The sequence below is a fragment of the Muntiacus reevesi genome, chromosome 11 (genome assembly GCF_963930625.1).
Source record: "Muntiacus reevesi chromosome 11, mMunRee1.1, whole genome shotgun sequence".
NCBI lineage: Eukaryota > Metazoa > Chordata > Mammalia > Artiodactyla > Cervidae > Muntiacus > Muntiacus reevesi.
The window spans coordinates 25,602,925-25,675,013 of NC_089259.1; the positions used below are offsets into that span (position 1 = coordinate 25,602,925).

At 38.1% G+C, this 72,089-nt stretch overlaps 1 protein-coding gene across 1 annotated transcript; it reads right to left on the reverse strand.

The window, feature by feature from the left end:
• Window positions 1-24,644: 24,644 nt before the first annotated feature.
• Window positions 24,645-38,022, reverse strand: RFC3 (replication factor C subunit 3). Its single transcript, XM_065902243.1, has 9 exons — window positions 37,812-38,022; window positions 35,478-35,615; window positions 34,969-35,036; window positions 33,647-33,744; window positions 31,476-31,657; window positions 30,350-30,486; window positions 30,161-30,259; window positions 26,142-26,211; window positions 24,645-24,938 (listed from the first exon to the last, which is right to left on the reverse strand). The coding sequence occupies exons 1-9, from the start codon at window positions 37,896-37,898 to the stop codon at window positions 24,747-24,749; spliced, it is 1,071 nt and encodes a 356-aa protein (XP_065758315.1). The 5' UTR covers window positions 37,899-38,022; the 3' UTR covers window positions 24,645-24,746.
• Between the last annotated feature and the right edge of the window lie 34,067 nt (window positions 38,023-72,089).

Sequence of the window (72,089 nt, forward strand, 5' to 3'; positions counted from 1 at the left end):
CCTACACCGTAAAATTTTACTCTGTTAATTCTTAAGTCCTGTCTACCTTTGAAAGTCTATGATGGACATGATGCTAAGCGTGCAGAGCCACTGAAATTAACATCTTTCTCGTCCTCAGATAGTATCTAAAATTCAGTTTACATTCTCCCTGCTGTCACATAACCTTAGGCAACTGTATAGTGAGATCATAAATTGTAGACGTTGGCACTGAAGACACAGCAGCATACAAATTATATTTCTAAATCCTGGAATGCATTTGCCTGGTACCCAAGATTTTCTTTTTTAAAGATGGTGCCTGCCTTAGGTAGGTTTATTTTGGAGAAGGAGACTTTCAGTTCTGGCCAAACATATGGCCTGGCAGTTTCACTGCACCCACTGAGTGTTTATCTTCTCCGCTCCTGTGCGGTAATTTTAATAAAAGCCCTGTACCAGCCTGCACCCCAGGCGGTGAGCCAGCCCCACCTGTCTCTTCCTGACAGACTGTTGAACATGGATGCCTTCCAGCGACTAAAAGTCATTATTTGGCCTTCAGAACCTTTCTGCTTTTGCTCCAGGTAGTTGCACAATGTTTTATATTTAGAAACATGATGTCAGCTCTTTCTTATTTTGCCATCTTTGAGATGTTGTATGACTTGGCTTTTTGAACAAAATAGGTCTTTGTACCACTCTTCATTCTCAATACATAAAAGACTAAATGGATTAAAGGAATCCCACCATTTTATCTGTGTTTATCTTCTTCAGAATACATAAGTCCACCCAGGCACCTGGTGCTGGAAGTGGGCTCAGGAGAACAGCCAGGCAATGCGTTAACCTTCACTAGCCCTGTGCAGAGGAATTTTTGACTGAAATTGAGCTGTTAATTGCTTTTAACTTGCTGGATTTGCTGAGGGCATTTTCACCAAAATCAAAATATTCTGAGTATACTTTTAAGAACCAAATTCCACATATTTAGCAACTCTGATATGAGAGCATTCACTGTATTTTGTTGAGTTAAAAGATGGCTCCTTTCCTTGTGAAGCTAGAAAGCATAAGGATAAGACAGAGGTATACTCCTTTCTCTCAAACTTACAGAGGGTGGCTTGTTTGTTTTTTAATAAGGATCATTTTGAGAAATCTTGAGACTTTGGAAGTTTGAATAATAAAATGGAAGTCTTCTAAAATTCAGCTTTAAAGAGTGATAGAAACTATTTTAGCATATTAATATATAAGAGATATGCGGGGGGACAGTGAAACTTCACAGTGTGGAAAGTGCTGATCTTTGCAATACTCCTCCTGAAGGCCAGACGATAACGAAGTCCTGTTCTCTCTGCTTACTTTACCTGCAGGACCTGAAGTACTCACTTCACCTTCTCCTGAGCCTGCAGGTCAGCTCCATCCAGCAGTGGAACTAGATGAAGAAAAGGGTGACTAACCCATGTGGGAGGCATAAACGCAGAACTCTGCTGCCACTAACATGAGAGAAATTCAACAGTATTCTTCTCTGTAGATAAAAATTTATCTCCCTGCAAAGGGTTTAATTTTCTATGAGTGGAAGTTATTCTACACATTTTTCCTACTTCTTACCTTGTTATGTGAGAAAGTAGGTGAGTAAAGAAAACAATCATACAAAAATTTTTAAGAATCTGCAGTGTTTTCCACATGACACTTAATTTTTTGTGGCTCGTTGTCCCTGGATAGAAATCAAATGTTATATTTGAATCAGTCTTGTAAAGGTCAAGGCTTTGGGTTACAAGTAGCAGAGACCAAATATCACTAAGTTCATGAAGCAGAAAGGCATTTATTGAAGGGATATTGTGTTGCTAACTCCATCAATAGGAAGGCTAGAGAGACTAGGCTGAGAAAATGGACAGGACCAGAGTAGAATGAACAGCAGGGTGTCAGGAGGCCACCACTGGTTACCACCACCAAAACAACTCAGTGTTGCCACCACCAGACACTTCATGTCATTGCCTCTAGAACTTTGACACTAACCACTGCCCCTGCTCAGCTCACTGTCATTACTGAACTACCTACCATCAAGGAATATTTTTCATTGGCATGGAATTTTGTGCCATTCTCCCAGGAACACTGAAATACTCAAGCCAGGTAATGGAGTCCTACCCCTACACCAAGAGCCAGGGAGCAATGGCTGGCCACTTCAGATTCTGTGAAAATCAGATTCAGAAAGTAAGGCCTTCCCTCCACCAAGATGCATTCTCTGAAGGATTTCCCACAGACCAACAGTGCTTGGATGCTGGTAGCCAAACAATAGCAGATGCCTAGCACAGCCCAGTCCTCTTCCTATCTGATATCTACATACACTCTTCACTGGAAAATGCTCCTACCTCATACACTAATGCAATGCTCCTCAAACAATTCAGACACCTTCAGCTCCTCCCAACAAAGGCAGGCAACCTTCAGCCTTGCCAGTTACTGTCTTTAGTTCCAAGTCTTAGATCTGAGTCATGTTCTTTTTTTCCTCCGTTTCTGCTAGGTGTCTGTTTAATGTTCTGCAGGCATACAACCTTAAATGTAAATTTAACCAACTAAACTTATTTTAAAGTGGTTTGAGAAAGAGGTATGAAAGAAAAAGAAAATTAGTTAGACTATACAATAGCTCAACAGGTAAAGAATCTGCCTGTAATACAGGAGACGTGGATTTGATCCCTGGGTCAGGAAGATCCCCTGGAGAAGGAAATGGCAACCCACTCTAGTATTCTTGCCTGCAAAATCCCATGAACAGATGAGTCTAGTGTGCTACAGTCTATGGTGTCACAAAAGAGTCCAACATGACTTAGCAACTAACACATACAAATCTACACATCATGTGGCAAGAAAGGAAATACTAGACACAGGCTGTAGCTGATAGTTACTGGTTCTCTCCTCTGTTGCAGATTCTTAAGTGAGCACTGTAACTGTCATGGGGTCTTTAGTCATATGGACAACACAAACCTTCTTTCCCACCTGGGGGATCGTAGCCCTTGTGAGTTAACCCAGAAGGGTCTGCTGCATTTTTATATTAACGTACTGCTCAATAGAGTGATAACAGGATGCTGCCCAGGGAATTATCTAAACTTATCTCTTTCTCTTTTGAATAAATGAAACCTCATTTCTTCTGGAGAGTCAGAATCCATCATCCCAGTTAGCACCGTGATCCTCCTTTTCCCGTTCTCACAGAAGTATGAGTCATCTACGTAGTTAAGCTTAAGACACAGAGAACAGGCTTGTAGACAGGGCAGGGGAAGATGAGGTATGGGATGAATTGAGAGAGTAGCACTGAAACATATACATTACCATGCGTAAGACAGATAGCTAGTGGGAAGGTTGCTGTAAAACACAGATGAGGGAGCTCAATCCAGGGCTCTGTGACAACCTACAAGTGTGGAATGCGGGGGTGTGGTGTGAGGGAGGGTCAAGAAGGAGAGGATATATGTATACTTCCAGTTGATTCACGTTGTTGAGTGCCAGAAACAAGCATTGCATTATAAAGCAATTATTTGCCAACTAAAAATAAATTTTAAAACTAAAAAAAATAATAAATGGTTAAGCTTAGCTTCCAATGCAACCATTGTATGCCCTCTGGAAAAAGTATTTGTCCCCAGGACACTAACATTACTAACAGAATCCACTCAAGACACTGGGACAGAAGGCAGCACCTCACTTCCAGTTTATTCCTCCTGGACATGCACATTCTAACTGCCGAAGAAAGAGCATCATGTTTCAGTTACTGGCTCAGAGTTCTGAATTTTGTAAGACAGTATCCAACTTCACAAGGTATTGGCAGTAAAATTGAGTATTGCATAGTCCACTGCACCATTCTATAAAGCTCATTGTTTCTAGTGAAAAAGATATAAATCTACTTAACCCTGTGGGCATCAACCATTGTTTTATTTTACTGTAGCTTAACTTCCAGTTGGCCTTTCCTATCATAATAGTCCTTAAGTCAGTTCTTCAGTCAAGAAACTGATGAAGATACCTGCTAATTACTCAGGATAGCTATTCTGACTGTATATAATACACGTATTTATCTTTTCATATATATGCATCTAAACTTACAGGAGCTAGGTAAATAACCATGTTTAGAAACCTATTGGATCTACTGTGAGGTAGACTTGGGTCAAAGCTCTATTATCTGACATTTTAAAATCCCTGTTCTTCTTGGTGGACCTCAATGCAATTTGGGTCACATGAGTTAGGACCACTGTGAAACCTTCCCTGGAATGTCTGGGGCCATTTACCATGGCAAATAGCTATACACCCTACGCAACTAGTATGTAACATACCAGTCGTAAAGAGTACACACTTATAACTCTCTAGCATCCTCTTTCTGAAGGGCCCCAGACCTGCCTTCATTCAAGGGGCTCCATCAGGTCTGAGATGTGACTCGGGGCTGGAACTAGGTGAGGAGCTATGGCTTCCTATCATAAAAGCTCAAGTCAGGCCCCTTTTACCACACCTAGAGATAGTTTTCTTTTTTATTTTAATACATCAAGAAGGACCAAAGAGAGCTTCTAATTAGGAATACCATGATCGATTACCCACCTCCAAAATCTGTATGGGTCACACTCTTCCAACTATTATTCCAATTGTCCATGAAGGTAATGATGTTACTTTTCTTCTGCCAGTTAAGTGCCATTACTTGGCTTGGGCATCTAGGTGCTTCCCAATCCCACTGAGTTTATGAGACCACAACTCTGGCAAAACCTCTTTGCGACCCCATGGATTATACTGTCCATGGAATTCTCTAGGCCAGAGTACTGGAGTGAGTAGCCTTTCCCTTCTCCAGGGGATCTTCCCAGCCCAGGAATCGAACCCAGGCCTCTCACATTGCAGGCAGATTCTTTACCAGTTGAGCCACAAGGGAAGCCCAAGAAGCCTGGAATGGGTAGCCTATCCCTTCTCCAGCAGATCTTCCTGACCCATGAATTGAACCAGGGTCTCCTACATTACAGGTAGATTCTTTACCAACTGAGCTATCAGGGAAGCCCATTGCCATTTCAGTCTATAGAAAAGAACCTCTGAACTACTTCTCAAAAGTACTCACCTCATTGACACATTACGCAAGACCATGGTGAAGACAGTTTCATCTGAAATCCCGAGGAGGGCACCATGATTGGAGTCATACTTGTTTAATTCACTCAAGCACTTCTATCTTTGGTAGACGTAGGCTACATTAGACCAAGTATTTTCTGATAGATCAAGCTTACTACTCCAGATCTCTGTGAAACCACTTTCATTCAACCAGCCAAGTCATTTAAAACTATTTTTAGTCATTTGGTCGAGCAACAAGATACAGAATCTCTGAAGTGTGGGCTTGCATTGATAAATCCAGTCTGATCTGTAATTATGCTCTCCTCTCCTTGATAGGGCTTCCTTAAATTAATTTCCCTGCAGATTTTGCTGATATGAACTAGCAAAGACATGCAATTCTTTTCTTAACATTACCTTCCACTCCTAGGTTTGCCTTTGCAATTTCCCAAGCCCCCACTCTTCTGCCACCCACACTCACAGCCTGCACTCTGGTTCCAGGCTGAGAGACTTCACAAGGGTGGGTGAGTGCAGAGGGAAGAACTGCTTCCCACAAGGCAACCTCCTCAAGGAAAGGTACTGTGAAATAGGTTTCCTTTACTTTCTGAAGTCGATGATGCTTATAGAAATATTTTTGCACATTTTTCACAGAATTGTCAGGTATTCTGAACTGAGAGGATTACTCTGGACAGCAAAGCCACCATATTTCTGAAAAATTCTCCTATAACATTTGATACCAGTAATCATTCTCTTCTTTTGAAAATCCCCCTCCTTCCATATGTGCTTTCATTCTCCAAATTTTGCCTCTCTTCTTTAGTGTCTGAACATTCTTCACCATTGAAAATGATCTTTTCTCTTCTCTATCTTCTTATCTCTTTTCAGTTTCAACTTCAATTAATTACTGACGTTTTTGTTTTCATCTATGGCCACATGCCTAGGTTTTATCTCTTCTGAAATCCAACCCCACATTTCCAACTACATGCCAGACATCTCAAAGTTGCCACTGAAAAAGAATACCTCTATCTTTGGTATTCCATGTCTTCCAACAAAACAAGTTCACATCATCTAGGCTGGGTTCTTGGAGTCATATTTGAGTTATTCTCCTGCATTCACTATCCCATCTATGCCAATTCCTTTCCAATATTTCTGTAAATTCTCTAGAATCTATCCCATTTCTTTGGTTAAATAATTTTCTGCTTTTCAAAGGCTTCCCACTGCTCTGAGGAAAAAAAAATTCTATAAACTTCAGGCTATCAGTGATCCACTCAGTCTTTCCCCAGCCCCACCACTCTGTAAGCAGATCTCCAGTTGACCCTTTGACCCACCACCCATACTCCCCAAAGCAAGGCGCCTCCCCATAGGCAACTTCTATTACTTACATTTACTCTTCTTGAATTCAGTTTATCATCTATGATATGTTATTATCTCCATCTTGTAACTACCATTCCTCCCCTTTCAGCTGGCCTAAATAAATAATCCAAGAACTAAAGGATACATCAAGGAGGAAAAAAACTACAGAGGGAGAGATTTCAATAATTAGATGTTTATGAGGTCATGGATAGAGGTACTGAGGCTTAGCAAGCTACTTTCCTGGCTAAGTCACAGGAGTGAGGAGGGGAGAAAACTATAAAAACCTGGAGATATATGTCTGAAAGACACAGAACAAAGGAAATCTGTGCCATGTACCCAGTAGAACCATGAATATTTGCAAGATCCCAGGGTTCCCAATCTCAGCATACATGGGAGAACAGAGTTGACACAGCAATGAAGTGAGAAATCTGAAACAGGAGCCTTAGGTGGTCTCATAGAGGGCTGGGATGCACATTCAGTGTCAAACAAAAGAATTATTCCACTGCACTAAACAAGCAAATAGCATGACTGAGGGGACTCAGCATTGACATCTCCTCTGTGACTGAGAAAGTTGGAACAAGGAAGACACAGTAACTGCCTGTGTGAAATGACCCGAAACCAATGGGAATAAGGGCATCTCAACAGAAGCCAGAATGGCTTGATGACAAAGACTCACACAGCATATGGCCCTTCTCAATGCCTGAACATCACAAAGCCTCTCTGCCTTCTTCCAAATCCCTCTCTCCTCCCATGAACACAGCCTGGGTTGGGGAGGAGATGGGTACTAAATTGATGAAGATGTAACATCTACTACCTAGCAGAGTATGAACCATGAACGGAAACTAAACTGAGTTACAAAAAATAGTTATTTTTAACCATCTGATTTTATATTTGAGATTCATATCTGCATACATGTATTATGTGTATGTGTATATATAAAATTTTCTCAGCCACAGGTCACCAATATATGTCTTAGTCCACTGGCTGTTATAACAAAATACCATAGACTGGGTGGCTTATCAACAACAGAAATGTATTTCTGACATTTCTGAAGGTGGGGAAGTCCCACATCAAGGCACCAATAGATTCAATGTCTGGTGAGTTCTCGCTTCCTGGTTCATTGATGACAGTCTTCTCCCTGTGTCTTCACATGAAAGAAGGGGCAAGGGATCTCCCCAAGATCTCTTTTGAAAGGACACTAATCCCATTCCTCAGTGCTCTACCTTTATGACCAAATCACCTCCCAAAAGACCCACCTCCAAAATATTGTCACATAGGGGATTAGATTTCAACATATGAATCTGGGGGAGAGGGGAACACAAACATTCAGCCCATAACAACATGGTTATAAATATCATGACAATATCATGTCAGTAAAAAGAAGTTTGTTAGTCATGTATGGATGTTAGAGTTGGACTCTAAAGAAAGTGTAGTGTAGTGTAATCACTCAATTGTGTCCAACTTTTGCGACCCCATGGACTGTAGGCCACCAGGCTCCTCCATCCATGGATTTCCCAGGCAAGAATACTGGAGTGGGTTGTCATTTCCTTCTCCAGGGGATCTTCCCAACCCAGGGATCGAACCCAAGTCTCCCGCATTGCAGGCAGACACTTTAACCTCTGAGCCACCAAGGAAGCCCATAAAGAAAGCTGAGCACCAAAGAATTGATGCTTTTGAACTGTGGTGTTGAAGAAGACTCTTGAGAGTCCCTTGGACCACAAGGAGATCAAACCAGTCCATCCTAAAGGAAATCAGCTCTGAATATTCATTGGAAGGACTGATGCTCAAGCTGAAACTCCAATACTTTAGCCATGTGATGAGAAGAACTGACTCCTTGGAAAAGACCCTGATGCTGTGAAAGATTGAAGGCAGGAGCAGAAGAGGACGACAGAGGATGAGATGGTTGGATGGCATCACCAACTCGATGGACGTGAGTTTGAGTAAGCTCCGGGAGTTGGAGATGGACAGGGAGGCCTGGCGTGCTACAGTCCATGGGGTTGCAAAGAGTCAGACACAACTGAGTGACTGAACTGAACTGAAAAAGGAGTTTGTGGTTGGAAGTGTTAGGTAGTTAGAATAGGGGAAAGGAGTGCAAAATGGCGGTGGCTAAAAGACCTGGAAGGGAAAAGCCCGTGAAAATAGAACAAAGGAAGGTCCGAGGACCGGAGCGATAACCTCAGGTAAAACAAGCAACACTCCTGGCTGGCCCAATTTACATAAGACAGGCCCAGGGACAGAGAAACATAAAAAGAGGAGCCAAAGCCCTCTTCTCTCTCTCTCTCTCCCCCGTGCGATGCGGCGCTCTTCTTTTCGCGTCTTTGGATCAACGTGCCCTCACGCCTCGAAGATGGATTATCCTGCTATTATCTAAATAAATAGAGCTATAACACTGAGCTGTAACACTGTTTTATTTAAGAGCTATAACACAGTCTGTCCTCCAAGAGCTGTGACACGCCGAGGGGACTTCAATGTCTGTCACTCCAAATTTTTGTTGTGACGAGACAAAGAACCAAGGAGCATACACTCGCGTGACAGAAGGAACATCATTCTAAATACTCCTAGAGACAAAATCAAAACCAACTAACAGACAAAACAAACCAAAGTTCTCTGTGGGAAGCATTACTCTTACGGACCTCCAGGAAGTCATTTTCACAACCCTTCTTGAAAAATTCATTTAAGACTTTATTATAAATAAGAGAATCTGACAGCACTGGGAAGTAATTTGCAAATTCCATTCTGTGATGAAATTGTGCAGCTGGAAACTTGAGGAATGAACCAAGTAAGATGATCTTAGAAGTGACTTCAAAACAGCAACCCTCATTATATCTTTGGACCCTGATTTTCCTACTCCCTATCTAATTTCAGGACATTAAATTGCCAGTTGCAAAAACAGATAAAAGTATTCAGAAAATTTAAGACACAACTATCGAAAGTATGAATCAAAATATACACATATCAAAATACAAAATGTTAAAAGTACATAAACATATATGACATAAATACAAGTATTATGCATTATATATTTATATATACATTCTAACTTTTTTATATTTATAATTGTCTCATTTTTAAAATATTTAAAATATCAAGACATATTGACATATGTCTACATGTGTACATGAATCAGTGGGAGACATACTGATTTATATAAAATCTTTGACAAAAGCAGCTTATTGATGCAGAAAGTCAGCAGAAAATATAAGAACACATCTAATTATAAAGGATGGGAGCTATAAATGAAAAGATTTGCATAAAGATACTGAAGCTGAATTAAGTCAAGGGAAGTCTCTAAACTCTTTTTTCAAAAAATAACTGCAGAGAAATACATTCAATTAATATATTTCACAATATATTAATTCTCTCTCCCTAAGGGATTCCATTTTGCATGGAACCTAAATAAACTTCCTGAAAAAACTCTGCTGATGTTGGATTTAATTACCAGACCTAATTCTTCAGTAGTAGAAGTAAGCCAAAGAACTGGGGGAAAATGCTGACTGAATAGAGATCCGAGTGATCCTGGCTAACTGGAAGGGAACAACATTTTTGATTAATTAAAAGGACAAGCACTTCATCTTAGAATGTCTAAAGGTGAGAGATGTAGAACTAAATAAATCTCTAACACTGTTTGACAGCACTTCTCCAGTAATCCTGTGAAGTATCTTTTCATATTATAACATGTGAAATAGCAGAAAGTATATTTTTGCTGACATTTTTCTACATCTAAAGTAAAATTTAATGTTTTTTAGAGCCTTTAGAATAAGCATTTCTACTTCTCGTAAAAACAATTTCTTACCTTTTCAGGGTTACTTTTACTGTAAAGGTCACCAACTGTAATTGGTTGCAGTATTTTGTATGGCACAGTTGGAGTTGGCAAGAGACTGTTAAGTGAAAAATCACTTTTGGAGCTTCTAAAAGCAGTTGTGTTTGTCCTTACAAGATGAATTGCTTCCATAGCAATGAACTACAATGTTTCTACATTTATTTCAAACATATAGAAATGTTCATTCCAAACATATAAAAACGTTCATTCTTCCCTTTGCAAAGCCATCCTGCAATCAGCAATAATTAACATGCTTGTTAAAAAAGAGACCACTTTACTGACATTATTAATTCAATGCTATGTTAAAATCAAGCTTATTATTACTGCTCTAACAAATCTTGAAATTAACATGTAGTCTTTAACTGCTATATTTCACTTACACAGCAATATGTTTTTAAATAGCATATGATTTGTTTGAATATGTTTCTCAAATAATGAAAGAGAGAAGAAAAGGGATTGGCTACTTTAATAAGACACTGCAGGGCTTATTTATTTTATGAAAATGAAGTATCGGTAACGAGGAAGAGGTTATTTAAATAGCTGTAAAATGGTTGTTGCCAAAGTAACCTCCCCCTGATTTGAGGCAAATCGTGACAGGCAAATCATGCCACAGACAGAAACATAACACAGCTCATTTCTCTTTCTTCTCTCCTTGCTGGAGCCTAGAGGGAAAGAACAAGCAGTTTTTCTATCCTCAGAGCTGCCTGGACCACATATGGAGTCAACTGTCACTTTACGATGCTGAGGGATAACGAGGTGCACATCCAGAGACAGGCAACCAGCAGGACAAGGAGTCTGGAGATCAAGTCACAGGATGAAAACTTGCAGTACCTGGGAATGTCTAGTTTGGAGAGAAGGACAATCAAGAATTACAAAAACAAATTTCAATATTTAGAGCTCTGTAATATAGAATACGTCTTAAAAAGTTTGTGTGGTGGCAAAAAACAACATACATCTGCATCTAAGCAAGTGTTTGAGGGCAATCCCCAGCCCAAATGCAAGCAGTCACAAACTTCTGTCCTCCTCCTCCACATTCCCTGATTTTCTTGTGGGGGACTTAGTTACTTCAGGTTTCTCCCTTGGCTCTTTTCCCTCATCCAAAAAATATATGTACAAATAGATGTTCAATAATATATAGAAATAGAGACATGGTCTTATTCAGCCATCATTATACAAGGGATGGTGTTTCCTTGGCCTGTCTATAGGAGATTTTATTACTTATGTCAAACCATAAATATATACATGCACAATATGTATATATATCATATATATAATGTTTTGATTATAAACATATTTCATGCTCCTTATAGGGAAAAATTAGAAAATGTAAAATACAGGAATTATGTATAGTCTTACTACCTAATCACTGCTAAAATTGTGCTTATTTTCCTCATGACTTTTCTCCCCCAGTATTTTAATAAAGCTCTAATCTTTGCACACAGTTACTTTTATTATTTTTTTTCACAGTTGCTCTTCTCATTAAAACATGAAGATTTTTGTGTTATAAAAATAATTCTAAATATTCAACAATTTTATAGTTTTACATTATATTATTTTTCTAGTCTATCTTTTTGGAGCATTTATAATTATCCCTATTATAAATATATTATAATTATCCCTATTATAAATACATTAGGGCTTTTTTAGTAGCTCAGATGTTAAAGCATCTGCCTGCCAATGCAGGAAACATGGGTTCAATCCCTGGGTCAGGAAGATCCCCTGGAGAAGGAAATGGCAACCCACTCCAGTATTTTTGCTTGGAGAATTTCATGGACAGAGCCTGTTGGGCTACAGTCCACGGTATCACAACGAGTCGAAAATGACTGAGCAACTAACATACATATAAATATGTTGGATTAATTTGTTATTAATCCATCTATTTTTTTCCCCTCAAAATTCTTTTTTGCCTCATGACCCTCTCTTTTAGGCCTGTAGGGAAAGGACTGTTTCAGGAAAAGGACGTCTTAGGGAAAGGATGAGAGGGGAGGTGAAAATAGTTCACCCTTAGCTTCCGAGTTTTAAAGCAGACTTTTGAAACTTGCAGGAAAAAAAAAAAAAAAAGCTATTTTTTTAGTCTCAAAAGCCTGACTTTTGAGTAACAAATAAAACCATAATGTATTTGTGACACTGCATTTATGTCATGAACAATAAACTTGAAAGTATGTGAAATTAGGCAAAGTAATTTAGAAAGGATAACAATTTACAAGGAGGAAAGAAGTGTGAAGTATAAGAGGAAAGCTAGAGAGTTAGATGGCACAGGTCTCTGAAAACAGATTCTGAACATTATTACCAGGGCCAAAACTCTTGGTAGGGGGTGAGGGGAAGCAATCCCAGATAGGTTTGGGGATCTGAGCATAGAGACCAGTGCCCAGTTCCAATACAGACTATGCAAGATGTAAGCCGTAACGGGGTCCCTTTATCACCACGGCGAGGTGACAGTGGGTAGAGATGATAGGACGAGAGGCACCTGAGAAGATTCCACAGAGCAAAATTTTGCATGTGCCTCCTTTAGAGGGAGGGCGGGGGGGTCACTAAAAGAGAACATACACACTCATCACATCCCAGTGGCTGAAGGGTGAGAAATGGAGAACAGTAACTGGAAAACAATGGGAACCCCAGTGCCTCAGCAGACATCACACTGGGAGAGTCATGGAGCCCAGGTAATAACAGGTAGAATGATGCATCTTGCTAGGTGCCAGCCTGGAACATACCAAGTGCAGTCTCTTCTCCATGCTTTGAGGCAATGGAACTTCCCCACAACTGAAGTGTAATCTCAGAGGGGGAATCCTAAATTAATTCAGGGTGGGGGAATTCTGAATTGACTGAGAAAGCCATAATTTGGATGAGTCTACCATGAACTGGCTGAGAATAAATCTCCAAGTGGAATGAGAAGTTCAAAGTCAATGTTAATTTAAGTTGGAGGAAAATTATTACATTTAGGATACCCAAATTTGTCACTACTACATAATTAATACCATAGTAAACAACTTCATAGCAATGATAACTTTCAATGACAATACCCTTTCAAGTTGGGTTCAATCATTTAATTTTTCATCTTTTATTTCTTCAACAAATTGGTTGAGCACCTATTATTTTTGAGGCACTGTATTAGACAGATAAAGCAGAAAACAAAACAGATAGAGCTGTTCCCAGTCTTTACTGATTTCCAACTAGGAAGGCTGATAATGAAGAAGCTATGACAAGTTACTGTGGTCACTGTGACAAGGGAGGAGTCCTAACCCACTCTTCTAGGAAAAACAGCAGTGACTCAGAATTAGTAGACCTAAGGAAAGGAAAAGTAACCCAGGGAAAGGAAACAGCTTATCCGAAGTGCCAGGAGTTAGAGAGAGGATGACGTGGCCACCCATTGCCAAGCATGCATTCAGCATTTGAGGACATGTATTATGTGTGTTATAAATGGAGTTTGAAATTCAGAGGCTGTGATGCCACAGTTTAAAGAAAAAGGTAGGACGAAGAACTAATATTGGAAAAATAAATTCTGTGAACAACACTTTCTCCTCTGTATTTAATAGCTTACTGTTTTTAATTTTTTATTTCCACTTAAATAGGTAAAGAGATACCTCTTTTTTCCATGATTGGAAAAGAGACAGCTAACTGCCTGTCTCGATATTCATTTTTCACTTTTTCTGATTTAAAAAAAAAAAAGAATTACTCAGTTGCAGTCATAAGCCTGGTTTTTCTCCAACCCAAGATGTGACCAACAGAAATAAATTCCAAATGCTGAGAAGTAAAAGTACAGGAGATACCTCTAGGAAATCTTCTTTAAAGTTTCCTTCTTTCTGCGGCCATCCTAGAGTATGACCATGATGTCCAGATCTCCAGCTGCCATCTTGAAATGCAAGGACAAAGTTTGTACTCTAGGGCTTGTATTAATAGAATGAAGAGTGGGAAGTATCCTGACTATCAATAATTGTTTAAAGCCACAAGACTAGCCTACTAAATTGCTTTTACTTCAGAGAAATAAATTGTCATGTTTAACCCATTGTTACTATTTTATTTTTGGCTGTACATGCAACCAAACCTAATTCTATCTAATCCTAATACAATATGGTAAGGAGTTGATTTAGGATAGCTGAGAAGCATTCTAAATTTACAGCAAGGTCCAAAACACAAATCAGATAACTGCAAAGGTAAAAAGACACCTAGAAGCCATTTGGTCTGTTCTGTAAACCAATCATTCTCTGAGGTAAGGCTGTTCAAAGGCTCCTCCTGACAAGATTTTGTCCGAGTTTAAGCTTCTCAAATGGTCAAGATCCAGTCAGTCTTTTCTACCTCTCCATCCTGACTTCCAGAGAAACTATGTTCAGGAATTACCAAATAATTTCAGTATCTTTTACAACATGTACATCATTAAGCCCATATGGTTATTTTGTACCACCTTTCTGTTAAAAATATGCTTCCCCTGCTTAGCCATTTTGGTCAGAAATCTCCTCCATGAAAGCTGCCTACTTCTCAACTACCAGGCAGACTGACTACTTCTTCCTTTGTACTGAAAAGTGAAAGTGAAAGTCCTTCAGCTGTGTCTGACTCTTTGAGACCCCATGGACTATACAGTGCAAGGAATTCTCCAGGCCAGAATACTCAAGTGGCTAGCCCTTCCCTTCTCCAGGGGATCTTTCCAACCCAGGGCTTGAACCCAGGTTTTCTGCATTGCAGGCAGATTCTTTACCAGCTGAGACACAAGAGAAGCCCAAGAATACTGGAGTGGGTAGCCTATCCCTTCTTTAATGGATCTTCCCAACCCAGGAATTGAAACTGGGTCTCCTGCATTGCAGGTGAATTCTTTACCAACTGAGTTATCAGGGAAGCCCTTTGTACTACCTTTATTTCATATATATATATATGTATTTCTAATATTAATATATTAATATTAGAAATATTAACATATTATATTAGATGTTTAGATTAGATTAAATTATAATATATTAGATTAGATTAGATTATAATAGGTTAGATTAGATTATAATATATTAGATGGTTACTACGTATTTATATTAATATTAATACAATATATAATATATATAATATTATATATATATTATAATATATTATAATAATATTAATATAAATACGTAGTAACCATCTAATGTAATATTGTTTATTTCTGTATTCCTGGTGTCCAGCACAGTAATATACAGTAGGTGCTGAATAACTAACTATTGAGTTGACTTGCATTTCTGATTAGGAAATTAAGAACTTTGAAAAAGTAATCAAACTAGGTATTAACAGAGCAAAGAAAACCAAAGTTTACACTGTAAGTCAAAAAATGAAACCAAAGTATCAGCTTTATATCTAATAGAGGTCAAGTTGGAAGACCCGGCTCATATCTTGGGACTCACTAACAATGAAGTCCAGAATCAGGCAGACTTACCCAGTGAGGCACAGACGCACTGGACCAAGGTAGGACTCCCCATATGGAATAACAGAGAAGCAGGCATGCTCATTTCCACGAGGAGAGAGACAGGAGCTGAGCTCAGCTTGCCCTTGTTTCTCCAAAATGGACTCACAGGCTAAGAATCTTCTCAGAGGCGGTGTGATTGATGGGGTAGAGGGGAGCCCAGAACTTTAAACACTTGAGCTCCTCTCACAAGAACAAAGCATTGGGAGTAGGGATGAGGCACAATCCCCAGATTTGGATTCCCTTAACTCGAAGGGCTTGAGCATGAAGCTGTGGATACAAATAATCACTTAAAAATCTATAATAGGATTAGGAGAGAGCTTTACTCAAGCCAAACTGAGGACTACAAGCTTCTCAGAAACTGAGGCGACTGCTCTGAAGGGGTAGAAGAGTCAGTACACATATAGAGTTTTTGGCTGGGAAATACACATAGTCAAATATCTATCTTAGTGAAAAATTACTGCTAATCACAAAGAACAGATATCTCAACTTAGTGATTTAGTATTTTTCTAGGTATAGAAACATGCAAGCATCTGGGGTCATTTAAATTTTTCCTTAAAGATGGATCTTAACTTTTTAGGAGCTCCAATATATCCAAAGGACAGAGTGCTTCAACCTGTTTGTTTTTTTCTTGTTCTTTTCCATTCCTGAATTCCCCTCAGGGCAAACTGTCAGTGGGGTGACTGCAGTGGGTTGTGATTTAACCTTTTGTGTGACTGAATGATGACCAACACTCTTCTCTTTAATGGTTAAAGTAAATGTACATGTATGTTTGATGGGCTGTAAGACAAACTGTTTTAAGTCAGCATAAAGTTCAAGCCAAATCATGTTATAAGGCCAAAATGATTTCCTCATACCTCAATATGTGGAAATTTTTTCCATCAAAGAAATCTTGGTCAGCAACTGTAGCTATCTCCCTCAAGAGACCTTTCATGTGGCCTCCCTCATGAGACCAAACTCTACACCAGTCTCTGTTCTTTTGGGTTTCATCCTGGATCTAGTGGCAGGCAGCTTAAAAGTTGTCCCCTCAAGAATCTGCAATGGGTCAGATTTACACATTCAACTTAGAAGCCACTCCATACCATAAGTTGAAAATGTATCCTCTATTCTATTTTTGGCCCCAAATTACATCCATATATGCTGTCCAATGTAGCATGACAAAGGTTCTGCAGAGATTAAAACCTATTTTGAAGATACTCTGATAATAAAATGCCTATCAAGTAATGCTTCAATTTTGAGTGCAATTTCCTTTCTATTATTACATTCCAAGAAAGAAATTAAAGTCCAAAGACTAAATTATTTCACAACTTGAAATTCAAAGGCAAATCCAAGGGAACTAAAGTCTAAAATTAAATTCTTGTGTGTTAAAGTTCAACTACAAAACAAAAACCATTCCAACTTGTTATTGTACTGAGGCTCAGCAAAGGGTATTTTTCTGCCTAGGTAGAGTGGGGTCCATCCAGCAACTACAATAGTTTCTCTCTGGAATGGATTTGGAGTTTCCAAAGTGCCAGAAGTCATAGTAATTCAGTTACTATGAATAGCTCCTAGACCCTCAGGAGCCTCACTTCTAAAGATCCCTAAGTCGCCAAGTTGTGTCAGACTCTTTGTGACCCCCACGGACTATACAGTCCGTGGAATTCTCCAGGCCAGAATACCGGAGTGGGTAGCCTTTCCCTTCTCCAGGGGATCTTCCTGACCCAGGGATCGAACCTGGGTCTCTAGCATTGTAGGCTGACTCTTTACCATTTGAGCCACCAGGGAATCCCTAAGAGTTACCAGGACACAGAAAATGATAACAGGCTTTTTTCAGATCCATCTAATTTGGGAAGCAATCTCCTACCCTTAGTTCAATAACAAAATTACATTCCCAGAACAAGGGCTACCAAGACTCTAAGAAAAATCTGATGATGTCTGAGAAAAAAAGAAAATATTCTTGGATTCAACCTACTAGGAAGTCTGTCATTCTAAACTCCCTGTCTGGATCCTATGACCTGTTTATTTAAGCCAAAGGAGTTAAATTCTCCCAACAAGAAGCTATTTTGAGACTACACTTTCATATAGCACTTTCACTTGTTATTTACATTTCTCTATATTTACATTTTTGTGGGGGGGGGGAACCTATCTATGTTTCCTGCATCCTCACAGAGTGTCATCTGAGGCATTTCTGCCTCCTTGCACATTTAGATTAACTGTAATGGGAGCAGCTCTAATAATAGGACTTCAAGTACTTTTCTTTCACATCCAGCATATCCAGGACCTCTTAATTCCATTTTCCCGTTAAGCCTTGGGCCCCTAACAATGCCCCAAGGACAGGTTCTGTGTAGTGACACAAGAGTACCATGTCTCAGAAAAAGGTTTTTTTGGTCCTGTGCCACAGTGGCTGTCTCACTGCCTCTGGCTCTGGGACTGCCTGGGCAATGAAAGTCGCCCCCAGAGATAAGGTCCCCTACATTCCTGATTTGTTTTGGCTGAAGATCCACCCTGAACAGATTCCTGCACTAAGTGATTCTGATGCTTCTGAAGCTGTGCCCCTGGGGAAATCAGTTTTGAATGTCTCAGTGTCTGAGTAGGTTTTTTGTTCAACTACATCTTTTTCTCAAATACTGGGACATACCATTGGTATTGAATTTCCTGCTGCTATTTCCCTACTTGTTTGAGGAATGCTTTTAGAGTTTCTTAACAATTTAATCTACTTCTTAAAGTGGCCACTTTCCTTCTCTAATCCATGTGGCAGCTAATACTGCTTGCTGAAACTTGGCAACCTCTCTTCTATTTATTTCATCTTTGTGGTCCAGACAGCTATTTTTAAAACTACTCTGAATTCTTCATCATCATCATCATTGGAGAAGAAATCACCAAGTTCTGGGTTCACTGTGCAAATTTTGTCTACCTTACTCTCAATGAGACGGGTAATTTCTACCTAGAAATATATCAGATGACATTTAATCAAATCCTGGACTTGCTCTCTGATTGTCACATCTAGACTTCATCACATTTTTTCTCTACTTTCTTTTCAAATCCTCATTTCAAAAATATATTGACCAAGGTAAGTAAGTTCCCTCAGAGTAATGGGAATTTCTGCCACCCTGTTTCAACACATCATCATCCATTTTTCTATGGAAACCCACCTGAAAAATGTTTTGAATATTTCACAAGGATTTCCTCCCTCAATTCTGCCCCCAATTTTTTTTTATAACCACTTGGTATAGCTGCCCCACTCTTTTAAGGAGTAATTCGCCAATTGCTCCAAGTGAGGACCTGTTGCTTTCAGAAGTCATCCCTCAGTGAGTTGGCCTTTCTTGGGGGAATAACTCAGGTCTGCTGTTAGATTTGTTTGAATTGTAGTGATCATTTCTGATTTAATAACATCAACATCTTTTCTTCGAGCAGTGGAAATTTGAGTAGTTTCAATCCCCTTTTATATTAGCCTAACCTCACTTTTAAGATGCCATTTTTCTTCTTTACTCTTCTTTAAAATAAATTTTAAAATTTCTTCCTCCAGCTTAATTGGTCTGTGTTCCTTTGTTTTTTTAATCTTTCACTGCTTCTGAGTTTGATAATAAAACTAAAGTACACTTTTGAAGCCACTGCCGCTTCTCCTATTTTCCTAAGCAAATGAATGAAGAGGCAAACAGTTCCAGGCACAGAGAATCTTTGTTTCCTTCTACCTTTGGGTTTGTAATCAAGTACTTTAGTTGATTTTCTATTTTAAGGGGATGGTATTTTCTAATAAGGGCTCACGTCCCATATTTGTTCATTCCATCAAATACAGGGACAAGAGTGAAATGACAATTTGGGTCTCAGCTATCAAGCCAGGATTACAAGTTATGACATTAACATAGAGTCAACTTGAGATTCTGTGATAGGACAGCAAGTCTTAAAAGTTGGAGGAAGTGTCACATGAAATCAAGCTTTGTCAGTCCCTCCAGAGGGCCCTCCTTGATCCTGAAGTGGAAAGAGAACCTAGAAATTCCAATCAAGATCATCTAAATAGCCTTGGTATTAACTGTATAAAGCTAGAGCATCTCTAGTGTTCTGTTCACAGGCAGAACTTAGCTGCCTTGAGGTTTATAAGTGGCAGATATTCTTCTAGCCACAAATGTGTCTAAGAGTTGCAAAACTCTTGTCTACAGTGGAATCTTCACCTCAATCAAGGAAAAGTGAGGCCTGTGCAGTAAGGAAAGTAGTCTACCTGAAGCCCCTAACACAGTTAAGAGGGTTGTGTCTTATTTTCTCACATAAGTTGAGTAAGTCACAAGTTACAGTCACCTGTTAAGCTCAAAATACCTCACAACAGCTAAAGATTCTCAGAATATAGAAGTTCAAAGCCAAGTACAAAAGTATAAAAAATACATTTGGCCTAAAATAAGCTTCTATAAACCAGGAAATTTTTTTAAAGTCCAAGACCTATTGGCAATGTGGGCCCTGGAGGCACAATCTTCTCCCCCTATTTTCTCCCTCAAAATTTTCTTACCTTTGTTTCTCAATGTTGCTGGTGAATAAACCAAATTTGGAGATCTCTGAGGGCCCCTCCCCAATAAATAACACCCTTAATCTATTTTCAGCTTAAAACAAGTTGAAAGTACAATAAAACCGAAAGGTAGGAGGTCAAATATCACCCGTTACTGATAGGGGTCAGGCTGCAGGATACAGTTTGTTAGGGGCTGAGGATGTCCAATGCTAGACATAGATAGATCCTCCTGTATGTACGCAGGAAGCCTGACTAATTAAGGTTTATAACCAAGAACACACAGGTTCATTCCAAAAATGAAAAAAGTTGGAGCTAAGTCAAGCAGGTTTATTTATTCTTCCCAAAGTTAACAATCAAACAAGACACGTGTCTCTCTAAGAGCTGGATGAATAAAGGATAGAAAGAGATCTCAAACAACATTAACAGATCTTACTTCACAGGAAGGAAATATCAGAAATGGGGGATAATTATTCCCAGGTAACAATGCCTGAAAACAAGGTTAAATTATCTGCTCACTGGCTTTCATACTGACAGTAATTTTTCTCAAGATATTTGTGAATTCTGATAGGATGATATTCTCATATTTAGTTTTAAATACCATATTGCATTACAGTTTAATAAATCCCACTCCAAATATCAGTGTTTCACAATATCAACGTTAATCCATTTTCATGAAATTTGATATCAGAAAGTCAATTTTGGAATTCAGTCTTCAATTCCACAATTTGGGGAATGTATTCATAGTAGGTTTGTTATTTAAATGTCTGAAAATTGATTTCCCACAAGATTATAGGCCAGATTATTACGTACCAACTAATTTCCCAAAGACTCAACTTCAGTAGGAATAAGTGCTTGAAGCATAAGTGTAAATGGCTTAAGAATGACCTTATACAAAAATATTTAATGGTTAGATGCATTTTATTATCTACTAAAGAATTCAATATTTGCAAAGCAGGATAGGCAGTGGGGAAAAATTAAGAACAAATTTTCCTGTATAACATGAGGAAGTTGACTTCTTTCAACAATTCAAATGTGATTTTCACCTAACCTTTGTGTAAGGACAGCAGATACCTGTGTTATGCACTCAACTTACTCAAGATATAGCATTACATTTATACACGTGTTAACAATCATTTATTTTCAATGTATAGGTCTTGAGCAGTTTATTAATTTATTACTAAGTATTTTAAGATTTTTTGATGTATTGTAAATGCAATTATTTAAAACTTTATTCCAGTAATTTACTTCAATTACACAAAAATACAATTAGTTTCTGTATATTGACTTTATATCTTGTAAGCTTGCTAAATTCACTTATTTGTTAAAGGAATTGTTTAAGTTTTTTAGGTAAACAATAATTTCACCTGCTAAAAATAGTAATTTTCCTCCATCCTTTTGTTTCCTTATGCCTTTTATTTTTCTTGCCTTATTAAACTGACTAGTTAATTATATACAGGCTAAAAGGCTTGGGAGAAAAATGTAATTACTTTGAAATGCAGCAAAAATATAAGATGACTAAAGAATGGAGGGATGGATAGATATGTGATAAAGCAAATGCAGTTACATGTCCACTGTAAAATACTGGTATGAATTTTGTCAAATTTTTTTTTTTCAGTTTTTTGTTATGTTGGAAACTTTAATAAGATGATATTAAGGAAAATAAAAACCGAAGCAAGAATCCAATTTTGAGAGAGGGTCGTAGGACAAGAGAGACAAGGATAGAAGACATTGTAGGATTCTACAGACAGGTGAAAATCAGTAAAATCCAAGGCACAGGATTACAAACAGATGAGCTGCTTCTCTACTGTATCAAGAGAAAATACAAATGCACAGAGTAAATAGGATACATACAGATAAACATATGGTAATACAGGATGCATACATATTCAGTTTTGGTACTTGGCTGATAAGAAGATAAGGTTATCTGCTCTAAATGAAGTTTTGGGAAGGGCATTTGAGACTTGATCAGAGAAACGTTGAGTTTGCTGGGCAGTATTAAGGGCCTATTTCTTGGTTGGTGGCCGTGAATGTATTAGAGGGGAGTCTGTGCTCAGGGACCCAGTGCCTAGACCCAGTTTCTTCATCTACAAAACAGGATAAAAAAGGACAACTGCAAGGTTAAGAGAACTAAATAACAGAATGCCTGTGAAGAATCTAACACAGCGCCTCATATGAAGGTACTTAATGTTATTCTGGAAAGACTGTGAAGCTCTTTCCATGCCCACTGCTGTAAATTATCGTGCACAAGCTGCACTTCAGGAAGCTGCTAAATTTTCTTATGCTGCTGTCTAACAGAGGAAGTAACTTCAGTAGGCAATCAGCATCAAAACAGCTGAAACAGGCTCGGAAAGTACCAAGCCACAAACGCACCCTACAGTGTTTGTAACCAGCATTAGGCTCTAATTTAAACATGAGTTAAAGGTTTTAAGGATCACTTTTCCTCTACTGAGAGGAAAGCAATTTATTTTTAAGTCTGCACACTACAATTACCTGATAAAAGAACACCTCATGATAACATTTCAAACTTCTACAAATTTCCATAGGAACTGTAAACAGGAAAGAAACCAAAGAGCAAACTGCTAGTAAAATCTAGTTCATCAATCTAAAAAACATGATATGACTTTCCCGAGAACTAGGTACAAAGAAAACTGCTGCCAAAGGTTGATTATCTAATTTTTAAGAAATGTGTTTCATGATTTGGAGTGCTATAATTTGGAAATAACATTTAAATTCCTATTACTCAGACCTGCTATAATTCAAAGTAAAAAATAGTACTTAAGGAAAAAACATAGCAAGAGGTTTTTTTGTGTGTGTGATGCATATTGCACAACTTCTTATATGTTATGTACAAAAATTTGAATTATAAAAACATAAAAGTAAAGGGGAGTGACATCAACATCACGGCAGCTTAAGATGTACCTCATTTTTGTCTGCTTGCCAACAGCAAGCTTTGGCGTCCACCCATGGGCAGAAGTGCCTTTGAGCAAGCCGTGGAATCCAGCACCATAGGCCAAGGGCCCCGAGAGGACTCAAGCTCAGTCATTCACTGCATTTCCACGTCTTGGCTGATGTAACAGTGTTGCTGTCAACATTTGCTAAACTTCTAGTTCTGTTCATTTTAAAGAACTATGGAAGATCAGTGACTTACACCCAGGAATCAATGCCTTCACACAACTGTGACATCAAAGAGTTGAGGGAAAAAGAGAATTCAGAGGCTGGGGTGGCTGAATATGCATGGCAAAAATGTGGAAAGAGGCGAGTTATATAGAAAAGTTCAACAGAAATCTGCATAATGGATGCCTTGCATCTTTGGCTAATATTAAAGTGCAAATACATTGAGTATAACTTCACTTTGAGCATTTCTCCAAAGAGAAAAAAACAAGCAAACAACAAAATACAACTGGGGAAAGATCTGCTGGAAACTAAACTGAATAATTATCAGAGCTCACATAGGGCTGGAAGACAATGAGTTCTGGTGACTCAGGATACAGGCTTCATTGATCTCTGGAGCATTCAATCTCTGGGACATACATTTTACTTCCCTTCCCCCCACCCCACCTCCACCACTGCTCCCACCCCCCCCCACCCCTCCCCGGCAAATTATAACAGTCTTAGCTCTCCCAAACCTCACTTTTCCAGTTCTTCTGTTACAATATCAATATCCCTCCTAACATGAAGACTGAGACTTCCAGTTGGGGCCAGATTAATATCACTTGCTCCCATAAAAAGGCCACCATCACTCCTCTTAACCTGAACAGTTTTCCAGGTTTAGATTTTCAGTGAGCATGTAGCTGTGTCTTTGCCAACTAAACACTTCCTGATTGCTCAGCACCAACTGCTACAAAAGCAGATCTTCCTGATATTCTTATACAGAGCTTGTCATAGACTTTTGTCAAGCAAACCCTTTGTTCCATGAACCAAATTTCTGAATAAAAGTGTTCCAAAGGACAGGACCAACAATACAACAGCATACTTGTTCAAAGAATACTTTCAATACTAATATATCTTTGCTTCAGAACTATATGATGGATATTCTTCAGGATGCTCAAGTATTAATGAAAAGATCTTTATTTTTTAATAGTCAACCTTATACCAAATCTGAATCACTGAAGTAAAAGCTGGATTTCTACAGTTTTAATAAATACGGTCCATGCAATTTTCTCCATACCCATGCTATTATAATTCAAAATTAATTCCTATATATGCTGCAAAAATATAACTCTTGGTTGAGGGAAAATACAATTAAAATGACTTGCCAAGCAAAAATTTATGTACCTGTGGCCAAAAATGGTCATCTGGAGGTCAGAAAACAAAAACTGATTTTTTTAGGTAAATTTCCTTCAGCAGGGGAGAGAGTGAATGGAAATGGGAGGATTAATACTGCATACTTGGAAAACATACTTTTAAAGTAAATTAAAATCATGTTCCTAGACTCTACAGTTTCCAGTTGTATCCTTTCAATACACTTCAATAGTACAGGATCAGTTATTTAACTCAGAGAATAATGATTAATAATTCAGAGGAATTACTACCTTCCCCCTCCAAAAAAAAAAAAAAAACCAACACAAATAACACATAGTTAAATAATGTTAGTTTATTTTACCTGCAGCTCTTCCAATATAAATTGAACGTAAATGATGATACTGAGATACATTAGGAAGAATTACTGAGAGATGTCAGAATATCATGCCTTCCAATCCATCCTCCATGAACTTCTTATAAAGTGCCATAAATTTGGCCACAAATGCTTCCAAGTGATAAATGGCTTTGCTACCCAGTTGCAGACGATGTTCATAGTAAGCTGCCATCTGGGCCACTTCTCCTTTCAGTTGTCCATCGCAATTATGTAAAAGTTCTGAGAGAAGGCCCTAAAGAAAGATAAACGTCACCTTTACAAAGTAATAATTTAAAAAGTATTAGCTAAACGTGCTTTACTTTTCTCATTCAAAAAGGAAGTGAAACTTAAATATTGATATGTTCTCTTTTTTATTTTTGATGGACCAGGAGATTTTATCCAAAAGAACATACTATTCTATAGAGTAAAAATGTGGTAGTTATCTATCATATTTCAACCTCAAATACTTAAATGTATAAGGGTGCAAAGATTTAAGTACAAAGATGCTTACTGTAGCATTATTAATTATAATAATCTGTAGACAACCTGAAGTCTAACACTTCAGGTTGTAACACAGGGGTTATATCCAAAAAACTTGTATAGTCATACAATGAAATCCCAGTCATGTACCAAAAAGAATGAGGTAAATCTTTACTGTCATGAAACAGCATTCATACTACACTGCTTAATTTAAAAAGCAAAATAGTGTAAAAGACACTAAAGCTTTGTGAAACATACATATATGGACTCAATTCAATGTGACTTGAAAAGAGGTCTTATGAAAACAGAAGGGGAAACCTTTACTTTTCACTTCATATATTTAGTATCATTTGAATCTTTTCATGTAATTTTAATAAACACAAATAAACAAAAAGTCCTGTATTGTCTAATATGTAACCGTCAATCTACAATATCTTTCTAGCTAGAGCTGATTCAGTTTAGACCAGACCTAAAGCTGTCCCTCACAAATCACTACCACCTTCTTTAACCTCAATTTTCAAGTGCACTGAGGCTTGCTGTCTAAAGTATTAATACTATTCCCTGACTTCTTGTATGGATCCATCTTTCGATCCTTCAAGTTTCAGACTAAACATACCTTCCACAGAAGCCATCACTGACCTTCCGTAACTCAGCCCTCCATTTTATCATTTCACCTGGTCACTGCCTCTGTAGTACTTAAACCATTCTGAAAACCTCTTGCTTCGTGTTTCCCATTCCATTTCACCAAAATGTAACTTCTCTGAAGAAGGCCCACCTTGTTTCCTTCAACACACCCCTAATGGTGACTGGCGCACCTTACAAGCGCCATACAATTTGGACTTTGAGTATCTGCTGAACTAATGAGATGGGCAGAAAGAACTGACAATGCATCTTTGTGCAGCAAAAGCCACGATACCACATAATCAAAGTCCAAACTGTATGGTTATAGACAGTTTCAGATTTGAAATCAGAATACCTTCATTATTATTTCAGGAGGAATACAATGAGTTAGAAGCTCATACAGTCTTCCACGAACTTCAAGGAGTCTGAACAAAACAAAACAATACTTTGTGAGGAAAACAGGAGACCATTTTTCCAAGTACCTACTGTGCCATCTTTAAGAATTAAACATCCCAATACAAACATTTTCTTCAATGGTTTATCATATTTAAGATACATATATGGGAGCTTTTCCTAACTTTAGTTCATTTTTCTAAAATAAAACTATAGAACTGTCTTGAAGTCAGACAACATTTATATTCATTTACATACACACACACATCCACACAGTATTTATATATATACACTGAAAGTACAGAAAAGGCTTCATGCATAGTAAGGGTTGAGTTTATTCACACCACGAATTTTAGTATACTTTAATGATACATCAAGTAATATTTTTCTTTCCTTCTCCAGATAGATGATATGTAGGAAATGAGAAAATGGTTATGAAAATATTAAATAATGTCTATTACAGAAGAAAAGAAAATATAACATGAATATAACATAATGCATATAACACATAACATCTCAACTGCAAAGTAAAAAAAAAAAAAATTATGGCAGAGAAACAAAGCTGTTTTGTCACAAAGGGGCAGTAACGAGACGGTAGAGGTGGGCACAAACCAGGCTGGCTAAGTGAATATGGCCATTTGTTGGAGGGCTCTGTAAGCTCGCAATTCTAGGCCCTTCTCATAACATTTTCAGGAAGAAAAAGGGTTAATGAGGGAACTATACATGTAAAATATTACAACAGCAAGAAGTGACAAATTATAAGTATATATACAAAAGTAACTTAATCTTTCTAAACATAATTACCTACCCCTAAAGAAAAAATATCATTCTGAATCTTTACCAAAATAAGATCACACTATGTTCTATATTTCAGATCAATCAGGGAAGTGATTTTTAAAAGATCTCTTCAAAGCAGAAGTTAAAGACCCCCTTCCTGAGATTCCAGGAGTATGAAGTTGTGCCACAATGAAACTAAATAAGGAAAGTAAAAAGACTAGCATTTTTTGAGCAACTGCTATGCACAAGACACTATGACAATAATCTAACTCAGTCACCACACCAGCTATGGTAAAGCATTATCTCCATTTTTTTTTTTTAAAGAAAAAACTAAGGCCTGGATGGTTTAAGTAACCTGACAAAGTTGACCACAGCAGAGCCATGATATAAGCACAGATCTGTCTTAGCCCATACCCTTCCAGTGTCTGCCAAAGCATCTATTTAATCTCTTATCTGTATGAGGTTCACTGCAGTACACTATTTCTCACAAACACAAGTCTCTTTCACTGAAGAGAACATGAAGTTCAGAGGTCAAGCTTCCAGCAAAACTTATGTAGTTGAAGCAGTATTACCTCAAGTCTGATTCCAAAGGCCTTAATGTCTCTTGGACATGGCAGTACACACCCCAAATAAAATCTGATTCTTAACGTATAAATGACAGATGGTATGAAATTATTTTAATAATGATGCATATAGCTTATTTCTGAAAAGCTGATTCACAATATATTTACCTATAAAACTGTACTATAACAATACTGTGTGCATCTCACACATGTTCTCATGCTTCTCAGTCTGAGTTCACTTCTAATATGATTTCGTTTCTAAAAAATTAATATATTCTACATTAAGCCTGTGTCATTATCTCTTGGAGGTTACAAGTGATAATGATTATCTCTTGGAGGTTACAAGTGATAATGATTATCTCTTGGAGGTTACAAGTGATAATGAGTACAAATTTCTGTCAGAGAAACATGGTATTCTAGAAATGCCTCTGCCTCTTACTAACCAAATGTTCCTGAAAAAAGCAACAATTGCCCAAAGAATCAGTTTTCTATCTGTAAGATGGTAAAAATGCATTCTTCATAGGACTGTTATATGAATTAAATGAAATAGTGTAAATGTCAGCATAATAACTGCTCATCAGATAGAAGCTGCTATTCACATGAGAAAGGTGGAGCAGAGAACCTGCCTGCAAAGGCAGGAGATGCAAGAGATGCAGGTTCGGATCCCTGGGTCGGAAGATCCCCTGGAGAAGGAAATGGCAACTCACTCCAGCATTCCTGCCTAGAAAATTCTACGGACAGAGAAGCTTGAGGGGCTACAGTCTACAGGGTCAAAGAGAGTTGGACACTACGGAGCACATATCACAGACACATATCACATTAGAAAATAAGAAATTTTCTAAGATGTATCAAAAAAGAATCAAGACTATAAATATTATAATGAGACTACAAGGTAAAAACTCAGAAGGAGTCATTGGTTCTGTGTGGACCAATGTTCAAAATGACACTGGCCATCCTAGTATTTCTGGACAGCTTCAAGGCTATCGGAAATGAAAAGGAATATTTTGTTTTAGACACACAATGGCATCAAATCCAAATCTGTTAATCTAAATAGGGAACAGCAGCACTTCTTCTTGGACAAACTCATTTATGAGCTGTCAAAATCTGTTTGGAAACTGGAGGAACAGGCAGCAGTAGCAGAATTAAGAAAAGTAATAATCAAGTCTTAAAAATACATTTAATAATGTCAAATATTGCAACATCTGTACCTAAATCTCTATAAGAGTGGGAAAGTTCAACTATTATCAGAAATTTTTCTTCTTCAAAATCAGAACAAAAACAAGAAAGGTCACCTTTGGTGTGGAAATATTTTATGAAAGTAAAAAGCTCCTAAGACATGCTTCATTTGAATTTTATTTCCTTAAAATTTGAGATTTCTTCACTACCTGACAACATTTACAAAATGGAATGCATACTTTTTCCTAAAATTAAGGTTTCTTTTCTTAAGAATCTACTTAAAACACCTGGCACTTTTCAAAAACTATTTCAACTAAAATAAATGAAGAGGAATTCAATGCAAACTTTGATAAAATATTAAGTACCAATTTCCTATGACCATTCACCTCCTCTAATCTACTATGGTCATCCTACAGTACATATTGTAATTTCCTTTGAAGAATTCCTTATAAAAATAACAATTCTCAGATATACCACTCAAGAGGAGATACACAGTATATTCCTTCTCCCAATTATGTTCACGTAAACCAGGGAAGCTTACATTTCAACGGTTGCACTCAGTCTAGTCTGCTTCCTAAAATAATGAATAACCCTCTCTAAAGTCCAAAGATGGTTTCTCATTTCAGACAGGGAAAAAAAGTAGGAGACTGTGTCTCAGTGACCATATGGGACCATCACCAGACTTTCCAAAAGTACCAAGCCTTAAGACTGTCATTCTTGATTTGGAGAAGAGCCAACTGCCCTCCTCAATCAAAGCCATAACAAATCCAACAGGCTGTGGTTGAAGTACGTTCAGTATAGTCTACTACTGAATAAGAGACCCAAGAAGTAAACAGAAACATCTGTACAGCAAATATGCACAAGACACTTCCTACATACTGATGGTACATACACAGTGTTATTCTTAACAGAGCCTGTCATCACATATAAGCACGGGGTCTTCTAGTTCTCAAACCACTAGCACACAATCTCTCTTCATTATATAAATTAAAAAGCTGAAGCTCTAAATTTATAAAGTTACCTGCTTAAGGACACTTAGCTAAAAATTAGTAGAACTAGAAGTCTACCCACAGTCTAGTGTCTTTCTATAACACATCAATTACAAAGTTATACACTATTATCTTCAATATTAGAAAGCTAGACACATCATGCTATGCATTAATATTAAATCATCCAAGATTCTGAGGGGGAAAAAAAAGCCTTAAACTTCCAAAATTTGTTTCAATTTATGTGTAAGTTCCATACTTACATGCCAGTAGCTTTTTAAAAGCCATGATATCATACACCAACTATTCTGAAACATTAAATGTCTAAAATCCTACTTTTTCTTTAGAAGTATAGTATTTTATAATTTAATTATAATGCTAAATGGCATGGTATCAGTATAAAACAGCTAATCTGGAACTTAGAGTATTTGTACTATCTCAGTGATCAAACTTTTATGGTGATCTTTTATAGTGGTTACCTCTGTGGAGTTTGTTGACTGACAATAGCATTGGCAGTCTCCCTCAGATACACCTCCCAATCTGTTTCAGGGATTTCTTGATCTGCAGTAAAAGGATATCTACATGACAAAAAGAGAACACAATAAATTAAATGAAAGTGGGCTGATATCACAACATGATTCCTGTGGTAACTGACCCCTTTTACTCACTGTTGCACTCTGCAGGCTTCACACATAAGCAGAGCTTTTCTGAGATTTCTGCAGGACTTCTCTGCAAGTCTATGAGCCAGTTGTGGAGGAAGATTCAGACCCTCCTTCTTACACACAGTAGATAACACATGGCAAATCTACAAATAAAATAATTAACATAAACGAACAATCTATCAAACTACATGCTGAGACAATTTCTGTTAAGAATATTGTTACAGAACCCCAACCTTTCTTTTTTTTGGTCACTACCTTACCTTAATCCACTGTTCCTTCAGCAGGAAGCCAGGGGTCTAACTTAGCTATCAGGTAGAGTCAGCAACTACATGGGCACCTGGAGAAAGATCTGGTCCCAGTTCCATGCCTGCCAGCCTCCTCGAGGCAGCAGGAAGTTGGAGACAAAGGGCCTCAGGTTGGTGGCAAAGACACTGCTCACAAGGTTGCCAAGTTGAGCGGCACTAACTGGACACAACTCAGGCACTAAGATGTGAATTGTACTCATACGAGAGACATAACCTGGTGGTCCTGCTGCTTTATAGACATTTTTAACTCTATCACTCTCAAAATCTTTACAAGTGAAATTCACAACATACAGTGTCACGTATTATCCCTACTTTGCATCAAATCACCCCAAACCTATTAACAGCAGAAACTCACTTACTGTGAGAAACTGGCATTTTTACTGATAGCTATTAAGAATGATAAAGGAAAAAAAATACACGTTATGTTGATTCAGACTAACTTTGTTCTCTGAACTAGGAACTAGGAATTCCCAAAGCATCTTCTCACAAAATCTATTTCCTGAATATTCAAGTCTCCTCTATAAGCCAATTAAGTCAGGCTGAGGTAGAAGCTACTACATAACTTGCTTTTCTTTAGTTTCATAAAATCCACAATTACTACCTATTTAAAGTAAAAGATGGTTTAAAGAAAAGAACGTTTTCTATATACTGGTATCTGGTGTCTACTACTATACAGATAATGGTTTGAGTCAGCAGCTAGGTTACAGCCATTTCTGAACTGCTGACATAGTTTACTATGTTTTTGCAAAGACAAACACAGTAGGGATGTACACACAGTATGCATGGAATCTGAACTGAATTCTTCTGAAAAATTTAACTTGACTTACATCTTCAATGCTGGGAGCAGGCACACGAACCGCAAGGCACCTACTACGAATAGGTGGTATCACTTTAGATGTAGAATTGCAACACAAGATCAATCTGCAGGTGGACATATACTTTTCCATGGTTCTGCGCAAGGCATGTTGAGCATCTTTAGTAAGTTTGTCAACTTCCGTCAATAACACAACTGAGTCAAGGAGAAACAAACAAACTTTGAGTATTTATCTTTCTCATTATTCAGAGTGAAATCCTAAATAGTAAGCCTAATATACTACTTTTCCCTTTGGAGAAGACATACAAAAGTTATAGGTATGGTGGGAAAATTTATTTTTATTTTAAAAAATTCTAAGATCAAACAAGCCTAAGAAACACTAGGCTAATGAAGTTAAAGAAGTTATTCTGTTGTAGAATCTACTGCAGTCCTTATTATACTTATATGCAATAAAAATCACCAAAACAAGGATATATTGTGCTGCATTCACCCAAAATATTTCACTCAGGAGTGTATTTCTGTAAAAATCTTAGCACTCTAAGGAACATACTTTGAAAAACACTGTCACAAGAGATGTGGCAAATAAGCGATAAAGATATCTGGTTACTTGTATAATAAGATTCTACCTGGTCATAATCAAGGATTGGCCTTAAAGTGTTTAAGAAATTCAGTCTACAGGGACTGAATCCAACTGTTGCATTGTATTAAATTACTTCAAGAAGATGACAGTGGTAGCAGTGCAGCATTTGAATCTCTCCTATAAAAGAACAGATTCCAAGATCTAAGACAACATTTACATTGAAACTAGGTGACAAGCTGTCCCCAAGAACCTTAAATATAAGTGAGAAGAAGAAACTACATGTGGGAGGAAGTGGCTAGGATCCACCAGCTTTTTGATATCTTCAGAACAGCAGAACCTTAAATCACCCACAAAAGCACACTGGATATATGGGTCAATCTGAGAACAGCATCCATAGGGTTCAATTCATGGACAAGAGCTAAGGGACCTTGATGCAATAAGATCTGACAAGAGCAGCGGACTGAAAATAACAAAATGAAGCTCTCTCCCAAGACAATGCTTCCCAATGACAAGTTCTGGAAATCAAACCCAAACTGACTAGAATAGGAATATAAAGACAAGGAAATCGATCACAACATCTGACAAGGATAGCAGTAAAAAAGTAATGCAAAACTAAATCATTGCTAAGCAGAAAACAGCAAAATATTTTAAAAACTGTAGTGAGGTTTATTCCAGAAATACAAAACAGTTTCATTAGATGATCCAGTAAGACAATAATGAGAACTAAGGAGAAAAATTATAAGACCACATTCATGGGTACAGAAGAGTATTTGAAAAAAAAAAATTTTCTATTTTGAAATGTAGAGATTAAGCAGAAAAGAAATAAGCTGGAATACATAAGATGTTTCACAAAACAGTAAAATGAGCAATGAAAAAAAGAGATAAAATTATCACATTCACTAAAGAAAAAGTACAGCTTACTTTCTCCACTAAAACTGACAAGGATTAAAAATAATTATCCAGTGTTGATAAATGTTAGAAGTGGGCATTCCTAAACACTGCTGGCAATAGCACAAATCTCTATCTTTTTTCAAATGAAGAATTTGGCAAAATATATCAAAAGCATTAAATATTGGCATATCTATCAAAAAACCTGTTGTAAAAATATATGGTGTTATGCACATAATACTGGAAATGTTAACAGTAATGGTCTCTGGATGGTGGGATTATAGCTGATTTGAATTTTCTTTTGTTTAGCTAAATATTTTATAATGAACATATAACTTTGGTTCAAAGAATCATTATTTTTAAATCATGCAATTCACTATTTTAAACTAAGTGTTTTTCCATTACTCATCTAAATATTTTACTAATTCTATTTTACTAATTCTAAAATAACAAATAGGTGGCACAAATCGTTCTCTTTCTGCCACAATTCAACTGCATTAGACTATAAACTCCTAGGAGCACAGAGATTATGTTTCCCATCTTCACTTTTACATATTTAAAAAAAAAAAAAGGTGGCATAGTGGTTGGCACAAAAGAGATTAATACATATTTGCTAAATGGTTGGAATTTACACTCCTCATTACATTTTCCTCTTATACCCACTGCAATAATTTAAGTGTCTGCCTCATCCAAAAAAAAAAAAAATTATCACATACCTTTAAAATCTTTTTGAGAGCTTGTTTCAAGTTGCTGTGACTGTGCCACTGTTTTCAACATCTCCTGAATTACAACCCGATCACTATTTCCAGCATCACTACACAAAATAAAAATAGTGGTAAATATATACATGTAAATATTTAATAAGTACTAGCCATTATTCGTAAGCTAAGAAAAATGTTGAAGATCTTCAGTGATTAAAATTTTAAGCAAACTGAGTGACACTACATTCACAAAACTAAAAGTGAAGTGTTTTAGGATCACTAAACATACTCCTATACTCAACTACAATTTGATTAATAACTGAAAACACCAAGCATGTTCTTAATATTAAGTTTACTGCTACTTAAAAAGAGCCACAGCTATTAACAGTATCAAATACTGACATTTCTGTATCCACTATATCCTCTATAGTTAATACCTAGTCACAGCTAATTTCTTAGTTATCTACAACTATTCAAAATATAAAAATAACTTGTTAAAACAAACTTGATCTGTATTCTTCTTCTCCATCCCCAAAACAGCAAAGGTGTGAGAACAAGCCTAGACAAGTCGTTCCAGTACCAGCAGTTGATTCAAGGTCTTAGAAAGGGGATGGGATAAGCAAATGGAGTTCAGGCTACAAAACAGAACTCTGTAAGCTGTTGACTTACAGGCATTACCAGTCATTTATACCAATATCATTGCTTTAACACTTAAGCACTGCACCTCACAAACCAAAATAAGTCACCTGGTTAATTTAGGCTGAATGTCAATTCCAAATACCTGAAAAACAAACAGCTTAATCTCCAATTGACTATTCGTGCTGCAAAGAACTCTTAATGAGGAAAAGAGGGCAAAGAAATCAGCTTCAGTTTATTTTCCCAAATAGCCATCAAGTCTTTCTCAATATTATTAGATCAATATACCCTCTAATCAAAAAACTGAAAAATGGAAAAAATGAACTAGTAATCCTAATCCACTTTGTAAAATATTTTCTCAGGCATTTACAACCTTTTTAGACATACTTTGCTCACCAGTGCTGAATAAGTCAATATAAGAAAAACTTACTGACTATTCAAAGTACTTTGTGTAACACACAGAGCTCTATAGAGGAAGAAAATTTAATTATGAAAAATATTTGACTTGGAGGAGGGGTCTGAGAGAAGGGAAAGTGGAAAAGTTCTAGGCTCCCTGTTTCACACAGGGCAGCTTCATTTTTATTTGTTTTATATTTTGTCTCTCCATACATGATTTTTATATCAAAAAAGCATTCTACTCTTTAAAAAAGTCTGAACACCACTATTCTAAAAATGCTTATTTCTATGTAGTAGCCACTTACCTAGGATTAACTTCAAGGTGGTAATTGCTTGCAATAGTGCTAATTTCAATTTTCTTTTTAGATGGAGTCTGTGGACAAAGAAAATAGTTTTAATGTTTATTGGCTATTTCTCCTATTATCTGTATTTCATTGTTTTTTTAATTATATAAACACTTTATGTTTACTATAAAAAATAAAACTTTAGATATTCACCATTATTCGACTAATGTTAGTCCTATTCTTAATGTGCAGGTAAACACATGTTTTTATATACACTAGGTCATGTCACACATCCTGTTTCTAGTGGATCACTTTTTTCCTTTACCTCCAGAAACCTCCAACCATCCCCAGTTGTTAGCAGATCATCATTATAAACAATCTGCATATGTCCTTTCACAGCCGGCTCCACAATAATACATAAAAATAAACACATACTATTAATAACACATTATTGTATAGTGTTTCTTATAAAAATTGTTTTTAAAAGAGGTAATCATATATATATTTCTGTTTCAAAGTGAAATGCTTACTGTGATGGTCTGATGTTCAATTCTCAATTTTTCCACTCCAACACCATAAAGTTCACGTAGAATACACATAATTCTTGTCTTTTTTCCAGCACCTGATGGTCCATACACTAACAGATGAGGAAAGTCACCACATTGCACCTGGAATAAAAAGGAGAAGGCATTTTCCCTAGAGAAGTCATTGCTCCTACGTGTAGAAACTACTTTTTATGTATAAAATATTTTGTGCCTCTATGAAAGTTCGAAAACATGTGTGTGTGAATGAACATAGAGACAGACATATCTTTAAGTATGAAATCGATATTCCCCTGGGATTAATGCTATATAACTTATATATATAGCACAGTACATGTAAGATACAACACTATATGCTAGAAAGCAAGAAATCCCAAACCTGGCTGGCTATCAGATGTGCTAAAACAAACTTTTTTTTTTTTTTTTTTCATCAGACACCAGAAGACACACACAGGGGAGAATAAAACAAACTTTTAATAAAAGACTGATTAATTCCAGGACTCCATCCACAAGATTAAGATTCAGTAACAGAGACTGTGATGCCTGCCGTAGATTGCACTTCTACAAAGAGTCCCTTTGATAGGAAATGAGTGCATTTGGTTTTATTTGGAAGGTAAAGGAAAATTTTGTAGGGGAGAAGAAAAGCAAAGGTGGGAAAGGCAGCCAACAAGTGTTATCAACTTAAATACCACTCTGGACATCTGGAGCTTGATCCTGCTGGGGATACACCTGAAGCCAGTGTGCAAATACATTACAGTATTAAACAACCCAAGGAATGGGGAAGCTGCAATATGATACATTCAGTTCAGTTCAGTCGCTCAGTTGTATCCGACTCTGCGACCCCATGAATCGCAGCACGCCAGGTCTCCCTGTCCATCACCAACTCTCGGAATTTACCCAAACTCATGTCCATTGAGTCAGTGATGCCATCCAGCCATCTCATCCTCTGTCGTCCCCTTCTCCTCCTGCCCCCAATCCTTCCCAGCATCAGGGTCTTTTCCAATGAGTCAACTCTTCGCATCAGGTGGCCAAAGTATTGGACTGAGCTTCAGCATCAGTTCTTCCAATGAACACCCAGGACTGATCTCCTTTAGGATGGACTGGTTGTCCAAGGGACAGTCCAAGGGACTCTCAAGAATCTTCTCCAACACCACAGTTCAAAAGCATCAATTCCTCGGTGCTCAGCTTTCTTCACAGTCCAACTCCCACATCCATACATGACTACTGGAAAAACCATAGCCTTGACTAGATGGACCTTTGTTGGCAAAGTAATGTCTCTGCTTTAATATGCTATCTAGGTTGATCATAACTTTCCTTCCAAGGAGTAAGCGTCTTTTAATTTCATGGTTGCAATCACCATCTGCAGTGATTTTGGACACTACCTCTCCTCAAACCTTTGCTCGCTTGGAAAAGAAAACGGGGGAGAAGGCATTAATTCCCTGACATTTCAAGTCTGCTTAGAGGTGTCAGCAAGAAAAAGCCTCCAGCAAGTGCAGATGCTGGGAGCTGGAAGTCGGGTCTTCGTAATCTCACAAGTTAAGAGCAAGAGAATGGAGTAGGCCGCTGACAGTTCTGTATTACAGAACAAGACTATGTGTTTTAAATATGTTCACAGGTGATTCTGATGCTCAGTCAGGCCTGGGGATCAGTGCTGTGAAGGTTATAAAGATGACAAGAACACAGACCTTAACTTCAGATGCATAAAATCTTGTGGAGTGTGACTTTATAAATAACCATTTAAAAATAAATAAGTATCAACATAAGTGCTGTTAAGTGAACTTTAATACTTTACAAACTTATCTATCGCTGGCACTGAAAGAAAAAAGTGTCAAGGAAAGGAACTATTTTACCTAATACAGTGCATGGAAAAAGGAGGTGCTCCACAAATACAGCCTTCATTTTTTAAATTTCGATCTCAGCAAAAATAAAAGTTACGCTGCAAATGTTTCACAGTTTTATTAAGTTGAAAATTAAAACGTAAACAGGTGAATGCTTTAGAAAAGCAAATATATTAACTCAAGACTAACACACTAAATCTCTGCCCAAACATTGATTCCAAATCCTGTACAATAAAAAACGGGACAAAGAAAATAAAATACATCCCATGGTTAAGAAAATCAAAGAGGACAGTCCTCAGGGAGACTTTGTATGCAAGCACAGTTCCCGGCCCCACAGTCTGTCCCGGTCCCTGTTTTACTTTTCTCCACAGCAATTGACACTTTCTAAAGCCGGAGGGCGAAGCTCCGCTCGTGAGAGGCGCGAAACCCCTGAGTGGCGCACCTCCCCTCCCCCGGCTCTCTCCGCCACGTCCCGCCGACTCACCAGGTTGCGCAGCTGGGCCGCCTGCTCCTTGTGATAGTCCAGCTGTCCCAAGGAGCAGGGCCGGTATTTATCCACCCAGAGGCTCATTCCAGCCCCAGTTCCGAGGGTCAGACACTCGAATGTCCCGCGCGCGCGGGATGAGTGTCCCCCACAACACACCCGCAAACAAGTTTTCCCGCGATCTCCAAATCTCGCGACATCACTACCGGCTTGTTCGCGTAGTTAGGGACGGAAAGACTACGGAAGCCTAGTTTGGACAGAATTGGTCTCAATGTCGGAACGGCCTACTTATTAATGTTCATTGTTTCATTTAATAATTTACTCTTTGCTCTCACCCTTATCATAGTACAGGAATTATTAAGCAAAACTGGAAAATTGGCTCTGATACTCTAGGAGTCAAATCTGGATAGTTCAGAGAGACCACCGTTCTGAACTCATTTCATTCGTTCATTCATTCACTCGTTCCTTCCACTGAAACCTACCAACTATTTACCTTGTGGAGTTCTATATTTGGCACCAGAATATATCGGCTTGGGACTTGTCTCACGTGGCAGGGACCAAAACAAGCTATATTGAGTAAACAGCTAAAATTAGGATCTAATCTTCATTACCTTTCCTGACCTCCATTCCTCAAGATTCTTACTGGATTTAAAAATAAGGAATCTGAAAGGTCGTGAAAAAGCTACAGAAATGTGACCACTCAAACTGCACCTCTTAAATGCACTTCTCTCGATGTATGTAATTTTAATTACATGTTTAACTTACACCTTTACTTTACATATTGTTCAGAATCCTAAGTACTGCAACGGGTCAGGAATTAATTTCCAGTATGTGTAACCTTCTATCAAGGTCCCTCCCTCATTCATTTATGACACAAGAATTTATTGTATTCTTTGAATCATCATATTTACTGAATTATTCATATGTGCAGGAAATTACTCGGCACAATTAATAACAACATCAAATAAAAGACACAGTCTTTATTCGCAAAAAAACTTTTGAAACAACCTGGAAGACCTCCACCTTAAGACCTTTCCACTTAGGATTTCATCCCAGTGCACTTCTCTGGGGCAAACCTGTAACTGGTTCTTGCCAGAATCAGGAGTAAGGTTCTTCTTCAGGCTGGATCTAATTTTGTTTCTTTAAAGAGGAAGAAATTTCATGGTTGCAAGAAGCTGAGGGACCAGTTAAGGGCATAAAAGGATATATGTAACTTTGGCTCTACCCCTGTACTAATGAGTTTTCTTCTTTTTTCATATACTTGGACAGATTTGGACCTTCTTTTTCAGAGAGCATACCCAGAAAAATTTGCTGGTATCCCAGTCTCTATTTATTTAATAAAAATGAAAAAGTTCTGACCCTTTTTCTCATAATTTGTTCTCTGATTGTCAATGATCAATTATAATTGGTAAATATAACTTAAAATAAAGCATCAGTTATAATTCCATTCCCTCATTTAACACAGGACTAATAGGCAGATCCCTTTCTGCACTTTAGAAATAAAATTAAATACTAAGTTAGAGAAAATTTTGAAGAGATTATGAATGGAAAATTCATAGTAAATTATGGCAGAGACAATGCTCTATATTCACCAAACCTCTTTCCTGTTCCTCCTGGGGACAAGGATGCTTTCTCCAGCTTCCTCAGTAATTAGTGGAATTATGTGACTGAGTTCTGGCCAATAGAAAGTAGGTCTGCAGTGATGAATCCTATCTCCATTCCTATCCAATTTAAACTCCTGGGTTCTCCTGCATACTTTCTCTGTTCATTGGCCAGTTAGATGCTGAAAATCCAGAGGAGGGTTTTGAGGCTCTAAGGGACAGTTGAGGCCCTTGATAGTAGGAAACCAAGTTCCTGCATCTTAGGCCAGAGTGATCCACCCTCTCCCCCAAACAAAGTGGGTAGTTTATGCGGAAGAAGATCAAATGGATCATCAGTGAGAGATTGAGAAAAGTGAAACAGAGTATTACGTAAAGCCAGAGCACCCTGTATTATCAAGATCACTTTCAGGAGCAACTAGGGCTTGACCCCTCTGGGGACTTTTTGAGGAATGTATAGAGTATATCTTTGAATCATCTATTTAGGAGGGCTGGGGAGAAGTTCTTATACCCTACTGGTTGAGGTTTGCTCCCCCGAGGATGGTAATTCACAACACACAGTTCTGTACTGGGCCTGTGTACTAAGTAGGACCCTGCTTGTGCCCATGTTGTCAAAGGACAAGAATCTGATCATTTTTTTCTTATCCATCATCTGTTTCCTCATCCACTTATGCTCCAAGAACACAGGTATTAATGAGCTTGAGCTATTTTTAAGTGTACAATTCAGTAGCGTTAAGTACATTTATTCACATTGTTTGTACAATCATCACTGTTATCTGTCTCCAGAAATTTTTCATCATCCCAAACTGCAATTCTGCACATATTAAAAGTAACTCCCAGTGCTGGTAATCCCCAGGCTATGGCAACCAGCATTCTACGTTCTGTTCTCTATAAATTTGACTAATCTGGGTACCTTTATAGGTGGAGCCATACATAGTATTTATCTTTTCATGTTTGATTTATTTTATGTACTTTAATGCCTTTAAAGTTCATCAATGTTGTAACATATATCAGAATTTCATTTCTTTCAAGGCTGAATAACATTCCATTGTAGGTATATACCATAATTTGTTTATCTACTTATCCATCAATAGACATTTGGGTTATTTTAATCTTTTGGCTTCTGTGAATGATGCTACTATGAACATTAGTGTGCAAATATCTGTTCAAGCTTCTGATTCCAGATTCTCTGGGGCAAATGGCCAGAAGTGGAATTGCTACAGTATGTGGTAATTCCATGTTTAATTTGTTGAGTAGCTCCCTCAGTGTTTTTCATGACAGTTGTGTCATTTTATGTTCCCACCAGCAATACACTGAGGTTACAGTACCTCCACATCCTCATCAACCAGTAAGCCTTTTTAATTTTTGCCATTCTGGTGGGTTGATGGAAGAATACGTAATGGTGTTGAGCATTTTATCTCATGCCTACTGGATATCAGAATATTCTTTTATAAAATGCTATTCAAGGTTTTGTGTTTTTTTACTAGTATGTCTCTTTCTTAATGACTTGATTCTTTTCAAACATATGTATTGTAGATATCTTTTCCTATGTGTAACTTGGCTTTGAACTCTCTTAATGGTTTCTTTTGATGAACAGAAGTTCTTAACTTTACTGTAGTTTAATGCATATTGGAGGAGGAAATGGCAACCCACTCCAGTATTCTTGCCTGGAGAATCCCATGGACAGAAGAGCCTGGTGGGCTACAGTCCAACGGGTCGCAAAGAGTCGGACACGACTAAGTAACTAACACTTAGGGCATATTGTTTTGAAAAGATGTTTAGTGCATATTGTTTTAAAAATCTTAACTAAGATTCCATTTGGGATTGCTAGTTACAAGTATTTAAGCCCATATTTGAATACTGTACATTTCATCTCTTTGATCTTAGGTATCATAAAATATAAATGGTCCCACTTGAGCACATTACAAACCTGTCACCCATTTTACTCAATCCTTTATATATGAAGCTGTAATTTCAAAAGCGAAAAAGCACTTTTATCCACATGATTTAACGGTGATATATATTTAACATATCTTCAATTGCCCTTGCTACCTTCCTGAAAGGTAATATATTAAAACTAAAAATAGTCACTCATAGCTGTTAAAAGGGAGGATTTATTTTACATGAAATGGCATAAAAAACCAACCACAACTTTAAAAACACAAAATGTGATTAAATATCTAGTATAAAAAGAAGGCAGTGCCTTTATTCCTTTGAGGTTCTATGGCTCTTGTCACTGATATTACTTCATCCTAATGTTTTAGAAATGAGTAGTCTGTAACCTCTGAGAGAGGGACCTAAAAATCAGGAGATCCCACAATGGAAGAGAGCAAGAGGGCATTGTACACAACAGTGCAGGAAAGCCCCAGGCAACAGTGGCAGAGCCAGTGTGCAGACGAGCTATTTAGCCTGCAGCAGGAGGATGACTATCTCCAGAAGAGGAAATTAGTATCTGATGTGCTCACACATCCTGAGATGAGATTTACACATATGCAAGAGAGTCTGGGTATAAGTTAGCAAGAGGTACACTAAAAACTAACCAAAGAGAAAAGAGGGCAGTTACCAATAGCTGGGAACATAAAATTTATATAAAAGGAATATGTAGTATCTAAAAAAGGAAATGTTATAGCATTTTATCATGTGGCTCAATTGTGCATAACACGTATTCAGAATAGTGAGAACACCATATACTTATCTAACCAGAAATTACGATATAAATGTACTGGGAGGGGAAGTGTGTCTAGGTGTGAGAAGGGAGGGATGTAAAAGAGATATGACTTCACTTTCTATAGTAGGCAATCAGCAGCTAAATTTTCAAAATCAAGAAACCGCAGTATATATTATTAAGAAATATAGAGTTAACACCAATACACACACACACACACGTACACACATATACACATGCACACACACACACAAAGAGTTGAAAGTGTTTTTTCTGGGAAACAGAAATAAGGTGGCTGAGCAGAGATTAGGAACAGGGATCCTATTTTGCATAACAAGCACTATGGAACCCTTAACATTTTCACTATGTAATTTGAAAAGTAAAGTTTAAGTCAATGCAGTGATTAAAACAAAGTGAACCCAAAGAATGTACTGGCTTCTAATGCCACACAAAGTGAAGTTATTTCTTTTGCTAATAGTTTTGAATGGGACTTCTAGGGAGACCCACCTAATCAGGTAGGTCAGGAAAGGTTTCTTTGGGAAAGTAACATTTAGGATGAAGCTTGAGCAGTGGAATGAGCCAGAAAGGGAGAAGAAGAGTATTTTAGAATAAAGGACTAAGACTTGCATGGGCCCTGAATAGGGAAGCTTCCAGGGTCATACTGAAATACTTGTTCGGCCAAAGAGGAGTGAACACAGAAGAAAAAGGCATGAGAAGAGGCTGAAGAGGCCAAGAAAGAGACTGCGCTGAGTGGTCCTCCTGGTTTTAATGAGGATCTTTCTGGCCTATGTCCTGAATCATCTCCAGTTACCTCCTCACAGGTAAGGTAATAGGATTAAGCTGGTTATCCTCAACTCAAACATCCAAATGGTTCTAAAACCCTGGGCAGTCTCCCCAGGGACTTTCGCAGTGATGAAAAGCTCTCTGCTGGGCATCCAGGCATGACTTCACCTCACCCCTGACTTCACCTTAGCTCCTAGTTTGATTCTGGGTGAATGGACTCAAGTGCAAAATTAAAGCCTGGGCTACATAACTCCTAAGGGCCCTGCAAGCCCTAACACTCTTTTTACCTTCCACTTTTCTCTGTATTTTTGCCAAAAGGAAGAATTCCCTGTCTTTAAATAATTCACATTTTTGTGTGAAACTCCTTCTTTTACCATAATCTTTATCAGTTCCTAAACGTCCCAGTTTTTGAGATATTTCTACAAAATGGAACAGCATACCAGGGAATGTTGGTTTTAGCAACTGGAACATGGAGATGATAGTCTAGGATGCCTGCCAGTCTGTTATGATAGCTTTAGATCAGTTTATTGCAACAGTTTTTGGAAAATGTAGATTTGTTTTTTCTCTCAAAAATTATTATATTTTATTAACTAGATAAAATAATTTGACAGCATTATTATGCTTTTCCTGTAATCACAGTAGCTCATTAACTGATATTATTTGATGTGTTCTTCCTGATTTCCATATATCCTCTACATTCCTCTTTATAGGAGTTACAAACCAAAATGCTAGCATGGTATAGACAGGTAAATGCAAGATCTAAGCTTTGGGAGAATGAAACAGGGAGAGAAGGCAGGAAGTTTCTTCCCACCAAAAGGGGGTGGCAGGCCCTCAGCTTCACTTGATCACCCACAAGCAGGATCTTGAACCACTAGTGATAGAACTTCAAGTGTTTTGAAAGAAGCTCCAAGTCCAGATTTCTTTTTTGTACAGTGAGTTCAGTTCAGTCCAGTCACTCAGTCGTGTCCAACTCTTTGCAACCCCATGAACCGCAGCACACCAGGCCTCCCTGTCCATCAACAACTCCCAGAGTCCACCCAAACCCATGTCCATTGTGTCGGTGATGCCATCCAACCATCTCATCCTCTGTCGTCCCCTTCTCCTCCTGCCCTCAATCTTTCCCAGCATCAGGGTCTTTTCCAATGAGTCAGCTCTCCATATCAGGTGGCCAAAGTATTGGAGTTTCAGCTTCAACATCAGTCCTTCCAGTGAACACCCAGGACTGATCTCCTTTAGGAAGGACTGGTTGGATCTCCTTGCAGTCCAAGGGACTCTCAAGAGTCTTCTCCAACACCACAGTTCAAAAGTATCAGTTCTTCAGTGCTCAGCTTTCTTCACAGTCCAACTCCCACATCCATACATGACTACTGGAAAAACCATAGCCTTGACTAGACAGACCTTTGTTGGCAAAGTAATGTCTCTGCTTTTTAAATATGCTATCTAGTTTGGTCGTAACTTTCCTTCCAAGGAGCAAGCATCTTTTAATTTCGTGGCTGCAATCACCATCCACAGTGATTTTGTACAATCTCCTGAGAAAAACAAGGACACTGTCCAGGCCAACAGAACTCATCTACAGGCAAGATTCAGCCTGCCTCCTTGGCTTGCAAACTCTGCTTACACCTTGTAACATTTTGTTCAAACCTCAGAGAAGAAATAAGTTCAAAACTCAAATCACAGCAGTATCAGACTTATTTCCCCCTGCTTGATCTGGGAGAGAAAACTCTGGTGAAGGCACAGACAGAAACATTTGACTAAAAGAAAGGAGGGGCCTGTTTGATGGCCACTGATGCCAACATCCTCTGCCTCAGAGTATCAGGAATTCCTGGCAACTGATAACTATTATCTGAAAGACTATCACTCTGGTTCAATAGGTTAACGGAGTTTTCCTTGTTTGTTTTGCAAAAATGTATAATATAAGAAAACACACTTACCTATATTTTTCATATTTTAAGACAAGTCACATTTTCTATAAATAATAACCTGTCCACAAATGATACTCACAGATGTAAGGCAAAGCATATCTGGCCATTTAGTTATTTATTTCCACAATAATCTATTATATGGAAATCAATTTCTCTGTTCCATTTTTGGAATGAAAAGGCTCAGAAATACCTTCAGTTTCATTTATTCTAAGAGTTGGACAATATATGTTACTGCCAATAATTATAAAGGGCTTTTATTATAAACAATGTGATTATATAAGTAAAATTGCAAGGATTAGTAATAACTTCTAACAGAACACTTTTGATTTTCCTTATATTTCTTATACTTTTTTATGTCTCTGACATTTTTATTCAAACATTCTGCTATATTCCTCATCCTTCCTACTTCCAACTTGGAGGAATGATTGCATTTTATAGGAGCTGTTTACACAGAGAGGTGACTTTGAATTATCATGGTGCTCTCTAATATTAGTCATTAGAATATAGTTTCAAAAAGCAGTTCTGTTTATTCATGGGTTACATGTTTGAAAACATCTCTATTTTAGATATTTCCCTAGGAACCATTAGTATCTCAAATTTACTCATAATTTTGCTACTAATTATTGTAATAAAAACATTAGATCTGCAATTTCTATGTTGCACTTCACTGGTAAAACTAGATACATTCTAACTGGATACAGTTTTACACATTCTAAATAAAGTGGGTTTTTAAAAATTTTAAATAAAACAGTAACTATTCAAATAAGAACATGGTTTTTATGGTATACAACTAGCATGGTTCAGACACCTTTTTAAGTGGGTATATAAAAAGAACGCTAATTTAACAGGAATTTATATTTACAAGCATCCCTCCCCTCAAAATTGAAAACCATAACCAGTTTAAAAACAACACACTAATATTATGCATCATTCTGCCAAATTACAAAATTCCAACTGCTTCAAGTAGGATAAGCAATCTACCATAAAAACAGACCCTCAAATCTATAAAGGTTCAAAAAAGACAAGACTTTTCTTTGTCAGTTATGAAAGACCAAAAATGAGTGGTCCTGAACGGCAGGTGGCTCTCTTCCAATCAGTAATACCAGGTCACAGACTCCTTCCCTCTTTTGTCTCTGCCACCTTCACCAGCTGGCTTCCACAGCCACTGCACAGGTCTGCACCAAGCCCATAGAGGAACAGACCATGCAGGACTACACGTGGAAAGTTTCTGTGGGTCAGGGTCGGGAGCGGCATATGGCACATCCCGTTGGCTAGACTCAGCGGCTAACCCACACCTGACTCAAACTGAAACTGGAAAAACAGCCCCCCTCTTTCAAGCTCTTGTCTGCAGCCTTCAGCACTATGTCTGTGAAGTTCTTGTGATAAATTAATCTATTAACTGTTATTATAGTTGTAGACAGCTTGTGGAATGATTGTTATGTGTCAGTATGTCAGAATGCTGTGCTAGACCCTGGAGTAGAGAATGAAGGAGGAAGGAGTTGTGGTCTTTGTCCTCAAGGACTTTACTCTATTACCTGGGCTTTCATAGAAGATGCTGGCAGAGAACCAAAAAGGAAATGGAAGAGGACCCACATTTGTATTCAGAGAGAGAAGTGTTTACTCAGACGTTTATCTTAAGGCTTCACTCTATCCTTGCCACTCAAAGGTTGGTATGTGAATTAGCAACATCTGCAATGCCTAGGAGCTAATTAGAAACACAGAAGCTCAAGCCCCACCCATCCTTCTTGTCTTTTTTTAAATAAGATCCTTAGGTGATTTTTATACACATTAAAGTTTTTGAAACACTAGCCTGTATCTCCATTAAAAGAGTTTAATGTTAGTTCAGAATTATTATTCTGTCTACACAGAATTCATACTTTTGTGTGCACAGATTGATGACTGCCAGAAAAGAAAAGGTATTTTGTATCATGCTGAGGAATTTGTATTCACATCATGTGACTTGTTTTAGAAAAAGAATATAACCCAAGAAATAGTATGGATGGTGGATTAAATAGAATAATAGATTATTTATAATAATAAATAGGGTTGGAATAAATAGATAATGAGGCTGGGAGACTGGTTAAAAAGATGCTATGAACGTCTAGTCTCAATATGATATGAGCCATTTTTAAGACAGTTCAACAAACGACAAGTATTTAGAAAATACTTGGGGAATTTGGGGATATAGAGAAGAGTTGTCAACAATGTTTCTAAAATTTCTAGTTTAAGTAACTAGGTAGTGGCAAAGTTATGAGCTTTGAGAGTTCAAGTGCATTTTAAATAAATAGAACTGCTTTAAATTTTTATCTGTCTATTATAAAGTCGGGCTTCCCTGATGGCTCAGTGGTAAAGAATCCACCTGCCAGTGCAGAAGACGTGGGTTTGCTCCCTGGGTAGGGAAGATCCACTGGAGAAGGAAATGGCAACCCACTCTAGTAATCTCGCCTGGAAAATGGGCAGAAAAGCCTGGCAGGATACAGTCCATGGGGTCACAAAAGAGTTGGATACAACTTAGCAACAAAACAACAATAAAATTAAAAATGTAATATTATATAGCCCAAGTCCTTGGTGAATGTAGTAAACACACTGAAGAATGCAGACCTTCATCTTCACCCCTCCTCTACTTTTACTTTTGCTATTAGCAATTTGAAATACATTTTTCATATGACAAACTAAAAGCAAAATATTATAGAACCACTGAATAAAGAATGGCCCTGCCAAGCAATCATTTCAAGGAAAACTTGCTTTTACTTCCTAGGGATGTTGTTACTAAATGATTTTTGTCCCCTAAGAATGTTAAGTGTTACTAAGTGGAAAAGTGAGCTTTCAATTGGCCCCCAGGTGGTTGAGATTCTTTTTCCTGAGTCTTGAAATCCTCACTGTTGTTCCCCAAAGTAAATTCTAGAATGCATCAGAGCCTACAGAAGCTTTCGTTAAGGACGGTTCAAAAGCTGCTTCCCAGAGATATAGATTACAGTGCCCCAACGGTGGTCTACAAAGTAACAAGATGACTTGTTCTGCAAACTTTTAGACATAAAAAAAGACAGTTTACTTAACTCATAACAGACACACCTTGGAGATCTTGCAGGTTGAGTTCCACTGAAATAAAGCCAATATAGCAATAAAGCAAGTCATTGAATTTGGGGGTTTCTCAGACAGTGAACAATCTGCCTGTAATGCAGGAGACCTAGGTTCAATCCCTGGGTTGGGAAGATCCCCTGGAGGAGGGCATGGCAACTCCCTCCAGTATTCTGGCCTGGAGAACCCCATGGACCAAGTTGCCTGGCAGGCTACAGTCCATGGGTCACAAAGAGTTGGACATGACTGAGCAACTAAGCACAGCACAGTGCATATAAAGGTTATGTTTACACTATACCATAGTCTATTAAGTGTGCAATAGCATTATATCTTAAACCTGTACATACCTTAATCTACAAATACCTTATTACTAAAAAAAAATGCTAACCCTCATCTGAGCCTTCATCGAGTCACAGTCTTTTTTGCTGGGGGAGGCTCTGAAATATTGTTAGAATTGACAAAATGTGACACAGAGACATGAAGTGAGCAAGTCCTGTTGGAAAAATAACACAAACTGGGCTTTCCTGGTAGCTCAACTGGTAAAGAGTCCACCTGCAATGCAGTTCCAGTTCGATTCTTGGGTTGGGAAGTTCCCCTGGAGAAGGGATAGGCTACCCACTCCAGTATTCATGGGCTTCCCCGGTGGCTCAGACAGTAAAGAATCCGCCTGTAGTGGGGGAAACCTGGGTTCAATCCCTGGGTTGGGAAGAGCCCCTGGAGGAGGACATGACAACCCACTCCAGTATCCTTGCCTGGAGAATCCCTATAGACAGAGGAGCCTGGCGGGCTACAGTCCGTGGGGTCACAAAGAATCGAGCATGACTGAGAGACGAAGCACAGACTTGCTCGAGAGGTAGGGTAGCCATAAACCTTCAATTTGTAAAAAAACGCAGTGCCTGCAAGTGCAATAAAATGAGGTGTGCTGTGTACAACTGTGTTTATTTCCTGGGGCTGCTGTAACAAATTACCACAAAATGGGTGGCATGAAACAACAGAAACGTAAGTTTCCACTGTTGGCCAGAAGTCTGAAATCAAGTTGTCGGCAGGGTTGGTTCTCTCTGGAGGTTCAGAGGGAGAATTTACGGCATGCCTCTCCCCTAGCTTCTCTTCTGGCAATCCTTAGCATTCTTGGTTTTAAATACCTCATTCCAATTGCTGCCCCTGTTTTTCCCCTCTGGTTTTTCTCCTCTGTCAGTAGGTCTCAAATCTCCCTCTTCTTTTTCTCATAAGAACACTAATTATTGGATTTAGGGGTTACCCAAAATCCAGGATCATCTCATCTGGAAACCTTTAACTTAATTTTACCTGTAAAGGCCCTATTTCCTTTGCCATTTGCAGCAAAACTGATATATTCGGAGGGAATCATGATAAGTTGTAATAAGTCATACAGAGAAAGACAAATACTGTGTGTATTTCACACTTATACGTGGAACCTAAAAGAAAACCACAAACTAGTGAATAAAAGAAAAAAGAAACAGTCTCACAGACTCAGATACAGAGAACAAACTAGTGATTGCCAGTGGGGAGGGAGGGACAACATAGAGGTAGACATGGGAGAGTGGATCATTATGAGGTTATGTGAAATCATATATATGAAGCTTCTGAAAATTATCAGCCACTACAGAATTTGAAGTATCTTCCATTCAATAAATTAAATAAATACCCTATTTCCAAATAAAGTCACATGTGCAAGTACTAAGGATTACAACATGGATATAATTTTCAATTCAATCCACGACAGCAACCAACCCCAGGTGGAAAAACAAGTTTTTGTGATGTCAAGGGGGCCAAAGACAATGAGATCCAAACTAGGGGTAAGTGTTCAAACTCATGCACTTAAGAAAAGAAACAAATCTCTATTCAAAATAAAGTGCTCTTTTGTACTCTCCTTTCAGACTTCTTCTTTAAGCTGATGGAAATTCCTGTTTTTATATTTTTCTTCATGCTGCATCTTTATACTGTAATTTTTTCATTAAATAGTTTAAAATGAGGAAGGTTTTTGGAAGTGTTGAATCATCATTACTTTTTTCTTTTCCTTCAGCAATAAATCAAAGAAAAACAGAACATTGCCTGCTTTGTTTGCATACCTTTTCTTCTCTTTATTGCAATTTTATTCACTAGGTGAATTTACTCTGGACATTTCCATATTTTCAGTTAACTTTTATTTACCTTTTGAAATAGGACTCTCTGAACCATGAAAAGGGCAAAAAATCAACTGAAGTTCTTTGACATAAAGCAAATATGTATATCTGCTTAATAGCTTAATAATATTAAGAACATTCACTGAGACCAAACTTTAGTTTTACTTTAAGAACTTAAAAGATCTTTATAAAGGAATTAAAGTGCTTTAAAAAGCAATTTGCATTTTGGCAACTTTTGTCTACAGATCTCTCATCAGTAGGTGACAAATAACTTGAAATCTAACTTTATATTTTTAACAATATTTACAGTTGAAGAATATAAACAGAGATATTTGAGAGAATTCAAATGTAGATTCTACGTAACTGTTTAAATGTCTTCCCATATTGTACAGTTGAATTCATTCCAAAATATTCACTAAGTACCTGCTCTGAGTTGAGTACTGTTTTCAGGATATTGTGAACAGGTAGACTTGGTTCCGTTTTTCACAGGATGACATTCTAGCAAGGAGGAGACCACCAATAAGTAAGACCAGGATCATTTCAGATATTGATGAGCACCGTAAAGACAATCACACTTGGCAAAGTGATTGAGGGTGACACAAGGATGTAAGTGGAGAGATGTCTGCATTAACTAAAGTAATCAGGGGGCCCTCCCTCAGGAGATGATGTTAGAATTGACACTAAAGAATGAAAAGGTACTTTTAATATTGCTGAAATGGCTGGCATTGTTATTCAGTTCAGTTCAGTCACAAAGTCATGGCCAACTCTTTGCAACCCCATGAACTGCAACACACCAGGCTTCCCTGCCCATCACCAACTCTCAGAGATTGCTCAAACGCATATCCATCGAGTCAATGATGCCATCCAACCATCTCATCCTCTGTCATCCCCGTCTCCTCCTGTCTTCAATCTTTCCCAGCATCAGGGTCTTTTCTAAGGGGTCACTTCTTCGCATCAGGTGGTCAAAGTACTGGAGCTTCAGCTTCAGCATCAGTCCTTTGTTGTTAGCATTAGTCATTTGCTATCAGGCATTGTTATTAGCAACACCAAATTCATTCACTCTCATAATGAGCACAAAAATTCTAAAGGAAAAGAAATGATGCCAAATGCTTCAGGACAGGATTTGAAAGTAGAAAATGTTTCCAAGCTGATGATTCATCATAGATCTAGTGTGTATGGCCAGAAAACACATTATATGTCTGGCCAGAAACCAGCAGGAAAGCATTCCAGACCCAGGCCTGTGGTCCTATGCCCAGATGCATTTTTACTCTATAGATTCTGGGGATATTAGCAGCACAGTCTTAGCAGTGAAGAGCAGTAAGTAAGGGCTCAAACTGAAATCCTTGGGAACCCTTTCTCCAGTCTGCCTTTTCCTGATCTACAGTTAGCACATAGTTGTTAATGATCAAACCTCTGTGGTCCTTAGGGCTTGGAGAAATTGACCTGAAAAAGCTTAAAAGGAGGAGGAGGATTTAAAACAGTCTAATTTTTGGTAGAGAAGCAAAAAAAAGCTTTCCAATGTTTTATCCCAGTCTCTGAGTGCTACACCTGGATGGAACAGCCCAGCAGAATACCTATCTTGAAGTTATGGTCAGATTTTTAATTTGTATTGGAAGTCAAGCTTTGGATTCTATTCAAGACCAAACCAATGTTCATTTTCATTGCTGTTTTTCTTTTTCTTTTTTTTTTTTTTGGTTCTCATTCTTCTTTTTAAAAAATCAATTATGTTCAGGTATAATTTACATGGGGTTTCCCAGGTGGCACGGTGGCAAAGAATCTGCCTGCCAATGCAGGAGATGCAAGAGACAGGGGTTCAATCCTTCCGTTGCGAAGATCCCCTGGAGTAGGAAATGGCAACCAACTCCAGGATTTTTGCCTGAAAAATTCCATGAACAGAAGAGCCTAGCAGGCTGCAGTCTATAGGGGCCACAAAAAGTCAGACACGACGTAGTGACTGAACAACAGCAACTTAGGAAATTACGCCCCACACACCCTTTCAGGGTTTCAGGCTGGAGACCGGGTTTGGCACTGCTCTGGATGTTTGAGTGTTTATGATTCTATCTGATGTATCCTGAGGCAGTACATTTCCACCTTTGGCATTCTTCAAGGCACTTGTGCATTTTAAAATTAGCTACAGTACGCTGTCTACTTGACACAACCACTCTGTGTCTGACCCCACTCAGTAGGGAAGCCATTCAGGGACTGGCAGGTGTCAAGCAACATGGAAACCTCAAAGAAAAGAGATTTCTCTGTTTTAGTCTTATCGCCATTTTACTGGAGACCTGAGCCTTGAGGCTGGGACTGCTTAGTAGCCAGAGACCTGTTTTTATTTCAAACAGAAGCTTTGGCTGAAACATGCATGCTATGCCTCTGGGAAGTTGAGGCTAGACAAATGTTAGGTAGAAAATATCCCATTATGCAATGTCTTTCTGTCTTTATGGGGTGGCTCCTATTGCTTCCCTCATTCTGTAACCTCAATTTAGCCATTCAGTCTGTCAACAAATACTTCCTGAGGGTATTGATTTGAGAACTAGATGGTGTAGTGAAAACACAGAAGTTCAAGAGTTGTGTTTGGCCTTTGCTTGCCTTTTTGGGCTCAGGGCCTACCTAGATGCCTAGTAGGCACAATGCTCAAATTCATGTGCCAGATAAAGGGATACATTTAGCAGTGAATAAGACAGAAATAGCTCTTTGCCTCAACACCTTTACTGGCCCTCTTCAGAAGAGTTTTAAAACTTGGCAGAAAAAATCAGGCCACAGCAATCTCTGCAGTTTAGTTTTACCCTACTTTAGTCTTTTGCTTTAATCTTTAATACTATAATATCTTTTAATTTCCCATTTTAGACCTTTCACCAGAAATTCTAAATGCTTCTTCCTAAAGTTGGAAGTAAAAATACTATTTCAGGCCGAAATGATCAGGGAAGGTTTCTCTGAAGGTGGAGAGAAGCATTCAATCTGGGAAGGTAGCACTTCAAATTGAAGTAGATGATACAAATAAAAATCCAGAGGCAGAGAGGCTGAAATCAATAAAAATAGGATTTTGTGATAATACAGGGCTTTTCTTTATTAGAGTGCTTTTGATAATCAGTTGGGTGTATTGTATGGGTTTGCTTCTGGGTTCTCTGTTTTGTTCCATTGATCTATATACTTACCCTCTGCCAATTATCTTGACTCTATGTAGTAAGACTTAAAATTAGGTATTTCTCCAACTTGATTCTTTTTTTCAAAACTATTTTATCTATTCTATATTCTGTGCCTTCTACATGTGAATTTTAGAAGGTTATCTGTGTCTATAAAAAATCTTGCTAAATTTTAATAGGAATGGCACTAACTGTACAGATCAATTTGGAGTTAAAAGTGTTTTTATATATGTGAAATCATTTTATCTTCTGGAAAACCATGGTAAAGTTCTGACAATGACAACACACACACACACACACACACACACACACACACACACACAAGTAAATTCCAACATTTGGATGTCTCCACCAAGTGAAGCCACGGCTTCATGAATCCAGGAAGCTTTTTTGCAACAGGAGTGACCCAGAAGTACCAGGCAGGGATGCAACGTCACATCCCAGGTAAGATGTCAATATAACAATGCCAGAAGGTGATCCTGCTCACTTGATGGGGATTTATCAGGCAAATTCTACCCTAGCAGCTCACAGCGAATTTTCCTCAGACTAAGATAACCATTGGAAATGGAAATTTTCTTTCTTTACCTTGGCTTATAATTTTCTTTGAATTACATGGAAGTCTCATTTAAAACAGTTTATGGTAGAGCAGGACTTCCCTGGTGGTTCAGACCGTAAAGAATCTGCCTGCAGTACGGGAGACCTGGGTTCGATCCCTGGGTTGGGAAGATACCCTGGAGGAGAGTATGGCAGCCCACTCCAGTATTCTTGCCTGGAGAATCCCATGGACAGAGGAGCCTGGCGGGCTACAGTCCACGGGGCTGCAAAGAGCTGGACACGACTCAGTGACTAAGCACAGCACACAGCACATCGTACAGCGGTGCTCTGAGAGTCCAAATCCGAGAATAAAAACAAAACAAAACCAAAGCATGGCAAACTGGCATACCACTAAATTTACTGTTTCAAACTAATGCAAAGCACTGAAAACTCAATCATACGACAGCCTAATAATCTTATTGGCATTTTATTATTATTTAATAATTACTAACTTCATTCAATATTTAGTTATTGTAATCTGTAATAAAAGAGACAATAGCCCTGAGGGAATATAAAATGCTGCAGCCTCTATGGAAAACAGTATGGGGTTTTCTTCAAAAATTAAAAATAGAATTACCATATGATCCAGCTATCCCACTTCTGAGTATAGCCAAAGGGACTGAAAGCAGGCATCGAAGAGATATTTGCACGCCCGTGTTCAGTACAGCATTGTTCACAGTAGCAAGAGATGCAACCCCAATGGCCATAGACAGATGAACTGATAAACAGAATAGCATATACACACAACAGAATATCATCCAGCCTTAAAGAAGAAAACATCTTATAAATGCTACAAATCCTGCTTCACAAATTTTGAATATATTATGCTAAGTGAAATAATTCAGTTACAAAAAGACAAATACTGCAGGAGTTCCCGCATATGAGGTATCTAATATGATCAAAGTCACAGAAATAGAAAGTGGAAGGGTTGTTGCCAGGGGCTGGATGGAGTGGAGAACGGGAGCTACTGTTCAAGGGATATAGAATTTCAGTTTTTCAAAATAAAAAATTCTAGAAATGTAATTGCACAACAACGTGACTATAGTTAACACCAGTGAACTGCACACTTAAAAATGGTTAGGAGAATAAATGCTATGCTATGTGTTTTACCACAATTTTAAAAATGGACAATTCTAGCTATACTGAGATCCAGTATAAGAAAGAGGATTGCATGTTTAGCTTTTAAAGCTTGTTATGTCCTTATAGAATGAGTCTTGGTGCAGACTGGACAAAGATTATTTCTAAATTTGTATTGGAGATTCATGCTAAACATGCCTTACTATGTGTAGAGCCTAAAAGGGAGAGTTATTTAAAATAGATTAAATGGTGTGGAATAAAACTTCCAAAAGCTATAATTGGAAGTGTCAGAAACACTAGCTTTGAAACAAGTAACATTTAATCACATAGATTATACAGAAGCATAAATTTTTGTAGATTGTTTTCTTCAATCAAATTTACATTTTAATCTGCTGAGACTGTTCATCACTTATGGCTGTCTGGTACCAAACAGCTTGTCAGAACTTATAAATGCAAACCACCTACATTAGAAACAGGACTTTGCCTTTAAGTACAAAGATAACGCAAGTTTAATTAGCTTTTTCAAGACTGCAAGTGTCTTCAAGATGCTTCAAGATGGCATGCGTCTGAGAGTGTGAGATTAAAAATAAAGGGCATGTGTCTACTGGTACTTCTTTAGATACTAAAAGTTTTAAATCATCATTGTTTGTGCCCATAAAACACTTTTAAGAGCCACCAAAATGTAAAACTTTTCATAATTGGACACCTGCCAATGGAAAAATTTTGACAGGACATAAACTGTGTGGATGACACAGGGAAACCATGAGATAATCAGGTTCTCTCTTCAAAGGCTGGGCTGGGAGAGGGCAGTGATAGTCATTTTGGAGGATGTGCTAGACAGGAGAGTCCCAGGATAAAAAGAACCCATCGAGCTGCAGATTCAGGCAGTTCTCCTAGCTATGTCTTATGTTACCATTCCCCTTCACAGTTGTCCAGGAAATGGTTTTCAGTAGCATCAAGTTCTAGAGAAACTCAGGATTTTACCTGCATCATAGAGGGCTGCTGATGCTGTTTTTTTCAATGAAGCACAGCTGCCTTTAGTTGCTGAGGTCACACTAACAAATTCTAGTTTGTTACATATGTGTTTATTTGTACTCTTTTTCACGACACAAATGCTACCAGTACAAATGTCATAAGAGAGAAGATCTGAAAACTGGGTGAATCTTTTACAAAGACAGAACCTTCCCAAAACATGCATATTTGGCCAGCGATTACAGTAACACCCAGATCAATGTCACAGTGATTAAACATTTTACCAAACTATGCTGGTTATACATTTCCAAAAAAAAATGCTGCAGTGGGGAAAAGTAATCTTTAAAAATTATATTTAAAAAAGGAAAAAATGTTGTAATGGGTTTAAGCTTATTTACATGCAGTCAAGGCACAGAAGATTTGACCTAAATTGCTACTGTTGCTTTTGGTGGATGAGAAAGCAATTTCTTGATATTGGCCAATGAGGAGGCTATAATATCACCAACAAGCAACCTCTGCCTATCTCCCTGTGAAGTATCATGTTACCACTTGAGTGATTCAAACCCCTGTCCTCTACAGAGAACGATATTTGCCCCAAGAAATCAGAGAAAAAGTATCATGAAGATTCAAAGGAAGAATTGTTGTTGTTGTTGTTCAGTCAATAAATTGTGTCTGACTCTTTGCAACCCATTGAACTGCAGCACACCAGGCTTCCCTGTCCTTCACCATCTCCCAGAGTTTGCTCAAACTCATGTCCATTGAGTCAGTGATGCCATACAAACATCCTCTGTCACCCCCTTCTCCTCTTGCCTTCAATTTTTCCCAGCATCGCAGTCTTTTCCAATGAGTCGGCTCTTCAAATCAGGGGACCAAAATATTGGACAAGGGAATGGCAAGCCACTTCAGTATTCTTGTCTTGAGAATCCCATGAACGAACATATTGAAAAAAACAAAACAAAAAACTAATTCAATCTTGGTTGCCTTGAATCTAAGATGTTTATGGGCCATCCAAGTAGAAATGTAAAGAAAAAGCTTAAATATACACATCCAGCATTCACAAAGATCTAGACAGGAGATGCGGACTTCAGTGTAACAGAGGTAATTGACGCTACCACAGGGGATGAGATGAGCAGGGAAAACTACGTAATGTGAAAAGAGAGGCAATAAAGAAAAAACCCCACATGCTGGAGTTTGGGTTTTCCAGGGTGTGGCCTCAGACAGAGCTGTGTGCTCAAGATGTTCACTGAGGAAGGCGTGCACTTGGAACGCACCCCTGCAGAAGAAGTGTGGAGGAAGCAGGGTTAGGCAAAGGGAGAAGGTGAGCTGCAATGCCGCCCCAAGAGGGTCTCTCTGGGTGGAAAACCTATCGAAATTGTCCTTTATTCGGCACAATAAGCAGCCCTTTATATCCTGCCTTAGTCAGTCATTGGGTATGCGTCCTGGAAAGGGCACGGATCCTATGTGAGAGACAGTCGGGGCCACACCAGGCTGAGCTGAATGCTGTCTCTCGTCTGTACTCACAGCTGCTTTGACAGCAAGTCCCTCCCTCAGGCGACCTGGGCAGCATGGCTCCGTGTCCATGATACTGAGAAATGCAGACGTGTATGAGTGAGTAGATAAGGAGAAGCCAGAGCTTTGAAGTTTGAAAGACTGGGTAGAAAAGCAATAGGACCCAGCTCCTGCTGGGTTGGGAAGATGTTGAGAAAAAGGAGGGAGCTGTCAACAGTGTGAAGAGCCATTTTAATAACACATGTAAAATAAGAACCATCAAGTGTAGATGACAGTCAAGAGTTTATATCTCTCAGAAGGGGTATAGGCTTTAAGAAGACATAGTTTTTAACATGAGGCTAAAGGACTAACAGTCCAAAAGTGGCATAGAGTAGAAAACAGCTGCTTGATGGCAAATCAAGGGATCAAATCCTCTCACAACAGATGCTGAAGGGTCCTCTCAACCTGTAAGAATAGCCAAAGGGAGGCAAGTAAACCAAGACTGGCCAATCAGCCTCTCTCTCTCAAGACTTGGAATCTCAATCAGAGTGATCCAAAACTAATTACAATAAATGACTGGTCTTGGCTCATCCCAGTAATAGATTTTGAGTGAGAATGACCTGCCTCTCCTGGCAGTGATACCTGTGGCAGGTCCCTGGTCTCTGCTTTATATTTGGCTCTTCTGCCTTGCTTGGGATTCTGTGTAGTCTTTATTTAATAAAGACTTAAACAAACAAAAAAATCCATCCAATATCCATCTCTGCTAATTTCAACCAAAGAACCCCAACTGACATCACAGACATCTCCCTTCTAATGGAGAGATAAATACCAAAATCACCAATACAGAGAGATTTCAAACCTATGTCCCGAAGCGTAAGTCATCAGGGCAGATGTTCCAAATTGCAGATACTGGTTTGTGACAGAGCTGTTTCCCATATGGACTCTGTGGTGTAGAAAGAAAGATTTAACTGCTTGATGATGCCTAACAATTGTCCTGAGAATAGAGAGGAAACCAAGTACAACATGCAACTGAAATTCAAAGAGGAACGGGGTCCTTATCGTAAGAGAAGGACAAGATAAATGCTACAGAACTCTGAGGAAAGAGACTTCCTGCCGTTGAAGAAGCCAAGGAGGCAACTTAAGGAGGCAACACTGAACCAGATCATTAAAGGAGTTCATAGCTGGGGGTGGGGGGCAAGATGAGCAAGTTAAGTCAGAGAGGTGTGAAATTATAGACTGAGTAGCTGGTAGTTTAGCTTTTCTATTGATAAATTTTAGGGTCAGTGATGAGGAAATGTGGAAGGTCAAGTTTGGAAAAGCAGTTTATTGGAAAAACTAGGAGACAAAGTCTATCACCAGTGTCTACTCCAACCATCAGGTGGTGTGTGTGAGTACACTAGACTGGTACAGGACTTCTTAGAGCATTCTACTTGTTGGACTATCTGGTTTTCAGTTGGCTCTTCTGATTTTAGGTAGCTAGCTTTAACAGATCAGCGAGATTCCTTCCTCATGACTTGCTAGATGCCTTTGAGAGGTTTTAAGAAAGCATGGCACGGTTAATATTATGTTCTGTCTTGCCCTCTCTGGCAGCCATTGAAATAGGACACCATATCCAAGAAGTGCCTAGTGTGTGACAGGCACAGAGTAGGTGCTTGGTAAACAGCAGTTCCTTTCACCATTACTTCTATCGTTAATGCCTTGGCGACGTCTTCATGAATCCTACTTTCCTTCAATTATCATTCTTGTCTTAGTCTAGAAAATTTGTTATCATTTCCAAAATATCTGATTTAAAATTTGGAAATCAAACTTGGCACAATCTTCTGTGGAAGCAGAATAAGTAAGTGGCTCTTCACAGCCATGATTGCTAATAAATATGTAACAAGGTCCACAAATTCAGGGTGCAAAAGACGTAACTTTTGTTTTCTAAAATTCACCTTAATTTTAACCCTGTTTCCATCAGTCTGTGGCATGTGGTAGTTATTCAATAACTGCTTGTTGAATGAGTGTACGTACGAAGGAATCAATGAATTTGTTAGAATAAACCTCAGCAAGTCCATCTTCCTACCTATTCCATTAATGCTCTCTGACAATGAATTATCCAACTTTGTAAATGACCCTACCATCTTTTACTCCTTGAAAATATATATCTGGGCATACACACCGAGGAAACCAGATCTGAAAGAGACACATGCACCCCAATGTTCATCGCAGCATTGTTTATAACAGCCAGGACATGGAAGCAGCCTAGATGCCCATCAGCAGATGAATGGATAAGGAAGCTGTGGTACATATACACCATGGAATATTACTCAGCCGTTAAAAAGAATTCATTTGAATCAGTTCTAATGAGATGGATGAAACTGGAGCCCATTATACAGAGTGAAGTAAGCCAGAAAGATAAAGAACATTACAGCATACTAACACATATATATGGAATTTAGAAAGATGGTAATGATAACCCTATATACAAAACAGAAAAAGAGACAGATGTACAGAACAGACTTTTGAACTCTGTGGGAGAAGGTGAGGGTGGGATGTTTCGAAAGAACAGCATGTATATTATCTATAGTGAAACAGATCACCAGCCCAGGTGAGATGCATGAGACAAGTGCTCGGGCCTGGTGCACTGGGAGGACACAGAGGAGTCGGGTGGAGAGGGAGGTGGGAGGGGGGATCGGGATGGGGAATACGTATAACTCTATGGCTGATTCGTGTCAATGTATGTCAAAACCCACTGAAATGTTGTGAAGTAATTGGCCTCCAACTAATAAAATTAAAAAAATAAATAAATAAAAGCTAAAAAAATATATATATATATATTGACATCTTACTGAAGTTGTGTTCAATAAGAAAACCATGTGTTCTAGTCTTCTAATTGAGTTTGGATTTTAAATATCCTATTCTATTGTCAGATCACAAATTACAATTCTTGTTTTAGGAAATATGGTCACTGTATATGATTCCAGTGTTACTTTCATACCTAGCTTATCCTCAACACTTGTGGTTTTCTTTATGCCTTTTTTCATTCTCTAAAACTTCGGAAGAAAATGAGGAGAAATGCTGTCCATGAATGAATGGAGTAGAGGGCAGGAGAAAGAGGTATCCTAAAAGCATCCTGAAAGGCAGTTTTTGTAGCACTGAACATGACCTGGCCATGCAGGTAACTGGTCAACTACCTGTGTAACCTGTAGATCAGCAGGGAGAGTAAGAATCAAAGAGTCAGCTCAGGATACTGAGCTGCTACTGTCTGCAGTGATGAATGCTGTACCCAAGTCATGAGTCCAACTGGGCAAACATAGATAGATAGCTATACACCTCAACACGTATGATCTGTATCTGTGGCCTTTATCAGTCTTTGATTTGGAGATATCCAATAATAGAGATAATCAAGGCCTTGCAAAGCCAGAAATATGGAACCAAAGAAAAGCGTTTAAGTTGGGGATGGTTTTAAGTCAAGTTTTTCTGTCTACCACCACTCTGCCATGAAGTTCAGTACTATGCTTTTTAAATATGTGTGAATTGCAAGTGGCTTTCGACACACCTCTCCTCTTCCACTCATCAGAAGACAGACACTCTCCCCAGGTTCTTCTGGTTTGTTCCAAACAGCCTGAGAGCAGATGTCTCAGATTTGAAGTGTTGAAAGTTAAATTTGCAACTTCAAGGACTTCAAGGCCACAGTCTTCAGAAACTCATTTTTCTTTGAGATACAATCATGACACGTATTATCCCAAAGTTACAACTGTGGACAGAGGTTCCAAGAGGTGATAGTAATTGCCCAATGTCACTGAGAGAGGTAAAGGGCCTAAACTCTACCTAGACTTGCTGGTTATGTTCACTGTTTCTCTATAGCTGTAATTTCAAACTGGTTTCCTGTGGCTCCACTTGTCTCTCCTAGGAAAAAGGATAAGGGCTAATAGAGAAAGATTATTTATTTTCTTGGGCTCCAAAATCACAGCAGATGGTGACTGCAGCCAAGAAATTAAAAGATGCTTGTTCCTTGGAAGAAAAGCTATGACCAACCCAGACAGCATACTAAAAAGCAGAGACATCACTTTGCTGACAAAGGTCCGTCTAGTCAAAGCTATGGTTTTTTCAGTAGTCATGTATGGATGTGACAGTTGTACCATAAAGCAGCTGAGCACCAAAGAATCGATGCTTTTGAACTGTGGTGTTGGAGAAGACTCTTGAGAGTTCCTTGGACTGTAAGGAAATCAAACCAGTCAATCCTAAAGGAAATCAGTCCTGAATATTTATTGGAAGGACTGATGCTGAAGCTGAAACTCCAATACTTTGGCCACCTCAGGCGAAGAACTGACTCACTGAAAAAGACCCCAATGCTGGGAAAGATTGAAGGCAGGAGCAGAAGGTGAAAACAGAGGATGAGATGGTTGGATGGCATCACCGACTCGATGGACATGAGTTTGAGCAAGCTCTGGGAGTTGGTGATGGACAGGAAGACCCAGTGTACTGCAGTCCATGGAGTCACAAAGAGTCAGACATGACTGAGCAACTGAACTGAACTGAACTGATAGATAAAAATTTCTTAATTATTGGTGAGAATTTTCTCAAATTAAAAAATATATATCTATCCCTTGTCTTAAATGATTGAATTCTGTGAACTTTCTCTTTAAGCTAGTCTATAAACTAGGCAGTCAGAGGTTTACAAACATCAGAAGGCTCTGGGCAGATTCTGTCAAGGTATTATTCTTTTTTAAACCACGTATTTCCTTGTTTGTAGCACACTGTTAAAATGATTGATGAACAAATAAGTTCACAGTGGTTGAGGCAAACAACGCTTACCCGCTCAAGCAACTACAAACCATACATCATTTCGTAGCATTAAATTCTTTGCCTGTTGCAAAAAAATAAATAAATAAAAAATAAAAAGCCACACACCCACAATTCTTAATGACAACATGGAAGGAAACAGGTGATTTTTGCAACAATCTGATGCAACTGCTTTTCTTATAATTAATTCCCAACCCAAAGGCCTCTGTAATGGTGAGCTGTGGGTTATGTGTCTTATTCTTCCTTTCTGGGCTATTTCCAGAAACATTTGCCATAGTACACACACATCTTTCATCCTTAATACACTTACAACTGAAGAAGAAAAAAGCACAGTGCACTGCTTTCAAGATTCTAACCTCATACATCTTGAAATACTATTGAAGTAGCTCATGCCTCTAGTATAGAAAAGTTTTCAAGTCAGTTCTACCACATTCATTAAGCACCTTTGTTTGCAGGCTGTGCAGCAAAGATACAGAGGTGAATAACACTTAACACAGTTCCTGTACATTTTCTTTTACAGTTAGGGAGGTATGAGAGATAGACAAGGAAGAAATGACAACACGGTGTGATAAATGCAATGACAAGTGTGGCTATAAGAAATAGAAAAGAGCACTGGGTGGAGGGCAGAGAGGGTTCTCATCTACATGGAGTGGTCGGAGGAGACTGCTCCAGCAGTGATGTCAGAACGGGACTTTGAAGAATTGATAGTAATTCTCATGCTAAAGAACTTGGGGGCTGCACTCTGGGAAGAAGGAGTGATACAGCAGAGCCACAGAGCTATGAGCAGAAGCAATTAGAGGCTGCTGAAGTAGAAAGGAAGAGGGTGTGGAGATCTGTCATGAGGAAGTGGGAGGTGACACAGAAGGCATGAGGACCCAGGCACCTTGGTCTATTCAGATCTTTGAAAGTAGCCAGACGCTTTCCCTTTCCTTTTTGAAAATTCTCTGAAGTTTATCCATTTGAACTACACCTATCAGATAGAAAAGGCTCAGTTCAGTTCAGTTGCTCAGTTGTGTCTGACTCTTTGTGACCCCATGCACTGCAGCACACCAGGCTTCCCCGTCCATCAACAACTCCCAGAGCTTGCTCAAACTCATGTCCATCGAGTCGGTGATGCCATCCAACCATCTCATCCTCTGTTTTCACCTTCTGCTCCTGCCTTCAATCTTTCCCAGTATCAGGGTCTTTTTCAATGAGTCAGTTCTTCGCATGAGGTGGCCAGAGTATTGGAGTTTCAGCTTCAGCATCAGTCCTTCCAATAAATATTCAGGACTGATTTCCTTTAGGATTGACTGGTCTGATTTCCTTGCTGTCCAAGGGACTCTCAAGAGTCTTCTCCAACACCACAGTTCAAAAGCATCGATTCTTTGGTGCTCAGCTTTCTTTATAGTTCAACTCTCACATCCATACATGACTACTGGAAGAGACTTAGCTTTGACCAGACGGACCTATGTCAGCAAAGTAACGTCTCTGCTAGTTAGTATGCTGTCTAGGTTGGTCTTAGCTAGTCATAGAAAAGGCTACCCAATATTAACAGCAGATTTTTTTTTTTCCCAAATAAGTACATTTCTTTCCCCAAAGATGGCTTTCAACCAAACTCAAGGTCAGTGTGACCTAGAGGTTAGAGCATTGACTTTGGCATCAGGAGTGAGTACAAATCCTGCCGATACCTTGTGGATATATCCTGGCAAATTACTCAAACCTTGAAGTTTCTGTTTTTCTTCCTGCATTATGGTTGCTGTGAGAATTAAATAACAAGAACTTACCACAGTGTCTGGAATGTAACATGTCAGAACACAATAACTGCGGCTGTCATTATACCTTTCTTTATTGACAGTCACCTAAGCATAATATTGCTGTAGTGTCAATGGGATAAATAAACTGTCTCACTGTAAATCCTTTCAACTAAGCTCACTGGCAAGTAGAGTGGATATTGAGGAGCAAGTAGCACCCCTGGAAGCCTTGAGATATACTCAGGAGAGAAACCAAAAGGGTCCTAAAGATAGGACCCTACTCCCATTGTACCCTGTCACTTGCCTTCAGCAGGAATTCTCTTGGGTGCCCAAATGATTAAGCAAAGTAGCCCAGAAGGTGAGACAGATGTTCTCATAAAATCCCGATTTTGTGTATACAGAAATTGAGGTCTCCCCCATCCCAGCAGCATGCTTACATTGGGAATCTGGGGCCGGAATCCTTAGGCTGCTCCCACATACTGCCCTCTGCAGATGTATGTGGTAAAGCAATAACTGTTAAGTCCACAGAATATAATGAAAATAGCTTTATTAGCAAGATCTGAGAATGTTTATTCCCTCCAGAAATAGTTTCTTAAACAACCTGAGCTATTTATTCTTGCATCTTAGAAGAAAATTAGATGTTGAGGTTAAAGTGCCCAAATGGGAATTTCAGAGCTGATCTCCAAAGAATGAAGAATTTCTTTAGAGAAATGAAAATGCCTCAGGCCCCTGTTTCAATAGAATAAAATGTTCACTCGTGAATGAGAATCTGTTATACATGAGATTACTCTGGAGTTTTTACTGTGATAACTTCCATAAGTTCTACTTTGAAAAACATGCCAGTCTGATAAACTAGAGGTACCTGGGTACCTGACATAGAAATGAAAAGGACTTGTCATGTCTTGAGTACATTCTGCAATGCCAAAATGCATACCTTATGCCATCCCCACCAGCTCTTCCTCACCACATCCTGGGCACGGTTTTCACACTGTCCGCACATGCAGAGGCTGACAGCATGAGGCCGCTGGTGAAAGCTAAGCTCCAGCACCAGCTTCACTAAGATCAATTCACAAAATGAACTTCATTGCTTAGCCACCAGCACTCTACCTCCTCAGTAATAAACAATAAACAGGTATTTTGAAGGTATCTAATTTTATGTACAAAACTGTGCTAAGTACCATGAAAAATGCTGAAAAGGAAATTATGCTCTTGAGATTAAGAATTCTGTAACATTAAGGAAAGGAGTGGGTTGCAGAAATAAACATGCAAAACCAAGAACAAACAACAGAATTAAAGCATTGTGGTGTTACTGAAGAAGCCCAGAGTCAATTAACTTATTTATTCATTTATTTCTTATGGAAGCATAACTGATTTACTATATTAATAGGTTAACAGCAGAGGGATTAGATGCATTATACATTATAAAATGATCATCACAATAAATGTAGTAACAATCTGTCATCATATAAAGTATTCCAGGTTTAAAATCTTGCTATATGAATTAATAGTTGTGAAATCATGGCATTAAGTTTATTTTGTTAGCCTCAGTTTTATTAATTCTAAAATGAAGGTTAGCCTGTGGAAGTATTGTAGGATCAAGCAAGGTAATACATGTGGGAAAATGTTCTTTAAGCTTCAAAGTCCTATACAACAGTTTAGTTCAGTTCAGTTGCTCAGTCGTGTCCGACTCTTTGCGACCCCATGAACCACAGCACGCAAGGCCTCCCTGTCCATCACCAACTCCCGGAGTTTACTCAAACTCATGTCCATCAAGTCATACAACAGTTAGATATTATTAGTAAGGCAAATGCTAACGAGTATGAAAGAGGAAATTAATAGTAACACAATAATAGTGAGAGACTTTAATACCCCACTCACAGCTATGGATAGACCAACTAAACAGAAAATTAACAAGGAAATACAAACTTTAAATGACACAATGGACCAGCTAGACCTAACTGATATCTATAGGACATTTCATCCCAAAACAATCAACTTCACCTTTTTCTCAAGCGCACACGGAACCTTCTCCAGAATAGATCACATCCTGGGCCATAAATCTAGTCTTGGTAAATTCAAAAAAATTGAAATTATTCCAGTCATCTTTTCTGACCACAGTGCAGTAAGATTAGATCTCAATTACAGGAAAAAAATTATTAAAAATTCAAACATATGGAGGCTAAATAACACGCTTCTGAATAACCAACAAATCATAGAAGAAATCAAAAAAGAAATGAAAATATGCATAGAAATGAATGAAAATGAAAACACAACAACCCAAAACCTATGGGACACTGTAAAAGCAGTGCTAAGGGGAAGGTTCATAGCATTACAGGCTTACCTCAAGAAACAAGAAAAAAGTCAAATAAATAACCTAACTCTACACCTAAAGCAACTAAAGAAGGAAGAAATGAAGAACCCCAGGGTTAGCAGAAGGAAAGAAATCTTAAAAATTAGGGCAGAAATAAATGCAAAAGAAACTAAAGAGACCATAGCAAAAATCAACAAAGCTAAAAGCTGGTTTTTTGAAAAAATAAACAAAATTGACAAACCATTAGCAAGACTCATTAAGAAATAAAGGGAGAAGAACCAAATTAACAAAATTAGAAATGAAAATGGAGAGATCACAACAGACAACACTGAAATACAAAGGATCATAAGAGACTACTACCAGCAGCTCTATGCCAATAAAATGGACAACTTGGAAGAAATGGACAAATTCTTAGAAAAGTATAACTTTCCAAAACTGAACCAGAAAGAAATAGAAGATCTTAACAGACCCATCACAAGCAAGGAAAACGAAACTGTAATCAGAAGTCTTCCAGCCAACAAAAACCCAGGACCAGATGGCTTCACAGCTGAATTCTACCAAAAATTTAGAGAAGAGCTAACACCTATCTTACTCAAACTCTTCCAGAAAATTGCAGAAGAAGGTAAACTTCCAAACTCATTCTACGAAGCCACCATCACCCTAATTCCAAAACCAGACAAAGATGCCACAAAAAAAGAAAACTACAGGCCAATATCACTGATGAACATAGATGCAAAAATCCTTAACAAAATTCTAGCAAACAGAATCCAACAACATATTAAAAAAAATCATACACCATGACCAAGTGGGCTTTATCCCAGGAATACAAGGATTCTTTAATATCCACAAATCAAACAATGTAATACACCACATTAACAAATTGAAAGATAAAAACCATATGATTATCTCAATAGATGCAGAGAAAGCCTTTGACAAAATTCAACACCCATTTATGATTAAAACTCTCCAGAAAGCAGGAATAGAAGGAACATACCTCAACATAATAAAAGCTATAGATGACAAACCCACAGCAAGCATTATCCTCAATGGTGAAAAATTGAAAGCATTTCCCCTGAAATCAGGAACAAGACAAGGGTGCCCACTCTCACCACTACTATTCAACATAGTTTTGGAAGTTTTGGCCACAGCAATCAGAGCAGAAAAAGAAGTAAAAGGAATCCAGATAGGAAAAGAAGAAGTGATACTCTCGCTGTTTGCAGATGACATGATCCTCTACATAGAAAACCCTAAAGACTCTACTAGAAAATTACTAGAGCTAATCAATGAATATAATAAAGTTGCAGGATATAAAATTAACACACAGAAATCCCTTGCATTCCTATACACTAACAATGAGAAAACAGAAAGAGAAATTAAGGAAACAATACCATTCACCATTGCAACAAAAAGAATAAAATACTTAGGAGTATATCTACCTAAAGAAACAAAAGAACTATACATAGAAAACTATAAAACACTGATGAAAGAAATCAAAGAGGACACAAACAGATGGAGAAACATACCGTGTTCGTGGATTGGAAGAATCAATATTGTCAAAATGTTTATACTACCCAAAGCAATCTATAGATTCAATGCAATCCCTATTAAGCTACCAACGGTATTTTTCACAGAACTAGAAAAAATAATTTCACAATTTGTATGGAAATACAAAAAACCTCGAATAACCAAAGTAATCTTGAGAAAGAAGAATAAAACTGGAGGAATCAACCTGCCTGACTTCAGACTATACTACAAAGACACAGTCATCAAGACAGGATGGTACTGGCACAAAGACAGAAATATAGATCAATGGAACAGAAGAGAAAGCCCAGAGATAAATCCACAAACCTATGGACACCTTATCTTTGACAAAGGAGGCAAGGATATACAATGGAAAAAAGACAACCTCTTTAACAAGTGGTGCTGGGAAAACTGGTCATCCACTTGTAAAAGAATGAAACTAGAACACTCTCTAACACCATACACAAAAATAAACTCAAAATGGATTAAAGATCGAAAGGTAAGACCAGAAACTATAAAACTCCTAGAGGAGAACATAGGCAAAACACTCTCTGACAGAAATCACAGCAAGATCCTCTATGACCCACCTCCCAGGATATTGGAAATAAAAGCAAAAATAAACAAATGGGACCTAATGAAACTTAAAAGCTTTTGCACAACAAAGGAAACTATAAGCAAGGTGAAAAGACAGCCCTCAGATTGGGAGAAAATAATAGCAAATGAAGAAAAAGACAAAGGATTAATCTCAAAAATATACAAGCAACTCCTGCAGCTCATTCCAGAAAAATAAATGACCCAATCAAAAAATGAGCCAAAGAACTGAACAGACACTTCTCCAAAGAAGACATACAGATGGCTAACAAACACATGAAAAGATGCACCACATCACTCATTATCAGAGAAATGCAAATCAAAACCTCAATGAGGTACCATTACACACCAGTCAGGATGGCTGCTATCCAAAAGTCTAGAAGCAATAAATGCTGGAGAGGGTGTGGAGAAAAGGGAACCCTCTTACACTGTTGGTGGGAATGCAAACAAGTACAGCCGCTATGGAGAACAGTGTGGAGAATCCTTAAAAAACTGGAAATAGAACTGCCATATGACCCAGCAATACCACTTCTGGGCATACACACCGAGGAAACCAGATCTGAAAGAGACACGTGCACCCCAATGTTCATCACAGCACTGTTTATAATAGCCAGGACATGGAAGCAACCTAGATGCCCATCAGCAGATGAATGGATAAGGAAGCTGTGGTACATATACACCATGGAATATTACTCAGCCGTTAAAAAGAATTCATTTGAATCAGTTCTAATGAGATGGATGAAACTGGAGCCCATTATACAGAGTGAAGTAAGCCAGAAAGATAAAGAACATTACAGCATACTAACACATATATATGGAATTTAGAAAGATGGTAATGATAACCCTATATGCAAAACAGAAAAAGAGACACAAATGTACAGAAAAGACTTTTGGACTCTGTGGGAGAAGGCGAGGGTGGGATGTTTCGAGAGAACAGCATCGAAACATGTATATTATCTAGGGTAAAACAGATCACCAGCCCAGGTTGGATGCATGAGACAAGTGCTCGGGCCTGGTGCACTGGGAAGACCCAGAGGGATCAGGAGAGGGAGGTGGAAGGGGGGATCGGGATGGGGAATACATGTAAATCCATGGCTGATTCATGTCAATGTATGACAAAAACCACTACAATATTGTAAAGTAATTAGCCTCCAACTAATAAAAATACATGGAAAAAAATAAATAAATAAAATAAATTAAAAAAACAGATATTATTAAAACTGCTGAATCTTAAAGCATACGTTACTTTCCCCTCAAAGTCTTTCTAAGCAGTGACTACTGAGTGACTTGTAAATAATATAGCTTAACAATACAGCATACTACAACAACAACAAAAATCTAAGAAATCTAATTTGTGTATAATTATATACTTATGAAGTGAAATGAAGTGAAGTTAATCAGTCGTGTCCGACTCTTTCCGACCCCATAGACTGTAGCCTACCATGCTCCTCTGTCCATGGGATTTTCCAGGCAAGAGTACTGGAGTGGGTTGCCATTTCCTTCTCCAATTATATGCATATAATTGTCCAATACTTTGGCCATCTGATGCAAAGAACTGACTCATTTGTAAAGACCCTGATGCTGGGAAAGATTGAGGGCAGGAGGAGAAGGGGACGACACAGGACGAGATGGTTGGATGGCATCACCAACTCAATGGACATGAGTTTGAGTAAACTCCAGGAGTTGATGAGGGACAGGGAGGCCTGGTATGCTGCGGTTCATGGGGTCACAAAGAGTCGGACATGACTGAGCGACTGAACTGAACTGAATTGTGTATAACTGCATTGTCAAATTGGTTTCCTCACTGTATTTAATCATATTTTTACATTTTTGATTTGGGGTCTCTAAGATCCCCAAAATTCTTAAGAATTCATGTGGGCAATAAAATGTAACACATCATTTTTTAAAACTATTATCAATTAGTTAGAAATCTTGTTGCAAGACAATAGCTTTAGAAGATTTGAATATAGATATCTAGGGAGGGAAATTGCATTAAAAACATGATCTTGCCCATACAGATCTCAGTTCTTGTTTCAGCAACTATTTTTGAAAACTGGAATCTTGACGTTTCAAGTATAGAGAAATGAAAAATTATGACCAAGTTTTAAGTGAGATCCTAATACTACTAATGCGGATTTGCACCTGCATACACTTATACACAAATGGTTGCATTTGCATGCCCAGATTGAGTAATTAGGTAGCTAACTACAAGATCAGCAAAGTAAATGCTTATTAGCCCATCAGCAAATTGGTGTTCATAAAAATTTCCAGTCATCCCATATAGTTCAATTTCTTCTCACTTTTCAAATATTGGCAGTATTCTTGTATATTCATTAAATTTCCAAAGATTGGGAACTTTCCCTGCTAAAAACTCACTCCTGGATTTTTAAACCTTCCATAAACTTTTCAGTTATAACAATGATTGAAAATTATTCTATTATTAGTAAAAATGATAAATTTCTCACAAAATTCAATATACATGCATGTATATTTATACAGGTATACATGTGCATACAAATGTATGTGTATACATGTACACACATAGACACATACAATCACACATATGCATGTACACATACATACATTCTATCTATACATATTTTTCAACATTTTTTCCTTTTTTTTTAATTGAAGTATAGTTGATTTACAATGTTGTGTCAGTTTCAGGTATACAGCAAAGTGACTCAGTTATATATATTATATATATATTTAAATTAAACTGCATTTTATTACCAAAATGAGTCTTACAACTTGCTCATTACCTAATTTTTAAACTATAGGAATTAAGAACCATAATAAGCAAGTACCTCTAGTTAGCAGCACAGCTGGGAATTTGATTCTAGGTCTCCTAATATATTCTATCACATCAGTTCATTCCCTCAGTGTCCTCTTATAAAAGATAAAATATCCAAAATAATACAGACAGTAAAAATCTACATATGCAAATAATCCTCTGATTTAATTCGAATGAACTTTTCCTTCTTATCCTTTGACAAGATAAACAACTTGAAAATCTGACATAATTTGACAGTTGGAACATAATTTAGAAGTTAGGAAAACTAGAGTTCCACATTACACGGATGTCTAAGCCTAAAAACTTCAAATAATGTGTTTCCACCGTTTATTTTGCCAAGAAAGGACATTTAAAAGATGACTGTTTTCACCAACACTGTAATTCAAAAAAGGAAGGAGATTCTAATACCAAGAAAAACAAAGGATATGGGCTCAGAATAAAGGACTAAGTTATAAATCAAATTCATCTAGTTTTATGTAAAACTAGGTAAACAAAATTAGGTAAACACATTTTTCTCAGTCTGTTGTGGGCAAGTGAGGAAGTTCTTCCATATTGGAGCCAAAACAGACCTCCCTAGAACCTTAATCCATAGTACCAGTGTGGATACAAGTATTGCTTCTAGAATACACAAACAAGTCCATGTCAGATCAATGGATACTTAGGCAAGCACAACATGACAGCAGAGACAACCAAAGTTTGAAAAAGGGACCTGTGTCTTGAAGGACAAAAACATAGACAAAAAGATCTCAGAGAAGTTACTTAGGATTCGCAAATAGGAAAGTGAAAAGTGAAGTCGCTCAGTTGTGTCCAACTCTTTGCGACCCCGTGGACTGCAGCTTGCCAGGCTCCTCTGTCCATGGGATTCTCCAGGCAAGAGTACTGGAGTGGGTTGCCATTTCCTTCTCTAGGGGATCTTCCCAACCCAGGGATCGTACCCGGGTCTCCAATAAGCTCAGGCAAAAAAATAATCAGTAGATATTTGAGAGAATAAATTTACACAAATGAAAAACACAAAGAGGAATAAGTAGAACAACTAACTTCAGAGAAAGCTTGTAATTCAGGGATAGAAGAGAGTTTCAAAA

Excerpts from the sequence above, each read along its gene's own strand:
- RFC3 (XM_065902243.1), bottom strand. The coding sequence starts at position 37,898 with ATGAGCCTCTGGGTGGATAAATACCGGCCCTGCTCCTTGGGACAGCTG. Across the intron at positions 30,487-31,475 it reads CTGCTCCCAGCATTGAAGAT|ATTTGCCATGTGTTATCTAC; the intron begins GTAAGTCAAGTT and ends TTTTATTTGTAG. Across the intron at positions 30,260-30,349 it reads GAAGCCTGCAGAGTGCAACA|ATATCCTTTTACTGCAGATC; the intron begins GTGAGTAAAAGG and ends TTTGTCATGTAG.